Source organism: Saccostrea echinata, unplaced genomic scaffold (assembly GCF_033153115.1).
Source record: "Saccostrea echinata isolate AGI-Se365-2 ecotype Australia unplaced genomic scaffold, CSIRO_AGI_Sech_v1 ptg000059l, whole genome shotgun sequence".
NCBI lineage: Eukaryota > Metazoa > Mollusca > Bivalvia > Ostreida > Ostreidae > Saccostrea > Saccostrea echinata.
In genome coordinates, this window is record NW_026889808.1 from 1,367,178 (window position 1) to 1,434,423 (window position 67,246).

Below are 67,246 nucleotides of genomic sequence, written 5' to 3' on the forward strand. Positions count from 1 at the left end.
TGTCCTTGGACGTAAATGAAAATTCCGCAACCAAAACACTAACAATCATATTCCAAAATATAACCATACCAATAATATTGCGAATGATGATTTAGCTGCTGTTAAAACCGCAACAAGAGTTGTTGAAACCAATGAGGTTTTTTTTTGTCGGAAAACGTCGGTTTACGACCCCACATTAGCCCCTGTGATGAAAAGGTTTACTCCAAACGCTTGTTGGACACATACAGGACAAAATTTATATTTCAAAAGATGAATTGGATTCTGCTTAAAATATATTTAATAAGAAAAGTTTGTGGAAGATCTACTATTGGAAGAGTCAGACCTTAAAACTAGTGGTTAGATCTTCCACCTGGAAGGTGTGGATTCAGTGGGAGACTCCACCAATGAGGATTTATCCACTAAGTCAGTTTTCTTCTAGGGGCTTAACCTTTGAACAAGAGCTCACTCTAGGTCATGATTTCCGGCGGATGTTTCGCTTTATAACAATAGTATTGTCACAGGATTAGTATTTACTATATGTTACTATGTATGATAATTTGCGCATGCGTCATTTCATTCATTCATTCATTCATGGTTTGTAAGTTCATGACCTCTGATGTCATACGGTGAGTATGGGATGTGTATGGGTGTGTTTGACTGGTTTTTCCAGTCATTGCGCATGGCTGGCGCGAATTTTATTAGCCTTTGCATGCAGTAATATTATTTTAAATCACTTTATGAAAACCCTCTGATATAGACGGACGTTACGAGGACTGTCATTGTCCGTAACAAAGCCTCATAATTAGGAGCTTAAAATTCTGTCTACATGGTAAGATATTTTAATTAAACTATTTTATATTTTCAGTAAATTAATTTATGAATTAAATATTTGATATAAATTTCATTTAAATATTTACTGTGTGATGGATGGTACGTAAGTTTTCATATTTATTGTAGATCACCATGTCATTGATGATATAACATAAATACTTCATCAAATACCATCATGTTGATGGAAGATAAATAAATTACATTGAAGAGTTGTCCGGAGTTTTCTCTTATCCAAGAACTGTTAATTAAAAAAGTTAACACCCTTGACAATGGCGCCCACCGTTGGGGACTCCGGCGCAAACGTAATATTCAGTTCTTATATTAATATTTCATCGATGGAAAATCCATGGTGGTTGTTGTGAAAGGAGAGTTTTCTGTGTCTATTTAATTCCATTCATTGTGAAAATTCATTCACGGCCTGAGTGCGCACTGCCACTAGTCAAACCAGTTCACTAATACTACTCAACGAAAGTACCTTTATCTGAGCGGAGCAAACCTGACTTCCCGGGAAAAGTACTTCCTATTGCGTGACGTCACAACCAAGATGGATGCGCCCATGGAACTGGACACTTGTGCACAACTGTGAATACACATTGAGATCTCACGCGGTTCGCGGACATTTCTGGGATAAACAATTCCTGTGAATTTATTAACTGTTTCTTATATTTATTTTGTATTGTTGTATTTTGTTGTCAATGTCATTTTGTTATTCATTTGTCATGTTTCATGCTCGCAAGTGTGTTGCAGTTGAGTGCTGGTAAAATTCGCGAAAACTTTATTTTCTGAAGTATCTTCAAAAGTTTATGCAAACACATTGACCTGAAGACATTTGAAATTAACTGTGTGTTATCTAACAATCCCTCACTGCATGTAGTTATTCAGTTTTACTAACACTTAACCGCAGCAGCAGAGCAGATTTAGAGAAAATTCGGGAGAGTGTAAGTAAGTCAGTTGGATAGTGATCTTCACTTCAGTTTCATTCTCATTTTCATATAATATCATTTCATATAGCATATTCGGCGCATATTAGTTTAAGAATTTTAAGGCAGTCTACTTCAAATAGATATTATTCAGTCTAAATATAGTAACATAGATCTACAGTCACTGTGTTATAGCATTCATTCTAGATTCAATTTTTAAGAGTACTGTAGTCAATATCTGCAATTTGAATCACTTTGAGTTTAGTTTAGTGTTACTCGGGTATAAGAAGTCAGCAAGTCAGAGTTGATATTATGGTTTAAGAGAATTTTTACTGATTTATATTGACTGTTTATTTTTGCAAGAAATTCAGGTGTTTGGCTACCAGATACTGAAATCCAATTCCGCACCTCGATATGGCTCAACTCTGTTGAACGTTCGGAAATTTATGCGAATTCGAAGAACGGTTTTTCAGCAAAAACACGGTGAGTGATTCAGGTTGTATTGTTTTAGAAAATCTTTTAAAATATCAGAATTTCTTTTTCTGATTGTTATCATTTTCACCATGGCTAACGGTGAGACAGCTGGTAAAAAACCAGAAATACCTGTAGTTGAGAAAGAAGAGAATGCTGATGACATTCTTGAACACATTGAAAAGGTGAATCAAAATCCTAACTATAGGGTATTAACTATGGAGGAGTATAATTTACTTGTATCTAGTACTCCAAAGACAGGTAAAGTTACTGCACCAAAATTTACATTTGGTTCCCCTATGGATCAGTTAGGGCCAAGAATGAAAGGTTTGTACAATGTCATTCACAAGGCTAAGCCTAAGACTGAATCTTCCAACCCAGTCCCTGAAACTCCTAATCCCAGTAATCACAATGTTTCACTTATTACCAGTCAACTGAGTGTGCCTAAATTACCTATCTTCAGTGGTACTGATGAACCTCATAAAGGTGAAGTGAAATATGAGGTTTGGAGTTTTGAGGTTAAGTGCTTAAGAAAGAGTGAACAGTATTCAGAACATGTACTTTTAGAAGCAGTTAGAAGATCTCTGAAGGGTTTAGCTCGTTCAATGTTAGTTCCTCTAGGTGAAAATGCACGCTTGTCTGATATTATGCACAAGTTAGATGGTTTCTTTGGAAATGTTTCCACAAATGAAAATCTTATGCAATCATTTTACAGTGATTTTCAAAAAGAGAATGAGTCAATTGTTATTTATGCATCTCGCATTGAAGAAACAATTTGTAAAGCAATACAGTTTGGTTTCATAGATGAGATAGCTAAAGATGCCATGTTAAGAAACAAATTCTGGACAGGTTTAGCTAGTCAGTCATTGAAAAATTCAACCAGACATTTGTATGACTCTATTAAAGATTTTCAACATCTTCTTAGGGAAATCAGAAAAGTGCAACAGGAGGAAGTTCATGCAAGTTCTCATTTACTGAAATCCAAGCCAGCAGCAGTTCATGCAGAGAGAGCAGAAGTGAAAGAGAGTCAGGAAGACCTAAAGAAAGAGCTCAGAGTCTTGATATCGAAGATGGAAAGGTTAGAACATAGCATAAACTCTCAGTCATCTGATTATCAAGATATTTGTAGGAGATTAAGTAACTTAGAGGTACAACACAGTAGAAACACTTCTTCTAATGGTCCACTACGTCAATACAGAGAAAACAGAGGTTTTAATAGAGGTAGAGGTTTTACTAGAGGTCAGAGTAGAAATCTGTCTAGAGGCAATTTTAGAGGTCAGACTTACCAAAAGCCTCAAGGTCAAGGTCAGATGAGTAGGAAAGGAGAGAATGACCCAAAAGGGCAACCTCTTCTGTTGTAGGGCAAACTGAGGAGGTCAAAGGTCATTGCCCTGAAACTGAAAAGTTGATTTCTAGAATGGTTGGACATGCTAACCAATGTAAGGTCAAATTACGTGACAGAGAAACTGATGCATTGGTAGACACTGGTTCAATGATAACTTGTATGTCAAAACAATTTTACGAGTCTCTAGAACCAAAGCCAGAACTTAGAAAATTGGAAGATTTTCAACTGGATGTTTATGGAGCAGGGGGTCACTCACTTCCCTTTTCTTGGTATATAGAGGGTGAACTTCAAATCCCATTTTTAAGTCAGAGTACAATTTTTGCCCCTATATTGGTGAGTCATTCATCAAATAAAAAGGGTGGTTCTGAGTTTCCATTAATAATTGGCACCAATGTTATCAGAAATTGTAAAGAGATTTTTAGTAGTTTGGAAAGTGTTTCAGAAATACCTGAAGTATGGAACTTAGCATTTAAAAGTATGTGTGACACTGCTTTGAAGGTCAAAACAACAAACCATTTTCCAATTAGCTTAGGTCCTAATGAGGTCAAAACGATAACTGGGTTAGTCAGAAAATCTTATGACTTAGAAACAGCAATGACTGAACAGTTAGATACTTCACAGTCAGGGAGTTCAGTCATTTGTCCTAGAGTCATTTATCTGATATCCAAGATTGGGAAAACATCTAGAATACCAGTTAGAGTTTGTAATTTATCAGCACAATCAATTAAGATTCTACCAAAGTCTATAATCTGTTCAGTAAGCCCTGTTAAGGTAGTCGATTCATGGAGACACAAGTCAGAGGAAGAGTCCACTGAAAATAAGGGAGATAACTCAGATATTTTTATTGAGTCTTTAGGTGCGAAGATAAACAAACAGAATCTTACAAGTGAAGAAATGACAAGAACAGCAGAGTTATTGAATAGATGGAAACATATCTTCTCAACATCATTTACAGATATAGGTAAAACAGATTTGGTTAAACATGAAATCAAGCTAACTGACAATATACCTTTTAAGGAACCCTACAGGAGAATTTCACCTAGGATGTATCAGGAGGTAAGACAGCACTTGAAAGAAATGCTTGAAGCAGGTGCTATACGGAAATCACAAAGTCCTTACAGTTCAAATGTAGTGTTAGTCAAGAAATCTGACGGGTCCTTAAGATTCTGTATCGATCTTAGAAAACTTAACAACAAAACCATTAAAGATGCCTACACTTTACCTAGAGTAGATGAGACTATTGATACTTTGATTGGAAGCAAATATTTTACTAAACTTGATTTAAGATCAGGTTACTGGCAGGTTGAAATTAAGGAAGAAGACAAGCATAAAACAGCTTTTTCTCTAGGGCCTTTGGGGTTTTATGAATGCAATCGGATGGCATTTGGCCTGACCAATGCCCCGGCAACCTTCCAACGTTTAATGGAAACCTGCATGGGTGATTCACATCTTAGAGAATGTCTTATATTTTTAGATTACATTTTAGTTTTTTCTCAGTCTTTTGATGAACATCTTAAAAGATTAGAGGGAGTTTTTGAGAAACTTGAGAAACATAACTTAAAGCTTAAACCATCCAAGTGTGCATTCTTTATGAGTGAGGTGAAATATTTAGGTCACATAGTGTCGGAGGAAGGTATCAAAACCGACCCAGATAAGATTGAGGCACTAAAGTCATGGCCAGTACCAAAGAATATTAAAGAATTACGCTCATTTTTAGGTTTCACAGGATATTACCGGCGTTTCATCAAAGACTATGCCAGAGTAGTTCAGCCGCTTAATGAGTTACTGGTGGGACACCCAACAGGGAAAAGAAAGAATCAGGGAAACAGGAAGAAAATACCATGGTAATGGGGTAAGGAACAACAATTTGCTTTTGAGACACTTATAAGTAAGTTAACAAATCCCCCTATTCTCGGCTATGCAGATTTTTCTAAACCATTCGTCTTGAATATTGATGCCTCCACTGAGGGCTTAGGTGCCGTTCTCTATCAGAACCAAAATGGTTTAGAACGGGTGATTGCATACGGCAGTCGCGGTTTAAAGAAAAGTGAGAAGTTGTATCCAGCACATAAACTTGAGTTTTTGTGTTTAAAATGGGCAGTAGTCGACAAGTTTAAAGACTATCTATACAACAATTCTTTTGAAGTTAGAACGGATAATAATCCGTTGACTTATGTCACAACTTCGGCAAAACTCGATGCCACAGGTCACCGTTGGCTTGCTGCTTTGAGCAATTACAATTTCAAGATATATTACAGATCTGGGAAATTAAATCAAGATGCAGACGGGTTAACCAGACGTCCATATCATCTCCAGATTTTTCCAGAGGCTGTCAAAGCAGTGTGTCAAGCAGCTCTCATTGACCGAGAACAACTTCCATTAGCGGAGAGTCTACTCATTACAGACACTGGTCAACTCAACCCGGATATGACTGAAATAGAATCACAGGAACTGAGTACCATTAACTGGAAAGAGAAGCAGGATGAGGATCCAGTGATAAGTAAGGTTAAGTACTTGTTAACAACTGGTGAGAGGTTAGATACTGAGAATGTTGATATAGAGACAGAGGAGATTAGGAAGTATCTTAGAGAGAGGAAAAGTTTTGAGATTAGGAAAGGTGTATTGTTCAGGAATACACAGATTGATGGAATAAATATTAGGCAACTTGTTTTACCAAAGAGTATGATAGGGACAATTTTCAAAGGTTTATATGAAGATATAGGACATCAGGGAAGGGAAAAGACCAGTTGGCTTGTCAAGAAGCGTTTCTATTGGCCAGGAATGGATACTGATATTAGAGAGAAAGTTGAGCATTGTGGCTGATGTGTTAGAAGTAAGACCAGGAAACATCCTAGATCAGAGCTTATTACCATCAAAACATCGCAGCCAATGGAACTGGTATGTATAGATTTTCTTTCTTTAGAGAAGTCCAAAGGTAACATCGAGGACATACTAGTCATAACAGATCATTTCTCAAAGTATGCAGTTGCAGTCCCTACACGGAACCAGAAAGCTTCAACAACAGCTAAAGCGCTTTATGAAAATTTCTTCTGTTATTATGGGTTTCCACAGAGAATACACTCGGACCAAGGCAGGAATTTTGAGAGTAAGTTAGTGAGAGAGTTATGTAACATCGCAGGAGTAAGTAAAAGTAGGACAACCCCTTACCATCCTATGGGGAATGGGAATGTGGAACGCTTTAACCAGACTCTATTGAAAATGTTAGGTACGCTTGAGGATTATCAGAAAGAGGATTGGAAATCCTACATTAAACCTTTAGTGCAAGCTTACAATGCTACTAAGCATGACACCACAGGGTATTCTCCACATTATTTGATGTTTGGATGTCACCCAAGACTTGCCATTGATGCTTACCTAGGATTGGATGAGTTGTCTGAAAAGCCTAAGAGCAGGGAAGATTATGTGGATAAACTAAAGAAACGTTTAGATTTTGCCTACAAAGTTGCCAGGACAAATATGGATAAAAACACAGACAGATACAAACAGAAGTATGATAGCAGAGTTAGAAATTCACAACTAGAAATAGGAGATAAAGTATTGGTCAGAGTTTTAGTTAAGTCAGGAAAGAGCAAATTATCAGACAAATGGGAAAAAGAACCTTACAGGATTATTGACATTCCAAATCCAGAAATACCAGTTTACAAAGTTCAAAAAGATTCAGGTAAAGGAAAGATCAAAACTTTACATAGAAATTTATTATTACCATTTATGTATATTTCAGATACCACTGTTCCCACAGAAGGATTAAAAAGATATCCAAAGAAAACAGAGAAACAGACGAGACAGTTTACTAGGTTAGCTGAAAAGGAGGATTCAGAGGATACCTCATCATCGAGTCAGGATGAGCTGTATAGAGTAAGTACAGGTAAGAGAGGTCGGACTAGGCCTGATACATCAAGTATCTACCAGTTAAATGATTTTCAAAAATCTTTCGGTACCGAGGGCAAAGTAAGTCCCGAAAACTTAAGTCGCGGTTATCGTCAATCAACACAGTTCGATCCAGATTCGACTGTAAAGACAGACAAAGAGTCTCACATCTGTCTGTACCCAACATTGATTTACCACCTTTATCCCCATCTTTATTACAAAATGGAGATATTAGGAGTGTAAGTCCTGTTACAGTAATTTCACCGCCCAGATCTCCAAGGAGATCTACCAGAATAAAAAAACCTCCTGATAGATTTGGTAGTTGGTATGTGGGAAATCAGCAGGTTTGGTATGTATAAGTGACACAGAGAAATCAAGAAGTTGGTATATGTAAGTGACACAGGGAGAGAATGTCACAGTATTTTATGATATTGGATTAAACTATAGATGCCATGATAGTGGTACATGGACTCTACTGTATATAGTTTTATGACTTGATAATGGTTACAATATATGTAACAATCATCACCTTCTCCAATTAGATCACCTTCTACACAATCTGATATAAAGTAAATAAATCATAAATTTACTTACATTGAACCCCCATATTGTTGCTTTTTTCGAAGAAACTATTTGTATATTCTGTGATGTAGTGCTTACATATATTTACATAGAGGAATGCTACCTAGAAAGCCGTAGTTTTGTCGACTATTTGATAAATAATAATATTCCTATCATGTATATCTACTATAAAGTTAGACTACATACTAATTACAACCAGATGAATTAGATTTTTTCTATTAAAAAAATGGTGTGCTTTATGTGGCAGATTTTGTGTATATTTTTTTTAAATACAGCCAAAACTAAAAATTGCAAACAATAAATTTTGCAGCACAGATAAAGAAATTGATTGTCTAAAAAATACCTCCCCCCCAAAAAAAAAGTTTTAATATGACGCCACACAAATTAGTACATCTTTATAAGTATGACTAATTGTATCAAAAATCCTGGAACATTGTAAAGTAGTCAACTTCTTCAAACTTGCCGAAAAATCATATATTTTTCTCTCAAATTGTCCAACAGGCTGAAAACTAGTCAAGCGACTGATATAACTGCATTTTTTTTATTAATACCGCAGCATCTTTACCAATGCTTTTGCATAATTTTGCGTCAATGAAAAAGGTAAATATATCTGCACGTTATAACAGTAAATGTTGTTTTAATATACCAGATCATTTTTATACGATAGGAAAAGTGTTTTGAACTCACAAAAATAGAGATTTTTTTTTGTTTTATATACATGTGCAATAATAAAATCTGAAAATAAATTTACTGACTTTTATAGTTTTTACACGTTATGTTTACATCACATAGCACGTTAGCTGAACTGCATTACATTTTGGCAGATCCATAAAGAAGAAATGTGCTACTAATAATCAATTTTGAAAATCTGGATAAGAAACATTATTTTTAAATCTGACATTAGATTCAATTGCCTTTCTCGTCTTTTACATTTAATTCAGCAAACGGATTGTAAGGCAAGAAATTACAATAAATGTTATGCTGTAAAGTAGGAAAAGAGAGATTTTTTTTAAAGGAAAACAAAACAAGAAATAAGCTTACCTTCTGGTGAAACTAGGAAAATAGTATGATTATATTACATATTTTATTTTAATTACCATATGGTTAAATAAAATTACAATATCTATTAAAAGTAAGCCACATAAAAAAATAACTTTACATATATCCAAGGCCAGACATCCATACCTGACGTATATCACAATATATAATAGTAATAAGGAGTTCTGTGTTTCCATCAGTCTGGACGCTTAAAACATCACTGCTGAAAAGATATTTAAAAATTTGTGTAATGCTTCATAATGTATTTTTTCTGCGGTCATGCTATAGATAAATCAGTCAAAAAATTAGTTGATTTCAGTTTTTAAAGCTTCATTAATATTCATTATTTAGTAGTCATGTTTACCATTTTATATTATGGAAATATTTACTCTAAATCATATATGTGTTTCGTGTATAAGTAATCAATATTCAATGCAAAACAGAAACTTTCTTTGGAAAGCAAAAAGTTTGTCATCCCAAATTGACGATAACGGTGTATTATTGGCGTAGAGTGCACATATTGTAACGAACAGTGATCGATCTAAATAAAAAAAAAATTTAAAAAAATTTAAAAAAAAAAAAAACTAGAAACAATAAAAATCTGTGAACAGGGCATAAAACACGTACCCCTTGAAATTCCTGAGTGCATGGGTCTAGGAGGAGTAAGCATCCCCTGTCGACCCCTTGTATTGATCACGTAGATAGAGAAATCTGTAGTCAAATTTAGTATAAATACAAAGGCCTAACAATTGGTATGAAACACGTCAGCATTAATTCTAAAGAATCCAAATATTAGCGCCATTTCTTGAATATGTTCTAAAACAATACGTCTGAAGTTTTTCCCTCAAAGCATTAAATAGTTGAGTTAGGACTCTTCCCCAAAAGTGAGATTTCCTCTTTCAGCTAAAGGTACAGAGTGAGACTTCTCCTCGAAGTCACGCTCAAGAATGAGACTTCTCCTTGAATCAAGCTCAAGTGTGAAAATTCTCCTTGAAGTCATATTCAAGTGTAAGACAACTCCTCGACGTCATGCTCTAAAGTAAGAATTCCTCCTGTAGGAAGACAGACTCTAAGAATGATACCAAAAAAAGTAGAACCCCTCCTCACATTTCCCCTTCGAAAACATACTCTACCACCTGTTCTAAAAAAGGGTGAAAATAACGGTTATCAATCTAATAAGTCCTTTAATCTTGCTTGTAAATTGAGAACAGGGCCTGGAAAACCAACTGTGGGATCTAGATCGTGTGGCCGTAAAATTTAGATGAGCTCACTTTTGATCTAAGTATTACTTTTTCACTATATACTTGTATTCCATTTGCCAGGTGCCTAGTAGTAAACGTCCCCCATCGATCGGTCACAACATTTGAGAACCCTCCTTATTGATCTGACATGTAAACCGAATAAACTTTAGTCTACACTAGTCATGAATGTATTTAAACAATTGCCTTACAGTTGATTGTAATATATCAGTCAAAAAACGATTCAACAATATATTGTATTAGGAAACGAGGTCATTATGATGCCCATAAAATATGCAAAATGCTGCCTCCTGAAGAAAATGTTAAAAACCCTTTAACATCGACTTGTTTTTCATTCACCTGCCTTTAAAAGTTGCCGTACTGTGAATATGCTCTTGGATACCGAATCAGTTGGGAGACATAAACCATATGCAGGTAATTGCCGAATATTAGTAGAAAGATAGAGAAAATTGACAATGGAAAAGCTGAAGTCATCTTGCTTGTCGTATAGTTAAGTTGTTAGTTTGCTCTTAAAAACATCCAGATATGAAACAGATGTGATGTCTACTAATATGACAAAATATTTTTATATATTATTGTCATTGCTGTTTACATTGCAAAAATTACCCACAAATTACAAACTCGATCGTCGGTAATTATTTTCAATACTATGTAGAGTAAAAAATCAGAATACATACATATTGCCGATTATATTAATCAATAACGACGGTGCCTATTTTATTTATGAATAGTACATCTTATATACTAACTGAACAAACGACCGAAAGGCGTCAAGAAATGACAGTGATCGAATTTCACTGCATTTCCCTAATATTTTACAGACTTTACAAACACTTATCCTAAGTAAATTGAAATTCAATATTTACTTAAGAGAACACTATTTGTTCTATATACGTTAAGTATTTGTTATTATGTGTTATTTTTGTTTCAGATTCTATGTACAAACGTCATATTACGCCATGTACCTTCCATTATTTAACTACAGTTTAATAACCTTATAAGCATATTTAAAATTTAAAACAATCTATTTTCTTACACAAAAGCAAATTTTATTTATTTTCATTGATTGTAATTTTCACTCAGCAGACCTATCCCCGTCCTCTTGTTACCGTCCGTCTGTCAAGGTAATACGTTTAAGAATTTTGATTTCTAGGGAACAACTTTGCCGATTTCGACCAAATTATCTGCAAAACATTCTTACGTGATGAGGATTATAATTCGTCTAAATGTTCCTTTCACTAGGAAAGTGTTAAAGATTCATCAAAAATAGACTTTTAAATAATTAAGAAAAATAGACTTTTCAAACCAAATTATAACAGTTTAACTTATTAGGTGTTTGAAGGGTGAAATGATATGTACAAAAAGAAATCTTTAAAATCTCCTCTCATAAAGCTATACAGATTATCAAACTATATGAAACATTCTCAGTAGTGTCACATTTCCGCAAAGCAGAGCTCAGGATCGAGCAGAATTAATTAAGCCACAAAGGATATTTAAAGTACCATTCTCTACCATTGGCTCATACATTCACCTCTGTCGTTGGCTCGCGTATATCACAGTGATAGGTCGGAAAAATAGAGCAAATTTTGTTTTAATTCATTATAATTAAATGCCTGCGGTGCACTGTAATGTTTGTCCTTTGAGAGATATTTAGTTATTTACTAATTAGATCCAGAAGTACATGTATTCGTTTAGTTTGAAATAGTCCTTAGTATATATGTATCATGGTCTTTTTTTTAATTTTATGTCAAGATCTTGACGTGAACCCATTGCAGAGGTGTCTTAGAGAGGAACGAACGACAAATCTGCATGGGAAATTGTTATATTACTACATGTAGTAAAACATGGGTATCAAATAGAAATGTTTATGAAGATCCGTTTTAAAAACACTTAGCTTCATACGGTAAAGGATGACTGCACTTTAGGACATGCGGAATTTGCGACAAAATAAAATTTCAAAACAAGCATTTTTCTTTTCATTGCAAGAATGGTCAACATCCAATCTACAACTTTATGTAATTACGTTTAATAAAAGTGTGTATTTACGAAGTTCGAATCTGTTTTCAAAGGCAGGGGTCATCGCAATTTCTTGGATCTCCGTTCGATAATGAGGACGCCCACTTTTCTACTGACTTTATACATAGTCAGCGCATGTTTGTCTATTGTTCTACGTTTAACAGTAGTTGTATATTTGCATAAATAACAATGTGTCAAAAGGAGATTAATAGACAAACATGCGCTCATAGTTAAAAAGAGAAAAAACTGCTTCTTCTTACATTCGCTCTCCTTGTTGTTACCAAGGACTGTGACATGTTGAATATTATAATTCACCACGTGATTTCTTACCTCAGGTAACTTTGTGAATATTTAATTCCGTCACGTGACTTGTAAGATAGCATGTTTTGTGCTAACTAGGACATTGTGTTCGAACACGTTAAGTCATCTGGCATTGATATAAAATCTGCTTTAATTACATTGACGTGCTCATATTGTTAGTTTCGTTTTGAAACCTTTGTCAGAAGTGTATTTGTGCCATACAGAATGGAGATGGAGATTGGAATGAGTGATCACGTTCGCTTTTCCAAACATGTCATTGTTATTTATCAAGTCTAATTTTAGACCCATTCTTACAATGTTAGCTCCACCTCTCATGCATATCTAATGTTCAATCAAGGGCAGGTAAGTGTAAATTCGCTATATTTGGAAAGCAGTAAGGATAAAAAACATTAAATCATTTTATTGTATTACAGCCTATAATCATTTTAAGATTTAAATGTGGTTCCAAATTGACAATATTCTTTCATAAACATACAAAAGTGAGATAAGGTTTAGATATAAAAGCAACAGAGGCAACCGAAAAAGACCCAAAAACCGGCGTTAAGTGCAGTCCTCCTTTATATATACTATAGACTAAGTATATTGCATTGCAGATTAAGAATTGTTCTAGTCGACAGGGATTGCATGGTCCACAACAGGTTTGCTTCCAGTCAAGATTCTGCCGCACAATGGATCTCCAGTTCTTACCACTGTTTTGAAAAGGTGTCATCACGGAAACTTGTCGTTTCCTTGGGTCCTAGTACGACCAAAAATTCAATGAGTATTTTGATATTTTAGTCTCATACTTGTACAGAGATGCATGGTGGCCAGAGTTGTTCAGAGTCCAAACGTCAAGATAAATAACAATCATGATGAATGTTAACTAAGTTTTGGAGACAATTAAAAGGATATCGCTTGAATTTTTAGTCCAAAACTTGCTACGGCGATGCATCGTAGCCAGGGGGTAGAAGTCTGTTGGTTTCAAACCCAGCCCAAACACAAAAAGGGCAAAACACACACACACACACCCTCACACACACACACCCTCACACACACACACACACCCTCACACACACAAAAGAAGCAAAAAACAGAGAATAACTGGAAGATTCAGCTTTATTAAATACTTGCTTATGTGACATTCGCGTATGTAAAATATCTATAAAACATATTACATAGATGAAATATGAAGATAACGAACAGCAATCAAGCTCCAAAGTCCATTTAAACGATACAAATTTGGAGCAGAGCTAGCAAAAACGGACCTCTTAAAATATTAGAGGTAGGATCAGGTGCCATGGATGAGTAAACATCCCCTGTCGACAGGTCACAACCACTGTGAGCTCCTTATCATGATAGGACCAACGGAAAAATCCATAGTAAATTCATTGTGAAAATAATGGCCTTACAATTTGTATGAAAAACGTCAGTAATATTCGACTTAATAATAGATTGTATTTGCATGCTGACAAGGGCATTGTGTAGATCATACAATTTGCAAAATGTTGACTTTAAACGAGACTTTTGATATTCTTGTTTCATCAAATTATTTGTCAATAGCTTGTCTCGTTTAAGAAATTGTTCGTACGTAGAGCATGCTCTTGCATATCGAATCCACTTCGAGACATAAACTCCATATGAAGGTGACAATGGTATGCTGCTACATAAATAATGGAAGCTGAGGATAAAGAAGTCATCACGTTAAACAAAAAGTTTATTTGTTGTTCGGTTACTATTAACGTCTTTTAGTCCCCTACCGGTGAAACCGGGGGGGGGGGGGGGACTATAGGTTTTTTTTTCTAGTAAAATATCTAAATATAAAACAGATGTGCCAGACTCTAGCTCGATCTGTAGTATTTTTATATCGGTCGTCGATATATCTAAATGTTGAATTGAAAGTCACAGCAAGAGACTTTTTTTCTTTTCATGTAGAAGTTTCTGATTAAATTCTGCCTCGTATGAATACAAAAATAGGTCTGCTAATAAAGTGGCAAAATTGGTACCTATGGGAATCCAGCAGATTCCTGAAGGACCTATAGTCTCAAAAAACTACATAGATATTGTCAATCAGTAACTTCAGCATCTTTTTAATGTAAACTTCGGAGTACATGAATTGTACTTGTGTGTACAATCAGAATATTTGAGCAAAATAATTTTTAAATGACCAATGACAAGGTAAGTATATTTACAAATTCCATTTTTATTTAAAATGAAAAACCAGCTATAAGTGATGTCAAAACGCCTGGACTTTAATTTATCGTGGGGAATAGTTGTATAAAGTGTTGAAAAGTCGTACGTTTTGATGTCATTGATTTTGTTCAAATTTTGTGATTCCAAGATTCATTCTAAAAGTTCCTTGGAGTTTTTAAGCTTTCACATATGCTTCAGACCACTTCTCGAATATGTATTGCTGTAGAGTACTCCTGAAGTTTCTCCTTCACTGCTAAAGGATAACATAAATAACTATAACACAGAAATAAAAAATACTGGTGTATATTTATTCAAAAACTGGTCCGGCTATAAAGTTGCATGATTCTTCAGTACGTGCACAACATGACAGAGTATAGTTACTCCCTTTTTAGTTGCTTTGGCTATTAGTTATTGAAAAATGAATATTTTTTTCAAATACTTTTACAGTGCTTTTTTTTTACGTGCACACAAGTACTTCGCTTCCTGCAATATATCTAAGGACCATTTCGAATTCATTGAACATTGCGTGTTCCCTACTGCAGTTGATCTAAAGATGCTTTTCTTGAGAATTCGAACTTTGAATATATAAAAAAAGTACGTGTTTGTTCTTCAGTTTTACCATATACATGTATTTCTTTAATACTATATTAATTTTATAATTTACCATTTACCACGCTAGATGTCGAATATTTACTGTTATAAAATGCACTAAATTTGTTTGCACAATTATATTGATATAGATTTTTTCACCTTATCTGAATTATTTGACGTTCGGAAAAAAAGTACACGATGAATAGAAATTACCATGATCTATTAATGCAATATTCTTCATAGTGTTATGTTCTGAAAAATCATATTTCTCTTTAACATGAATTTCTTCACGACAGGCTATAGAGAAATTATATATATATATATATATATATATATATATATATATATATATATATATATATATATATATATATATATATATATATATATATATATATATATATATATATTACGTAATCTTGTTTCAACCTCTTTTTTGTTATTCTGTCATATATATACTTTATTCCTTTTTTAATATTTCAATATTTCTATATTATCGTCGGTGTACAAATAATATACTGTGATCAGAATCACTATCATGCTTTAATCCATCATACTGATTCAAACCTCCATTTCTAATTTGTTATTCACTGCAGTGATGGAGGCGCTGTGGGAATGATTGGGAGGGAGGTTTCACTTTCAAACAAATCGAACACTTCCACAAACATAGATCCGTGGGACAGGGCCAGTCTCGGTGGTCCGTCAGGACGAACGTTAATTTCTTTTGGTCGTACAATTGGACAGCTTGATTTTATTTTGCCGTAAATCTCCCCCTTCATTGTCAAAATATGTATCGCATTGGATTTCGAATCTGCAACCAGTAAAAACCCACGACCATCAGTGCATGTTCCGACAGGCTCTAATGACCCGCTGAATTGTCCAATGACGGCTCCGCTTTTATTCAAGAATATAACATTGTTTTTTCTCCAATCACAAATTATAATGACATCTTTAATTGAAACGTCGATTGACCGCACCAGAACTTCTGCTGGTAACGGAAACTGTGCTAGAAGAACGCCGGATGTGTTGATGACGTCAATACCTGCAGTTCCAAACGGGGAAGAAACTCCACATACTAGTGCTCCATTCTTCTGATCGTAAGCAAGACAGGAATATCCTCTTCTAGTGGCAAGACGGTGACCAATCAGCATTGTTCTTCCATCTAGTATTTGGATTAGCATGACAAATCTTTTTCTTGGGATAGTTATACCACATGTCAATGGGTTGTTCAACATCTCCACAACATTAATGGCACAAACGTCCCATGGTTCGCCATCCACGAACTTCAAGCTGTGGAGAAATTCGCCAGTTTCCAAAAACATTTTGAGCTTACTGTTGAAACGATCAACCAGCACCAGTCTGTCTTTCATCCATGCTATGGCAACGATTGGGCCAGTTCTAAAATCGTCAGGTAGCTGTGTTCGAATTGACAACCCGTGAGTAGCATACTGCAGGGGGTTGGAAGTATGAACAGTGCCTTGATTTTGTAAATTAAAACTACCTCTTTGTGGAATATTTGTTCCTTGACCTGATCTTCTTGAGGATGACACACTAGAGGAAGATGAGCTTGATAATCGAGGTGACCTCCTGGGATTAACGTTTCTACACCCTATATTCGATAAAAATGAAGACTGCTCACTCGGCCCATTCTCTCCGATAGCCATCCAGTACGGAGGAGGGGGTTCTTCTTCCTCTGCATAATTAGATGATGAATTCATGGACTGAGGGTCGGTAGGACAAATTGTGATTGAGTTAATATCGTTTGTTGGAGATAGCACCGATTGAGAGCCTGATGCATAATCATCAGAATTTGTTGAATTCTCGGTTCCCTGTACGACTGTCTGACTTTCGTTTTCTATCTCCTCGTCGTGTGATGTGTTTAAATCTGACTCTGTCTGTGGGTATGCTTCTGATGCCACGTCACATGTTGCATTATTTGTGACGTCATCAGATGACCTTTCACCGGAGAAATTCTCCTCCGTATTGGCCACTGAGGGCTGACTGATATTTGTCTCGGTATTTTCAGTGCAGTCATCAACATTATTTCTTTCTTCGGTGGTTGTTTGATCAACTAAAGCACCGAAATTGGTTGCTAAAACAAGATCTTTCTGTTCATATCCTGACAGAAAGTTAACATCACACTCCACAACTCCAATTTTATCTAGCAAGCTTCGACATTTTCCAAAGTAGGCACTCATCTCGTGGACAAGATCTTCCATTAATAATTGTGTTTTGTCAGTGTAAACACTGCTAAATAATTTGAATAACGTCTCTATTTCCTCAGCAAACATCTGCTTTCTTTTTTCTTTCATGGCACTTTCATGTTCGTATTTTTCAAATATTGAGTCTAATTCAGAAAGAATGTCAGCACTTTGCTCTTTCAGGTAAGTAGTGACTTCCTCAATAAATTTACAGTAGAACTCCGTTATGCTTTGTTTTAGTTCGTCTCTCTTCAGAGAGACAGTTTCTCCAGGGTTGGGCTTTTCTGAAACATTATTCCTTAAATCGTTAGCTAGCATTTCAAACTCCTTTATGGTATCTTCATCCTTGTTACAATTATTCTGGTCTGCGTTTTGTGCCTGCAGGGCAAGGGCGATTAGTCGGTTTACCTGAATATTTCCTGGTGTCGTCTCCATTGAACACAAACAGCATTTCGCCACATTGTTTTCTATATCTATCATTTCCCGATCGATACATTTCTTGCAGAAAGTATGTAAACAGTCCAATTTTAGTGGATCAACAAACAGATTTTCACAAAAAGCGCATGTTAAGCAATCCATGTTTACATATTTTAAATGCTCAGGTATTTAGGTGCGTTTGACACCTGTATAAATTCTACGGTAAGAATGATGAATAAAATTAGCGAGGAAACAAAATTTTTTTATCTCTGCTATGTATACGTAATGCTTTATGAAAATAAAATTCTGTGACATTGAACAAATTCAATTTTTGAAAGATGCAATCTTCAAACATGAAATTTCTAAAACTGGATAGGAAACCGAACGTGCCTTTGCCACCTTGCTGTGCCTGTCTTTCTCCTGCTATTCCATTTGACTGTTTTTGGTTGATTTTTCTTGCAAAATTTACATAAAAATACAATATATGAAATATCTAAATTTTACATCGCACATTTTTATCATTTAGAATAAAGAATGCGTCTTTTCTATATTCAAGGGTTTTACGGGTTTTAGTGTAAACGGTAAATACGTCACATTACATTCCGTCCAATCGCATACTTCGTAAGATTGGGTGAAAATTTCTTTTCAATATGGCTTCCGGCGACACAGCACTATGGCTTCACAATAAATTAGGATCTACGGACGATTTATGGTCAGGCAAGACAATATGCTCCCAACTGAGTCAGAACAAGTTACAAAGTATCCATGCGTGTTTTCACACCTTACAGCCGCATGTAAAGGTCAAACTTATGTTGTCATTCCTGCACATCCCCAGACGAAACGTAGAGCAGGTAAAAAATTGTAAACATTGAAGTTGTTTTAGCAATTTCTGTTCGTATTTTAGATTTCAGAGTGTTTAAAATGTCTGCCATGAAGAAATTAAACCAGTAAAGTTGTGATAGAAGCAGAAGATTTTAAATGTGTTTGTCTGGTCTCTTTTCTTGGTGTTACTTTCTTTATTGTGGAATAAGAGAATATTGGATTCTTGCAGTCGAGCACTGAACTAAAAAGCTTTCAAGCTTCATATGTTATAATACTGCTGCATAGAAGGTCTAAACTTTAATACAGTGTATGTTAGATATATAGGCACTGCTAGCTTTGTTCTGAATCTCTGTTCACATGGCACTTGCTACAGTAAACAGTGAGCAAATTTTACATATATTCAAATTTTGCACCTGTTTGTATTTTGACACATGTGAATGGGTGGTAAGCAAGATTTGCATGTGAATAAATTCACTCCTAGTGCAAAATCTACATATAATTAAATCCATTGGATGCAAATTAAGGATGCAATTGCAAGGCATCAAATGATCGACTCATGTGATGTTTAAAAAAAGGCGTGATTTTCTCAGTGATTATAATGAATATATGCAGACCTATATGGATGAACAGATTAACAAATGCGGTTTTGATATATACATGTAGAGACCAGTTTGAGACTGCATGCTGGACATGAACGTATTTTTAAAAATATCTCAGAGGAAACTGTTTTCCTCTGTAAGATCTTCTCAAGCATTTTCAACAGTTAAATCGACCATGTAAACATTGAATCATCTGCACATTATATTGCATAAACATTTGTTGTAAAATGTTTTATGTGTCGTATTTGGTAAAATATTGAAACTCAACACACTTCTTCTGACAGAAAAGAAAAGTTTCTTTTTACAAGTTTTAATTATTCACAAATCTAGCAAAAAATACGCATGTAAGAATGACAGACGAAATAAAGATAGGTTAAATCTGACAATCGAGGTTCAACAGAGATATACCAGAGAGAGAAAATTATTTTGACTTTTGACGTCAAGTGTGGCATTATGACATCACAATGGAGATATGTAGGATTACCTACTTCATGAGAAAATGAACTGTTTTCTAACTTGCAAAGAATCTCTCTGACGGAAAAATATTTTCAAATGTAAATATTAAATAGCAAGCCAAATAAGATAATAGCTAGGATTTCAATATATACATATTGCAGATACAAGTTCTTTGAAATAACCTTTTCAATCAATGTGTTCAAGTGACTCCCCCCACCCGCCATTATAGTGCAGAGACCTTGATGAGTGTTCAGAGCATGAACAATTTGGCCCTTGGATAACTGTGCACTGTTTTAGAATGTATATATTTTAATATATTGATGTAATAATGGAATGAATGTTTTGGAGATGAGAAATTAAATTTTAAAAAAATGTGCATGTTTTTTTTTTGTGTACATTATACTTTTATCATTCTGCTCTACATATAAAATGAGCAACCACCGCAAGATTTTCAGAAGAAAATATATATATTAATCTATATGTATTGTTTTTATAGTCTTTTAACAGATTATGCATATTAAAGGTTCAGGAACAAACCATCAGAAAATTTGTGAAATCTAATATTTTAGGAGGGGTGGGGGGGGGGTTGTATTGAAATGCATGTAGCTTCAAAATGAATGTGATGACCGCACTTCATATTTTAACCATAAGTCACTTAGAATAATTAGTACAAAATATATCAGTTTTAGGAAAATTCATTTGGCAATATTTTGTCACGATGTTGAAAACTGCTCTTGGGGTGAAAATATTACTGCAAATTTACAATGAATACTCCCTAAAGCAGCGGTGGCATTACTACATCTATCAATAGTTTCCGATACAATTTTTTCATTTTCAATGAATATAAAGCATATTATACAATTATGGACTCTTTTACTGGTGAATATGGTTTGTTATTCACCAGAAAAATATCAATATTGACCGAGGCGAAGCCGAGGTCAATATTGATATTTTTCTGGTGAATAATAAACCATATTCACCAGTAAAAGAGTCCGTAATTGTTTTATTATATAGTCCGGTTTTGAATAAATAAGACATTGAAGGCTGCATGACGATACCTTTTTTCATTAACGAACCTCTGTCGCAGAAAAAAAAAACAACAAAAAACCACAGATTACAACTTATAACTTCCGTGGTTTCATTTCGCTGTGTATAAGAAATCGAAAAGTTTGGAAAAATATTCATGCGATAGACTTGCCTAACATTTTTCCTGCTCATATACACAGCTTGCTCCGGCCGTTATAACCATATTGTTTTCAACGTTGGGGTATTGATTGTGACGTCACAATGCCGCTGCACGCGCACTGACCCTCCGGTGAATACGGCTTCAAATCCAGTGAATATGTAGTGTTATGAACCATTTGCGTTTGTATAGATTATATAGGGGCTATTTATAGAATATATAATAATATTTAATATCTGGTGGAAATTATTTAATTTGTTTCAATTTTGATACCTGTATGGCATACTTAAAATTTTACCACATAAATTTCAAAATATTGAAAAACTGTGGTTACCATGGCAACCATATCTTCATTATAACCCTGATGACCATGGTTGATAATTTCATATTGTGATACCATTAACGAAAGGCAAATTATATGTAAAAATGAGAAAAAATTCATAGAGTGGCTTTTTTTCACGGACCCTTGCAATTTCTTCCTTAACTCTTCATATAATTTATAAATTTATATATGATATATATAGGATCTCCCATGATTTGTATTTGGATATGATTTTTATCCAACGAGTTGTGTGTTTTTTATCCCAGAGCCGTGGCGAGGGGATAAAAACACACGAGTTGGATAAAAGTCATATTCAACTACAAATCATGGGAGATTCTTTTTATCCCATGTTTAATACTTCACAACTAATGTTTTACACTGTTTTATATAGGAATCCACTTTATTTTACTTCATCACTCTAACGCAAAAACCATTGTGACGTCACAACTGCACTTAACTGTGGTTTATGAAAAAAATATCCAATGAGTCATATCCACGGGATAAAGGCGTAAACATGGGATAAATAAATTTACTCCTGGTGTATTTTTATGTTAAGTGAATGTCTTGGAAAGATTTACACATGGACTATGGAAATATTGAGAAATTGTCCATTTTATACATACATGTATATATATATATATATATATATATATATATATATATATATATATATATATATATATATATATATATATATATATATATATATATATATATATATACAGCATCATTAATTTCATTTAAAAATGCATCTTTTTTCTTGCTCATTAGACTAAAGAGTGACCTCTTATTGTACTAATATGTTGGCATTGCGACCCTTGAGGCGAGTGCAGTTGTTCACTTAATTTTAAGATCCGCCTCTTCAAAACCCACAAGACATTTGGAATGTCTAGACCGAATTTTTCTCTTTGCCCAGGCGTTGTCTGTAGAGCTTTCACTGTGAGTGGCACTTCGCAAGACAAACCATAAATGATGTAAATCTTACATCATAGTGCAATAAGTGTGTGAATCTTGTGGATCTGGGGACTGGTAAAGTCTACCCAAAATATAATTATTTCAAGTAGCTTTTAATTAAAGAAGGAATGGCAATGTTTTTCTAGGGAGGAACATAAAGTTTAAAAGCAACTAGAAAACCCAAACAAATGTTTACAGAATACTTTGAAATTGCCAACTTAACATGCTTAATACTGATTTACAAACAGTATGAGAGTGCATTTGAATGCATCACAAAATTTACATTTACACACCAAGAATAAAATTTGCATATGTATAAAATTTACAACGGTAAATGAGCCACACATGAACAGGGCTTCACAATCTACAATTTGCCACCATTGAATGATGTTTTAATGGCATTTACAAGTCTTGTAACATTATTCATATGTTCATTATGTTATGTGACTTTATTTAAAATTACCCATTTTCAAACCCCAAAATAACACATTTCTCTAGCTCCAAAATGTTTAAAACTAGCTTCTTTGATCTGCTCTTCTACACTTTTTGTAGTGACTAGTAATTACTGGAGCCGATCAAAGGATCTAATTTTGATTAGATTACATTAAGATTTCACTAGCATTAATTACTTTTACTTAGTGACTAATTGTATTTTTTCAGTGGAAAGGTGACCTTGAGGATATCCTGGCATTAGCCACACACGACACGGATCAATGGGTATCCACCATCGCTGAAATCCTTCAGACGTACCCCAGTACCGGCTGTCTAAATTTAGAACTGGATAACAGTAACTCTACCTTCATGGAGATCCTTACTGACCTCAGTAAAGTGGGTAAGTGGAGAATTCCTTACTGACCTTAGTAAAGTGGAGAATTCCTTACTGACCTCAGTAAAGTGGAGAATTCCTTACTGACCTCAGTAAAGTGGGTAAGTGGAGAATTCCTTACTGACCTCAGAAAAGTGGATAAGTAGAGAATTCCTTACTGACCTCAGTAAAGTGGATAAGTGGAGAATTCCTTACTGTCCTCAGTAAAGTGGGTAAGTGGAGAATTCCTTACTGACCTCAGTAAAGTGGAGAATTCCTTACTGACCTCAGTAAAGTGGAGAATTCCTTACTGACCTCAGAAAAGTGGATAAGTAGAGAATTCCTTACTGACCTCAGTAAAGTGGATAAGTGGAGAATTCCTTACTGACCTCAGTAAAGTGGATAAGTAAAGAATTCCTTACTGACCTCAGTAAAGTGGAGAATTCCTTACTGACCTCAGAAAAGTGGATAAGTAGAGAATTCCTTACTGACCTCAGTAAAGTGGATAAGTGGAGAATTCCTTACTGTCCTCAGTAAAGTGGGTAAGTGGAGAATTCCTTACTGACCTCAGTAAAGTGGAGAATTCCTTACTGACCTCAGTAAAGTGGAGAATTCCTTACTGACCTCAGTAAAGTGGGTAAGTGAAGAATTCTTATTTAAAAGCAATGTCTGAACAAAAGGGGGAATAATTTTTTTTTTGTTTTTTTTTTTAACTTCTTTAACATGAAATTTTAAAAAAAAAAGCAATTATTCATTTTGACCAGCAACATGGCTGCATAAATTACTGTGAAAAATTTATTGTAAATCTATACCAAGGTTTATATATTTATTATTGTTTGTTACTTTTTGTTACAATACTTATAGTACCTTGATTTTTTAGTAAAGAAGTGTGCGGGAGTTAGGATGTTACCAATGGAGTGTCAGTTTCTGAATAAAACGGCACTTGTAGCCACCACTGGACCCCTACCACAACCCGTCAAACACTTCGCCCTGAAACGTAAACCCAAGTCGGCTATTCTCAGAGCGGAGCTTTTACAGAAATGTAAGTGACCTCCCTAAAGGTCTGACCTAATTACAACCCTTACCACAGAGTGTAGACAAACATATCCAATATTTATGTGATGCAGTCAGTCTCTTTGCTTTGAAATGTACAATTAATCCAACTCTGTCATGTTATCAAAAACCTGTAATTTCAGTAAGTTAATGTTGAAAAAGGGAAAATTTGATCTGGAAAATTTCTGTGCATTTTTACAACCATTAGCTCAACTGAGCTGAAAGTCCCAGTGCCCAGTGACCCTCTCAGTGACACCAATGTTAACATTCAAGCTTCACTGATTAAATCATAGACAGAGAATATTATTAATTTCTGTTCTTTCACAGCCTCAGAAGTGGCGAACAATAAGAAAAACAATGCACCTAACAGTGTTCCATATAAAGTCCGCAGCTTTGCCAAAAAGATGGATGACACTAGTAAGTTTTTGTCAATGAAATACTTCGCAAAAGGAGAAAACTCATTTTTCACCCCTGATCGAAAAATGAAGTTCTCTTTTTGTAGCATCAAATAGTGAAAAAGAAATGTCTCTTCCCAAAACATTTATATTCATCTGATGAAATTCATCCTTTGTACATGTGCAGAGTGCACAGAATCATACACTGTTGATGTATTAATTACTAGTAAATATAATAAACACAAATCGAACCTAGTAAGAGTCACTGGTAAACACTGTCGAGATGAAAAGCAGAGCCATAATAAATCATATACGTGTATGTTGTAAATGATGCAAGGATTGAAGAAAGTGAAAAGAGTATTGAAATTTAAAAACTGCTAATATAAGGCCAAAAAAAATTAATCAATAGTTTCTCAGGCACCGTCGCATCAGGTTAAACACTGCCTCATTGATCAATTTTATTGACATAGTGAAAAGGGAAATAGCACAATTTTCTATTTTTCTAAGTTGAAAAAGAAAATAGAGTTATTCCCCTTTTCATAAATGCTAATAGATAGACGTTTTTATAAGATAAACAATACATTTCTTGTTAATACGGTAGTTTTTGAATTAACTTTGTTTGGAATAACATTATTAAAAGTTGAAGACGTATTTTTATTAATGTAAGAGAACAAAAAAAGTAAGAGTCAGTTGATATCATCATTTTGTTGAACGACTGACATGAAAAAAAGGTATATCACCTGCTTCAAATTAAAAAAAAAAAAAAAAACCTGCCTGCCGCATTGAATTATGAAATTTTTGGCCTGAGAAACTATTAATTATTTTTTTTATGGCCTAATATTACTTACTTCATGTACACATTCATATCATTTTCATTGCAGTTGGCCATTTTTGTTCCAAGGGAAGATAACTCATTTGATTTCATAATTCTGCCCTTTTTAATATTATTTTCCACTGATAGTAAAAATTGCCTGTTGATTTGTTGATGTTTAATTCTAGCCCCTCTGAAGGGCCTTCCTGGCAGAACGCCACCCTCAGCAGGATTTCGATCCCCAGGAACTGTGCCAGGACGAGCCAATTCACTGCAGGGCAACCCATTGGCAGGACACAGGCAGAACTCTCTAAAAAAGGAGGGAGGAATAAAGGTCAGATTGATAGTTTAAGAACTCTTTAAAACAAGGAGGGAGGAATAAAGGATAAGAACTCTCTAAAAAAGGAGGGGGAATTAAGGGCAGAGTACTAGTATATGTGCTGGGGGTGCTAATAATGTGAATTAACAAGTATACTTAAGATTTTTTTAATTATCAGTAGGAAATTTTTTTTTGGTGTTTCCTGACTGTGTTATCATGGTTGTGTTTCCGGAACATTATTTTACATGTCCAAAAAAACAACATGTAATATTTATTCTTCATGTTTTTATCTTCAATCATTATATTGTGAATTTTAGCTTTTGGAACTGGAAGCTCTTCCTCTGGGTCCAAAGGAAGCAAAACGAAGGAAGAAAATACAAGGTTAGGACAGGATTAAGTAACTGTAGATCACCAAATTTTAATGACACATTATATATGTGAGGAAATCATATGGTATTTACAAGCGAGACAAAATTTTCACAAATTTTGATAGTTGTTGTAAATAATCTTTAATGATAAAAATATGTGCGAGAAAGAAATTTTTGCAAGCAGAGGGTCTCACGTAATTACACGAAAATAAAGTTATTGCAAATAAAAAGTGATTTACAGTATTATGATACTAGATGATGTAATTTTTATAAATCCAATGTTATGAATAATCATGAAGGTTTTCTGGGAGTGATCACAGTAGTTTAAAAAATTTCGTTGCATCAAATTATAAAGATTTTGCAATCCTACTGCATTCTATATCAGCTTAAAGGTGCTTAGACTCAGATTTGAAGTTTATATTTACTTAAATTTTCTGTATAATTTCATGACCTATATGTTGCTATAGCATTTCATACGAAAATTTGATAAAAAATCTTATTTTATCTGGAAGTAATTGAAACTTCGAATTTCTGGATGCGTTTGATAGACACATCCTTGCACTTTCACAGATTTTAACTTTATCCTTATTACTTTAGAAAAGTAGCAATTTTGTTGTTTATTAATGAAAAATATTAAAACTATAATGCAGAAATTCCAGAGTAGAAATGTAGAAAGTAAAATCCTCTCACCAGTATTGTCAGTCCGTGCTCAGTGGTGTGTGCAGAGTTTAACAATTGAACACACCCGGTGAAACGTAAACATTAACAATAACAGGGCTCGTGCCCTGTTTACAAAAACAGTTTACATTTCACGGGTGTATTCAATTTGTTAAACTCTGACACAACTACACAACACTGAGCACGGGCTGAAAATACTTAAGTGAATGGGTTTTGCTTTTGCACATTTTTACTCTGAATTTTCTGGATTATAGATGTAATATTATTCATTAATACACAACAAAATTGCTACTTTTCTTAAGTATTAAGGATAAAGTTAAAAATTGTGGAAGTGCAAGAATGTGTTAATCAAACGCCTCCCGAAATTCATAGTTTCAATAATTTCCAGATTAAAGTTTTTAATTTTATTTTCTTGTGAAATGCTATAGTAACATATAAGTTGTGATATTATACAGAAAATTTGAGAAAATATAAACTTCAAATATGTGTCTAAGCACCTTTAAACATTTCTCAGTGGAATTAATTTGAAGCTCAAAATGATCAAGTTATAACTAGCAAACATAATGAATTTCAGAAATGGAAGAGATGGAACAAAGGAAAAAAGAAAAAGAAGCAGCTGCAGCAGCAGGGACCAACCCAACCACTGCTTCTTATACTCCAGACTATGCTGCAGGCCTAGTGTCTCCTGCCCCCTCTGTAAGTATATAGACCAACCCAACCACTGCTTCTTATACTCCAGACTGCTGCAGGTCTAGTCTCACCTGCCCCCTCTGTAAGTATATAGACCAACCCAACCACTGCTTCCTATACTACAGACTGCTGCAGGTCTTGTCTCACCTGCCCCATCAGTAAGTATATAGAACAACTCAACCACTGCTTCTTATACTCGAGACTATGCTGCAGGTCTAGTGTCACCTGTCCCCTCTGTAAGTATATAGACCAACCCAACCACTGTTTCCTATACTCCAGATTATGCAGGTGTAGTCTCACCTGCCCCCTCTGTAAGTATATAGACCAACCCAACCACTGCTTCTCATACTTCAGATTATGCTGCAGGTCTAATCTGTTTTGCTCCCTCATTAAACAGTCTATACTAGTAAGTCTAGAAAGGATCCTCATTGATTCAAGGGATAGGTTTTGTTTTTGTGTACAGAGAAAATTGTCATTTGGTATACTTCTTGTGATACAGTCTGTGTTTTGATTAATTTTTTCTGTTTTTACTATTTTGCAGAAGCTGTCCACATCTACTACAACATTACCGGGTGTGTCGACGATCTCCCTATCCACTCCGACCCCCACAGTGACTTACGTCCCTCCTGCTGCCTCCCGCCTCGCTGCTCCAACACCCCCCACTTCTTTTGGTGAGTACTCCCCTAACCTTAACAGTGTCAACGTGTCTCTCTCTGTATAAACTAACATGTATATTCACAGTGTAAACAGATGATTTTAGTGGAAAAAATTGATAGAGTTTGAATAGTTTCTTCAAAGGTCAAATTGGAGAGGTCAAGGTAAAAAAGTTGGGATTACATCTTTTTATTGCCTTGGATGACTTCAAACTTGTATGAAAAGTATTAGTTCCTCACCATGGGTTAGCGTTAGGGGTTCCTGATAATTTAATCCTGTACCAACATTGAATTTTCTTTCTTTGTTTTGTTTCCTTTGGAAGCAATAACAACAGATTTGCACTCCATTGTGCATTATGTTTATTTTGTGTTATCTTTACAGTTTCCCCTGTCACTGCTACACAACAACAGGCCAGAGATAATCTCCAACAACAGTTAGAGCAACAGCTCGGCCAATCACAGATCAGGACACAAACATCAATACAAACCAACCAACCACAGACAGCCTTACAAACAAATGTACAGCAATTACCCAGTCAGAACTCTCACCCACAGTCCCAGCCCACAGCAGCTGCAGCTCCACAACAAAAGAAAGGGCTTTCTCTCACAGTAAGTTAAAGAAGAGGTTGTCTTGATGTAACCCTAAGTATTGGCTATGTAAATTTCTATAATAAAAAAAAATACATGTGTAGTAATTCAAAGGACAGGTCACTTTGATTTTGTTAATTTATTTAATGGTTTCGGCAGACAACTTTGAAATGTAAATTTGTGGACATCGATCTTGTCAGATTCTTTAAATAGTAAAATTTGTACTTGTTGATCTCATTATTTAGAGATCTTTCTCAAAAACAAATACTGTAAACCAACTATTATGTGTGACAACTTTAATCTGCAATATATGTATGTCATTGAAATGATTGAAAGCAAGGAAAATTTTAGGGATGAAAGGATATGCTTCCTTCATGATTCAATATGTTTTAAAATATGTCATGAAACAGTTATTTTCAATACAATACATTGATTGAAGGACACAAATTAATACCAAGTTGTTTTATCATAAATTCATGTTAATTGACATTTAAATTGACTAGGAAAAATTGACAAAGTAATTGACTCGTTATGATTATTCTACAAACTATTAGTCTTCAAGAATTCATATTTTTAAAAATTTAATCATGCTGTTTTAGCTTGTTTTATGAATGTCAAACCTGATTGATTAACGATCCCAGTCAAAAATTGAATAGAAAATGGAGATTTTGTACCATGTACATGTATCTATATACAGTGAGCTGTTTCACTCCTGAAACATTTGAGTAAAAGAAGGTCTCCAAACTTCTGGATGTTTCTCTCTTCCAAGTAGAAATTGGTTAACAGTAATAATTTAAATTTAGCTTGTATGTCAAAAGTTCAATTGGAATCTATGGTAGCATAAAAATTTTCAGCTAAATTAAACATAAGATATTTTGCAATACATGTATCACAGCAAGATAATCTATTTATGAAATTTTTTTTGAAACAATTTAAACTATAAAATCTTCTCTCACTTCAGAAAGAACAGATGTTGGAGGCACAGGAAATGTTTCGGACATCAAACAAAGTCACTCGACCAGAAAAAGCCCTCATTCTCGGCTTTATGGCTGGATCTAGAGGTATAATATTAATCTTATCTCTGGAAGTCTTTTTTATGGCTAATCTTAGAGGCTCAATGATAATTATATTGTGATCTCTGTATGACATCTACACAGATATGTACAAAGTTAATTCCATTCAACAAGTTTTCTTTCAAAGTCTTGAAAAAATTAGTTATATCAAAAATTTTAGTTGTAGTTATTGACAAGTTAAGTCTTTCTGAACAAATTTCTTTTCAGACAATCCATGTCCCCAGCAGGGTAATGTGTTGAGTATACGACTGAGTGAAAACAAAGAGATTATCCAACAAACAGATGGCTCATCCAAAGCCATGCTGGCAGACATGTTCTTCCAGATGAACTATGAGACGGGAGAGTGGAAGAGAATCAAAAAATATCGCGAGTGTCCGGACACCTGAAACGGAGCAGACTTATAATTAATGGTAATTAACTGAAACATTTATCCCTTCCCTCCCAGAAACCTGAAACAATGCAGAGATATAATTGTTGATAATTATGGTAAGCATCTCTCTCTACCCTCCCAGAAACCTGAAACAGTGTGGAGATGTAACTGAAACCTGTACCCTCTACCCTCTCAAAAACCCAGTGCCTTGTTAAATATCATTGGGATCAAATGATACATTCAAAGTTTAATGGCATGTATACACTATATCCCACATCTCTGATCAGCCTTTGATATCTTTTATAAATAGAGGATATTCAATGTTTTGTAGTTGGATATGGAATTTATTTCACGAGTGGGACCGGATTTTTTTTTTATTATTTTCACGAGTGCGAAGCACGAGTGAAAATATTTTAAAAAAATCCTGTCTCACGAGTGAAATAAATTCTATACTGTAGATTCCTAAATATATGCGAGGAATAAATTATCGTGTAATTACTCAAGAAGCACCACTCGTGAAATAAAATTACTCGCTTTTATTTTTATGGTGCTTTAATGTATGTAAAATCTCTAGATAAATCACCCATTCGCGAATTATTGTTCTCATGGTTTGATGCCCTTGGGCCACTTCGCGATATTAAGTACTCGCGTAAAATAAGGAATTTACAGTATCCAGCTACAAAACATTGAATTTTCTGTTTATTACATTTTCTTTCCTTTTCCCTTTGCCTGTGTCTTTTCTTAACACAGTGCCATAGGCTGTGACGTCGACGTCATAGTTGAGCAGTTGAGACATCATAGCATTGAAAACATTGTAACATGGATTTTAGCAACATATTTGGGAAGAAAATGACAGTTTTAGTCTCTATCAAGATGGCTTAGTTACTATATCTTATTACAGGCCAGAAATTATTTTTTTACTTACTCTGATATCCTTTTACACTGTGAAAGAATATCATTTTGGTATCCTTTCACACTGTGAGAGAATATCACTTTTATTCAATAAATAAATCACATATTTCATTGTTGAAAATGTAATAAAATCCAGTATCACAGACAATGTACACAAATAGCTAATGTTTTAAAGTTGGTCTTTTTATAGGAAGCAGTATCAGATGAGGGCAGATAAAGAAGTCAGATCCTCGGAATCCACCAATCCTTGACGAATCTGCAACCAAATCACATGTTCTTATTGCTTGTCACCCCCGTCATCTGCTGTAAAGATGATGTCTAGGACAGCTGTTGTATTCAGTGATTGTCATGGGACACTGCTGTTTAACAATAAGAGGCTAACAGAACCTCAATGCTCACCTGAGTTTTAAAAATAATTTATCTCGCTACATACAAGTCTTTTTTTGATAGGGATAGACCTTGAACAAACTTCAATCTACAGTTTATCTTTTTTCAAAGATCATATTTCATATTTAAACATATCCTGTTCCTAGACTGGTCTCCTGATGACGATGTTTATGAAACACCTATAGATGCAAGTACACGAACTAACGTGTATTTGATTTGTAAAATTTTATCTTTACTGTCAGCTTTTAAGAGATTTTCCTATCGCATTTTCACAGAAAATGTTTCTTTGCTCTTGTAGCACTTTAGATAAATATGATTTATCTATAACACAAGTTACAACAAACTTGTTACATTGTTCTCTCTGTTTTATTTGTTACAACAACATTGTAACACAAGTTACAACTTGTGTATACATTAACATCTTCAGGGGATGTTTTGATAAAGACAGTTGAACAACTTAAGCTCAGGTGAGCTAAGAATTGCATGAGATCAAATTCATTTTTTTCATAAATTATTTATATATATGATAAGAGTTCCTGTGCCATGCATTCTTTTCTTTGTTTTTAACTGATGTTTGGCCTATCATTTTCTGATTGTGACATGTGACATCTTTGGCCAATCATTTTCTGTTTTGATTGTGACATGTGACATCTTTGGCCAATCATTTTTTGTTTTGATTGTGACATGTTCATTGTATAAATGTCAGTCCTATTGAGAAGTATGTTGTTTTTATTAAAAGTTGTTACATTGTTCTTTCTGTTTTATTTGTTTGTTTGTGTTTTTTTAGGGTGACCATTATCAGATACTTTTAAATTTGGGATGTGACCATGAATCATTGTGTCTTACCATCTAAACTAGTGTTTAAATCAAAATTAACTTTTATTTCACCCTTTACATATATTGGCTAGATAAATAGATATTTGAAATTGTGATCAAGAATCATCTTTAGTTAAATACTGTTCATGCTGTTAATTTCTAAATTATCAAGAGATTTCCACTTGTGGCAATAGCGATAGTGACAACGTTTGATTCTTAAGACCAGTTTATATACTGCCTTACAGTGACATTCTGTATACGACCTTGAATCACCTGAAAAGTTTTTAAAACAAATTTGTGAAACTTATACTATTTTACATAGCATGGCCATTAAGACAATGGCTTCTATGATCTTGACTTTTAAGATATAATACTTGATATCGATATTACCAGAGGATGTCCGAATACTGTGTCAAAAATTTGTGGCTCGTATCCAGCAGTGACCTTGACCTTTGAATGAAATCATGACATTATCTATGCAAGTACAAAATACTAGAATGTTTGCGGTGTAAAAATATGGTATTGATTTGACCAAAGTCTAAGATTAAAATAAAGATTCCAGAGAAATGAAGTGATGGATGGGTAAGTGCAGTTCTGATGTACACCAGACCACGTCTACGGTTCTAGTGTGGAAAGAGAATGATATAACGATAAGTGTAATTAGTATAATTACTAGTTATAGGTCATTATTTACACACTGAATTGTCGACGGAATTTTCCGTTATTTACCGATCATGACAAGGAGCACACGGCGGGTGTGACCGGTCGGCAGGGGATGCTCACTCCTCCATGGCACCTGATCCCACTTCTGATGTTTTTGGAGGTCCGTGTTTGCTCTGCTCCCGATTTGTATTGTTTTAATGGACTTTGAGCTTTAATACTGTTCGTTATCTCCATATTTCGTTTATTGCATCACCAAGTGTAGATTTTGAAAAAGAAGGGACCCCAGGACCATATTAACAAGAATGCAAAATACCTTCTGCATGGTGTAATTCTCAAGAATACATAACCTTTTTCTATTTTTTAAGGATTATTTGACACTGAATTGCTGATAGCGATTCCAAATTATATTGGGGGAGGGGTGTTAACATTTTTATAGAGCAGAGTAATCTAATATGGGAGTTTGTACAGAGTTTGTATATATATATATATTTCCAATCTAATTAAAATTATATGTTAGATCCACTCGCATACTCGCTACTTAGATTGATCAATAGTATACATGTAATACTTCTTCTATTCTTTTTTTTTTTTTTAATTCATTGCAATTAACTTTACAGAATATAATGATTTTTCCCTAAAGTTACTCTCTTTTTTAGGCACGTAGTATCGGAGGTGTACATGTCGAGCTTGGACACTCCCATTTTATTTATTTATTTTATTTTATTATCATTATTATTATTATTATTTTTTTTTTTTTTTGCTTGTCAAAGATTGATCAGGTTATAAAGTTTTCTTTTTTCTTCGTTTGCCCCCTTTCAATGAACTGTTTAAGTTAAATGAAATTATATCTTCAAATTTATAAAAATGTAAGTAACCCCCCCCCCCCCCCTGCATCTTTTTTTCATGCTGACTTCTTAATCTGTTAATTGAAGTTTTATTATGTATATATAGTTATTAATATTTTGGTTTAAAAATAACTATTATAGTTACCTATATTTAGTATAGGGATCTGACAAAAAATAAATAGAAATAAACTCCTTCCCTTTCCAATCATTTATTCATTTCCCGCTAAACACCGATCTACTTTTTCAAGGAAACACTAAATTGGATTACATATTAAAATTTAGCGCCTTGATTACGCTAGGGTGTTTTTTTATCGACTGGTTGTCGGCCGAGACGAAATAGCCAATCAAAGCCGAGACTGTCCGCATGAATGGAGGTTAATAAACACAAACTACCCCCCGAGGGTAGCAGACGGGAAAATCCAAACAAATCATCCCACTGATCGACAGAGTTCGCCGGAACAAACAGGCAGCCATGTGACTCTAAATCGTGTGGAAGAGGATGTTTTAACTCTAGTACAACAAAGGTAGGAAGTTATGTCTGACGATTTGCTATACTGCGTGTATACACAGTATGTTTGGGGTTTAATTATTGATTCTAAGACTTCAAGTACCTGAAAACTACTATGATATACCCGACATGCTTTAGTAACAATACCACATAAAAATCAAGACGTTTCATACACTTTACATCCTTTTCCCACCATTTAAATGATTTTAAACAGCAGTTTCACTATAAATTGATATCTTATTGTAATAATCATTAAATATGACACCGTCAGTTACCCGTGTGGCAGGTTAGATTAATGATGTTTACCTGAAGAACGACGAGACAGGTAAATTATACCAATGTACACACCTGTATTGTCTGTGGAACATGTAAACAAACCATTGTACAGACGTTTTTGGTGGCAATCACGAAGAAAATTATAACTTGGTCTGATTTTATTATTTATTAAAATGAATCGTGAAATGCATGTGGGGTGTATATGTATATACATGTATTTATATGTTACGGACAAATTACCTGTTTACATCACTTCGACATGTTCAAGACCAAAACTCTTTTGATAATCATGAAGGAGGAATATCGAATGGTCGTGTGGGAAGGGGGGGGGGTGCTAATTTAAATTGATTTTAAAATATAACGATTTCAGAATATACCATTGATTATCATATACATGTATTATTTGTTTAGATAATTTAAAATTTATGTTTGTATCATAAAATTTCTCAGTTTTCAGATTCTTATAATTCTTTGCTTGTCATTGAAACAGTAAAGAAGACAAAAAAATATGACGTAATTATTCTCCAATGATAAAAACATTTCATTTGAAGATCCGCCTACTGATTTCAAGCACTTGCACCCTATGACTCGATCTGAGTTAATCCCCACAAAGTTCAGGGGGAGGTCGGAATGTGATTTCAGCATATGTGTGTCTGAGGAACTCATACCCACACATATGTACATGTATTTATGGCAGTGTAACACGAACACTATCCTCCCAGGGATAATTTTACGGTGTTATTTACCCTCCAAAATGTGTGGTGTTGGAGAATAAACGATTTTACCGTCTTCACTCAAGGTCGGAGAGAGAGAGAGAGGGAGAGAGATTAATTTGCATCTAAACAAAGAATATAAATTTTAACAGTTCACATGAATTATTATAATTATTTATTTCATATTTTCTAATGACGATATCTGATTCGGGACAGATTCGATAATTCATCTTTAGAAAAAGATGATATAATATGAACAATTCTAAATAGTAGATATTTGGAGACACAGGTAGCTTATTGGGGAGGGGGGGGGGGTAATATCCGACGTTAGATTAAATGAATGATCAATTAACTATTATAGTATTTTTATATATTTTTTTCTTTGATACTGCCATCGCCAAATGCTCCTAACAAGAGCTATGTACAAAGAAGTGGGTACTAGAAATAATCTTTTATCTTAATTACATGTAATCGCCCCCTTGCTGGGTTCAGAGTTGTCGTCATTTAGGGTCTCTGATGTTACGCGGAAGCCTTTCATCTCACACTCAAAACCAGAAATCAGAAACCACACAAAGTTTTACATCTCTATCATCTTACTGAGCCAAACAGCTCAGAAAACATGCAGCAGAACGGAAAGACAAAGGGAAGCTGGTAGGAGAGCGCTGGGCTTTGGATGAACCTTCTTCTACTACTGATTGCCCTGTACAAAAAGCATCGACGTGGAGCAAATGATGGGGGAATGTCCTTCAAATGTTGCTACAGGGGTACACTGCAGGGGAACTGTAAAAGGAGGGGGGGGGGCTAGTGGATTACATGTACATATATTTGTCGCTACACATAAAATTACTCTAAATGGCTTTCGATCATCACAATTGAATTAAATAGTTAATGATTACTTGGTTAGAAGTTCTTCCTTTTTTTACACTTTAAAGTTACCAGTTTCATGATATGTTTTTGGTTTAAAAGTTAAACCAAACGATTTTTGTTGAAAACTTATCCCCCTCCCGATATCAACATTTTGACCACACAGTGGTGTTGTTTTGTGTTTGGGGGACGAAGGATGAATCTGTCCATCCAAGAGGCCTTTGAGTGCAATTAAGAGGTACTTTAACAAGCTTTCCAGGCTCTTTGTTCACTTCCGGTGAAACTCACTTCACACGAGGCATTATAATAATAACAGAGATTCCTGCTGAATATCGACAGACTGCACATTGGAGGTTTGTCCTGATTTATTACGTGATCTCACCATTTTTTACACCCACTTAATTTGTCAGATTGATTTACACCGCATAAACTGTTGACGAAGTTATGTTGAGAGTGTTTATTGAATTAAGTGGATGGTTTTTCACGAGTTTTAGAGGAGAATAGTTCTGTTTTGTGATGGAGTAGGGATTATCTGGACGGATTAAGATCATGGTTTCATTGCCTAAATCTGTTGCTGTTTACATTAGTTTTCATAACGGAAAAGTGGTGTAATCTAATTTATTGGTAAGGAGATAGATAAAAGATAAGATAAATATTTGAGGTTACTTGTATATTTAGAAACGCGCACTAACTTGAGTTTCTTCTATATAAACTTATTAATGAAAGAAAATCTTGTACGTTGCTGATAGTGAACAAACGTCTAAGCTAAGATTATTCAGATATTAAAGTTTCTTTATTCTAAAATGGACAAAAGAATTTTGTAGTTTGATAAACGTATTCAATTTTATCCTGGCTCGAGGTCTTGGCCGACTGGTCAGTTATTTGGGTTACTGGTCAAATATCTGGGTCACTCTGGCGGTATAGTTAGTTATCATCTGGGAACAGTATATCCTGCAGAGAGAGGGGGTATACATATGAATGATTTCAATTAATGAATTGAATTATAAGTTATGAACACGTATAATCTGAATGTACAATCCCACGCCTGTCAGTATGGACTGTGTGTGTAATACGATGTTAAATAATTGTGTTATTTTACCCTGTGAACAGAATGACATTTAGATTTACGTTAGTCAGTGTGACTGTCAGAATTATGTGTTAGAGTACGACTTTTCAGACTACATACCATACCTAACGGGGTGTAAAACCGCAATATGGGCACTAGTGGTGGTGGGGGATAAGAGGAAGAGGGGTGCGTGGAAGCATATACATGTAGTATATCTATGGTGCTAATTCAAAGCAAAACTTTGTTTCATAACATAAATTCACCGACATTGAACATAATTAGCACAGTGATAATCTCTCTAACGAGAGAGAGAGAAAGAGAGAGGAAATATGACAATGGGGTGTTGATTCTAAAATATTTTAAATTTAGCGTAGTGTATCATTTCCTTAAAATGCATAATATACGAGGGGTTATCAAAAAGTTCGTGGACTGATGCGATAAAATTAATACTATGTAGTGTGTGTTTACAAAATTTATAAGGAACATTAAACAACAAAAGTTTAAGAAGTATTGAAAATTTTAGCTTGATACGTTGATAATTAGTGAAATTATTTTAAAATAAAGAAGATATTATATGATCACCCGGCGCTGTCGTGTTTTAGTTTCATGACGTCCGACAACGTCATTATGTCTCAATGCGCACTCCCTCTGTCTCAGTACACTTATCTTGATGAGATTCCCTGGAGTTAAGTAAAGCTGAAATCTGTTTGGTTTATACGACATGACAATGTCATGAACAGCTGATTTCAATGCATATAGAATTGTAAATGAATCTATACATAGGGAAAGATTCTCGCTTGATTATGCCAGCATGTTTTGCTTGATGGAGTTCAATATCTACCACACATGATCAACGTTACTCTTTGACGTGATTGACTTTTCACACCTTGACTACAAATCGACATTAACTGTGCATCTCTCATCTTACTGAATCTCTTTTGGTATTTAAAAACAAGTACTCTGGATGGATTTTATTTCTCTATAGACAGTTTAAACATTCCCTAGGCTCATACCAGTTTTTTCAGGGCAAAAACTTTACAGAATTTTGGAAAAAGAAACCCCTCCCCCTTTTTGACGTCATTTTAAGCCCTTAATTATTTGGGCACTCCTTTTAAAATATACCATAAAATTTCATAGAACTTGCAGAATGAGATTAAAATTGCACATTTTGTGGAACAATTGTGTCCCGTCACATGTCTGAATTAATGGGATTTTTGGATGTCAAGTACTCATATTAAAAGAGTTTTTCTCAGTTACACTCAGGTTGAAAAAACGTCCTGTTCGAGGTTGCGCCGCCTGGACATACCATTGCTTACAAAACCAATACTAATTTATTAAAAATTAAAACTTATGATTTGTGGTTTATTCTGTAGATAGAAAAGATGATGCTTACTAATTATTTTAAAATTCATTGATGTACTTCAAGCGGTTTTAATTTTATGGCGCTAGTCCACGAACTTTTTGATAACCCCTCGTATGTTACATTAGTTTTAGGATTCAGTTAACTATAATAGCAATTTGGATTGTTATACCCCCCGCAAACGAAGTTTAAGGGGGGGGGGGGTATATTGGAATCACCATGTCCGTCTGTCTGTAGACAAGATTTTGTCCAGAGCTTTTCTCGGAGACTATAGCATAGATTTGTCTGAAAATTTGTACACTTATTATTCATGATATGAAGGTGTGCACCTGGTATTTTCATCATGATTGAATAATTTTTCTGCATTTCACTGGTGTTTTTCTTCATTTTTATTATGTGGTTTTGTCCTGACCTTTTCTCAAAGACTATTTCATAGAATTGTATGAAAATTTGTACACTCATTATTTACCATATGAAGATGTGCACCTGGTATTTTCAACATTATTTGATAATTTTTCTTCATTTTAAGTTTTTTTTTCCATTTTTATTGACTTAGTCATTTTGGGTTTATTTCTAAGGTTTGAGACATAGAATCTAGAACATCTGTACAAAAATGTGAACTACAGCTTAAAACTATTCATTAAAACAAAAAAAGAATCACCAAGTATTAAAAACAATTTTTACATTACACAGCAGATAGTGTAAATCCATTTGTCCCTTGGGAGTAATGAGTGGAAATCATCCAGTTTAGAGACAAATTAATGAAGTGTGGGAAGTTGTTAGGGCATCTCTGATCAAGCATGTTATCTATATCTCCTGGGAATTTAAAGATCTCTGTTCTTTAATTCTTTAATTCTCTTAATTGTAATTTATTGTCTGTCATAGTACATAGTTACTGGATGACCAGCCTTTCATTTTTAAAATGAATTTGATATAAAGTTATTAAATTTATTTGATTTTGTAATTAATTGATTTTTTTTTCAAACAATCAATTTGCAGAATGTCATGTCTCAAAAAGATGGCAGATAGTTGCAATTTATTTTTTCATTGTATTAAAAAACAATGTAATTACAATGTATTGGTATTGATGTTTTATTAGGTTGTTCTTTGGTTTCATTCATTAAAAAAATATAATGAGCAATTATTTTTTCACTCTAAATAAGAAAATTGAAATAAGAAAATTGTGAACACCTCTTAGATCCATAAAATATTAGTGATTTGGCACCTCTGAAAAACCCAGCGGGGAGTATTTGTCCCTTTTGGACAGTTCTAGTTTTAGAATTAATTTCTCTGAATGATGTTAATATAACTGACACCTATACACTGTACAGTTAGTTACTCTCAAACGTGAAATGAAGTCACGTGACGACATGGTGCAGGCGACAGTTTTTGTCGGTCCGTAAAATATTTGAATTTTTCAAAAGGAAAATCATGGATCACATAGTGAATCAGTGTCACAGGTAACAAATGTATCTTGTAACTGTATATGATCAGAAAAGTCAAGGCACAGATGCTAAAACTTGTATTTTAAAGCCTAAATGTTGTTGAGATGGTCAACGGTCACCGTTGAGTACAGTTCACTACAAGTACAAACGGCATCATCGCTTTCAAATACAAACGAGTTTACTTGTGTATTGTTAGCAAACCCAAATCTATTTGTGACTGTGTGATTCTATGTTTAATCTGTGTGTATCTTATGAAAATTAATGATGGGTGGAAGAGGCTATTCAATAAATAAAAGCTCAAACAGAGGCAATAGAGGTAACAGAGGTAACAAATCGTCAAATGTTCATTCTGATCCTTCCGCTTCTATCCTGTTCTCTACTCAAGGGTCATCACATAAACCTAAGTCATCGAAAAGATTCAGACCTAGTTCAAATTCAGATTCTGATCTTTCACAAGACCTGGTTGAGCTCAGTAACCTTTTAGACAATCTATCTGGTAACAAAGAACTACTTAAACAGGCCACAAGCATTATACTGGACAAACCCGAAATAAAAAATTGTATTCTCAAGGAATTATCAACCGAAGTTAGAGAACTTAAGGCTAAAACTACAGATCTAGAATCTCGTCTCGATGATTTGGAACAATATTCCAGAAAAACCTGTTTAAAATTTTCCGGAATTCCGGAGAGAGGCAATGAAAACACAGATGAGATCATTTTAAACATAACAAATAAATTAGTTCTACCAGTAGGTGTCGAGAAACTGGACAAATTTGCAATCAGTACCTCCCACCGACTTGGCCCACCACGCCAGGATAGACCGAGGGATATCATAGTTCGGTTTGTACGGTATAATGACAAAGCTACAATTTACAAAAACAAATCCAACCTTAAAGGGTTCAACACAAATCAAGACAATGGTTACAAAATTTATATCAATGAAGCCCTTACTCAGCGGCGTGCAATCCTATATGCCAAAGCTAGACAGGCGCTGCGAAACCAGATAGTAAAGGGATGCTGGACCACAGACGGCAAAATTTACATCAAAACAAACGATGACAAAAGAGTGACTATTAGGTCACAAGATGACCTAGACGCACTTAACACTAACGAACAAGTGAACAGTGACTGTGAAACAGACACGGACGAAACAAGCGAACCAGCTATCAGTGATCAAACCAAACGTAACTCGTTCTCCGACGTTGTAAAAAATAATAAAGACGAACCGGTGGACAGCACAAGAGCCGCCGATACAGCCAATTCCTAGATATGTATCAACCATCAACCCGCTTTATCACAAAATTAAACATTTCATCAGTGCAATTACAGATATACGTGGGCAATTCACAGATATAGCTAAATCAATCCCAGTTAATTTATAGTATATAATTCACTTATTACGGACCCTTGTACATAATTATATCAGTTTTGAATGTTGCATGTCATTACGTTGTCTTATATCCTGATATATTGTCATGTATTGTTTGGGAACTCACTTGTAGATGAGTCGCTTCCCAAACAAATTTGTATTGTAGATTTTCTTTTGTTTTTGTTCATATTTTTTCTGTTTGTATGTGAAATGCTGTTTATTTGTTTCCAATTTTCTGTTTTTAAAACATCCACAGTTTTATATATCTACAACTGTCAACACAGTTATTACAAACAAACAAAACCAACTCTTAGACCTTATGCATATCGTGTACATTTTTTACATAATTTTCCGTTTTGCGGCAAATTCAATGTCCTTAGACCTGACATTATAGACAATGGGTAACAGCATAGAGCAATATAGAGCCGCAATTGGAACTTTTTACTTTGTGTGTAGGTGTGTAACTTGCTCGTCAATGTTTGTTTTTCTTACACTGCGTGATATTTTGAACTTATTCCAACAAGTGACTCGAAAATGTCTTTTGAAAAGTTTTTATGTTGGTAAAATTTTGCCTATACACATAACTTTTTTCATGCAATTTTTTGCTTTTATTTTGTTAATATCTGGTGATATAGAAACAAATCCAGGCCCTATTTATGACAATGTCCTTGACATTTTACACCTAAATATTAGAAGTCTCAGGAACAAAATTGACCCACTTAAAGCCATAGTAAATGAATTTGATATTGTGTGCTTTACCGAAACGCATCTCGACGACAACATTTTGAATAGTGATATTTATTTAGACGGTTTTAATTGTATTTTTCGCAAAGATCGAAACTCTTTCGGAGGCGGAGTCGTTATTTACACAAGTAACAATATTCGAGCTCACAGACGAATGGATCTTGAACCTGTCAATATTGAAGCTATCTTGTTAGAAATTGATAATCCTACCTCTCAACTTTTCTTATGTTGTGTTTACCGTCCTCCGAACGCAGATTCCACTTTTTGGAGAAACTTTTCGTGGTCTTTAGACAAAATAGGTGAGCTTTCTGACAAAATCATAATTGTTGGCGATATAAATGTTGATCTTCTAAGCACTCCTCACACACACATCATATATGATATAATATCCAATTGTAATCTTATCAACAGAATCAGCGAGCCAACGAGAATCACGAATTCTTCTCGAACACTTATTGACCCAATATTTACTACGCAAAGCGTAGACGTAACAGAGTCGGGAACTTTAAATGTAAGCGCGAATCTTAGCGACCATAGAGCAACTTAAGTGTGTCTTACCTTGAACTACAAAATTAATCATGCGTACAAGCGCAATGTATGGCTGTATAAAGAAGCGGATTTCGAGAAACTTAATTCCTTAATTAACGACTGCGATTGGGACAATTTAATAAACAACGCCCAAGATGTCGACACTGCAACGGAAAACTTTACTACTCATTTCTTATCGTCTGTACGAAAATGTGTTCCAGAAAAGTCGGTCACTATTCGTCCTAAGGACAAACCGTGGTTTGACTCGGTTCTTAGAAAACATATAATAATACGCAACAGACTACATAAAATAGCAAGAAAAACGAAAAATGAAGCTGATAGGGCTAAATATCGAAAACTCAGAAATCAAGTTAACAACATGAAAAAATAAGCGTTATCGAATTATTATGACAATATTGACCTTCAGCTGTCTGATGCGAGTGTTAACAATACTGAATTATACTGGAAGCTGCTGAGAGATGCTTTTCATGTAAAACCAAATAAAGATATCCCACCTATACAATACATTTCTGATAGCGGAGATGAAAATATAGCTTTCTCAGATGAAGATAAGATTGATGTGTTAAATAAGTATTTTTCTTCTATATCTAATGTGGAAGACTCACAAAACCAATTACCTGAACTGTATTACTTATGCAATGATACACTGAGTGATATATTAATTACTGTGTCATGTTGTAAATTTTGTATTTACTGCCACCCGGTAAATTCAAAATTTACAACATGACATTACCATTGTTTAAAAAAGATGATCCTTCTGTAGCAACTAATTATAGACCGGTATCATTGTTGAGTTGCGTTAGCAAAATTATGGAAAGAATTATATTTAAACATGTGTACAATTACTTTCATCAAAATAACTTATTTTACAAATTTCAAGCAGGTTTTTTGCCAGGTCACTCAACTGTTTACCAATTACTTGAAACTTATCAAAGCATTGTTAAGAATATCGATGAAGGAAAATTTTGTTGCATGGTATTTTGCGATCTGTCCGAAGCGTTCGACAGAGTTTGGCATAAAGGTTTACTTTTTAAATTAAAGACATACGGTTTATGTGGTAACATTCTTACCTGGCTTGAGAGTTACTTATGTAATAGAAGGCAGAAAGTTATGTATAAAGATATTTTTTCGTCTAGTAGAAACATTAATGCTGGTGTACCACAAGGATCAGTTCTTGGTCCTTTACTTTTTTTGATTTATGTGAATGATGTGTCAGAAAACATGATTTCATTATGTAGATTGTTTGCAGATGACAACTCGTTGCAATGTTCCTCATATAATGTTGCAACTATTGAATATATCTTGAATCATGATTTAGAAATTCTTGATAGGTGGTCTTCCAAATGGCTTATGAAATTCAACCCATCCAAAACAAAAGCATTATTCTTTACATTAAGATCTAATTATTATCTTCCTAAACTACAATTTCAACGATATAAATTAGAATACATAACCTCTCATAAACATCTAGGACTACTATTGAGCCAAAATCTCAATTGGTCTGAACATATAGACAATATAGTTAAACAGGCTTACCAAAGATTAGGCCTCCTAAAAAAGCTAAAATACAACATTGGTAGAAACACACTAGCTAAAATGTACATAACTTTTATTAGACCACTACTTGAATATTGTTCTATAGTTTGGGATGGATGCTCTCAACAAGACGTTGAAAAATTAGAAAAGGTGCAGCTTTATGCTGCGAGAATAATTACAGGGTTACCCATTATAGCCTCAAGAGATGCATTATATTTAGAAACAGGATGGGAACCTCTCGCAGAGAGGCGTAAAGTAGGAAAACTAAATACCATGTTTAAAGTACATCACAGTTTGGTACCTGATTATTTAAAAAGTATTTTTCCCTCAGTAAGGAGTGTTGAATCAAATTACAACACACGTAATCGAGATGACTACACTATTCCTAGATGCAGACTCGAAATATTTAAGAAATCCTTTGTTCCTGATACAGTAAACCAATGGAATAGTTTAAGTATTACCACAAGAAACAGCTCAACTTTTAGTAGTTTCAAAAACAAAATACATAAAAAACCAGCAGACCCCCTCCTTATTTCTATTATGGTAACAGACGACTTAGTATCATACATACTAAACTACGACACAACTGTATTTTAAATTATGATCTTTATAAAAGAAACATTATTGAGAGTCCTAATTGTTCATGTGGTACACCAGAAGACCCATATCATTTCTTCTTTGTATGTAACAAATATCAACATGCTAGAGAGGAACTATTTAGAAACCTACTGTGTCTTATTAAACCAAACACTAAATTGAATATTATTGATTGTCACCTACTTCTGTGGGGAGATGAGTCACAAAATGTTGAAATCAATAAATATATTTTTCAATCTGTACAAAAATTTATAAGAGATTCTGGAAGATTCAATTAATTATTACAGCCTTACACTAAAACTCTAGTTAGTTATATATTTATCATGTAATGAATGTATGTTTAAAACAAATATGTTTGTATATATCAATATTTTTTTTTTTCTCTATATATAGACCTTGACAGTTGTATCCATTTATGGTGAGAACCTCGTAAGTTGTTAGAACTTGTGTTCAAACCATTTGTATATTATTTGTACAATAAAATATGTTCAAACCACTCTCAAACGTGTTCAGGTTCATCCTCCATCTTTTCAGTCATAAAAAGATTGCTTTAAACATGTTAAATAACTCATATAATTTTTAGGAAAAAAAACATAACATGTCATCATAGCTATATATAGCTTGCGGGGCAAAGACGAACAATGAGAATTTTACAACGGAATAATAACTTTTTTCTCCATTTAGAATTATCGCTCTTCTCAGAGGGTCAGTGTACCTTAATTTTATAAGTGAGACATTGTAATTCAAGGAAAGCATACGTGCACGTCCTACGCGGGGATGGGACCAACTCTCTCTCCCTCCCCCCCCCCCCCTCATAAAATTAGATTATTTAAACATGGTAATATATATAATGAAAATGTCAAACTAACATGACACCCCGATCTATCAAAAGTGAATCCCTCTTAAAACGTTGTGAAAAGTCATATTTGTAAAGAAAAGATATTTTAAATTCTGTGAGACAACACACCATCCCTACCCGATATACACGTACTCTAGATGAATCTTCGTATTTTGCTATTTAATTGGGGTAGAAAGTGAGATTTAACAGCGAAACTAAATTAATAGAAAGTCTGTATTAGGAAATTATTGACTTTACTGTATACTCCCTCCATCATAGAAAGCCTAATATAAGTTTGAAAATTTTGTACATTTGTGCATGTCATGAATACTTCTAAATAGTGCGAAATATATTAACATTCATTTGAAGAATTTTAAATTATATCTTTGAACGCTAATGCCATATCTATTTTATTATTTTTTTTTTTAGAAACTCGGTCTCTTCAGACATTAATGCTACTCTACAGAGGATGAGAAAAAGGAAAAAATCTTCAGTATTATGTTAGATGGACTGACGTCACAGTTACGCCTGTGTGTTAGATCATGGTTGGGGCGGATCCGGGTGAGGCGGACCGGGTTCCATCTATTTGTATTCCTTACTTTTTCCCTTTGCATGCTGTTCTCCGTTTTCCGGATTTTGGGCCATGGCGGACTAAACAGGAATGTTGACAAGTCTTCTAACAACGGACACCTGTCGATGATCCACCTTCTAAACGATCATGGGGTGTATGAGAATTATTTTGGTAATTATACCGTTGGGAACTGGAGTTCGTGGAACGTGACGGACAAGAGAGAGATATGGAGCCACCCTCAACTGGATATCTTACATAGCGTGAGTATAGGGAGAACGGGTTTCCAAGGGCGGATGCAGGAATTTTTCTTGGGGTGGAAGTTCATACTCAATCAGAAACACTTTCTACTCGATTTTTTTTATTTGGACAAGTTGGGGGTTTCTGTATAATATTGCATGAAAACAGAAAAAAGAAGTAATTGGGATTATTGATTTAACAATTCGTGTAATTCTTTTACTCAAATTAGAATAAATGGGTTTGGCGCGATAAAAGAAAACGGGAGTGACCATTATTGAATTCTGATATTCAGTAGGAGTGAAGTTGTAAAGCTGTTATTTGATAGATTACAGGTAGACTAAAAGAAACCCTTATTTGTTTTAGGAAAAACCCAGTTTTCTTCCAAACTTTAAAAATCCGTGCTGGTATGAAGATCTACATGAAGCAAACGTTTACCAATTCAACAAATATTCCGTCATCTCTCGAAACATTCGAACGACCATGACCGAACTCATCAAGGAATGGGCTATTCGTATCGCCAAAGATAGGCCTGCACGACGTCTGCGCTGTCTACCATACTTTCTAATCGTGGGACAGCCTAAATGTGGCACGACCGATGTGTATCGGAAAATTGTCCGGCATCCTGACGTCATCAACCCTCCAATCAAAGAACTTCACTGGTGGTCTCGAAATCGACAGGGTACATTACATAAAGACTTTGAACAATATTCAATATTGAAAAGCAAACTTTAGATCTTAAAATTGTAAAGAAACATTGCATTTAAAGCTTTAGCAGATAAGAGTGTAGGATATGAAAGACCCAGATAAGTAAAGACTAACCATGTAATACACAGGCGCTTGACGTTTTTAACCTTTCTTTCCATAAATAAAAAATCCCCCATACTATAGTATGGGTTTTTTTTAATTTATGGAAAGAAAGGTTAAAAACGTCAAGCGCCTGTGATGTAATATTATTTGCACGTCACTATCCTCAAAGATTCAGAATTCAGGAAAGAGTAAGGAAAATCAACACAATTCAAATTTGTTTCTTCTTTTTTTAAGGTCGTCGACTCAACTATACTGATATAATCCCCCTTTCTGACTACATAGACATGTTCGACATGGCAGCTTTTCACATTGAGAGACGATATGCACGTGATCCGGAAGTTGAAAATCCGGAAGTTCAATATCATCACACCATAACAGGTTCGAATATAGGAAATGCTCCAGTATAATCTAAACCAATCACTGATTTATCAATTCTTCAACTGATCGGAGTATCATTTTGTGAATTTTGAATTTACAAGACTATAACTTTTATGAATTTTACATTTTTATTTTACCTCCGACCAGTAAATTCAAAATTTACACAGGATAGGAGTTAAAAAATGAAGTGAAATCTATCTCTCGCTGTCATATTGAGGTTTGTTTTACCAATTTTCATTACTCTGTTGACGTCAGAGTTGGTGAAATTGTATATCCTGAGACCTTCCCAACAGCACTTAATATGTCCTCCCAAAAAAATTTAAGGTATTGAAAATCATATGTTAATTTCTCGGTATTTACGATCAATTTCTGCTCTTGAATATTTTCTGCACGAACCAGTTGTTCATATGTGTTGGTACTGATGTCTATCAAAGTTCAAGTTTTCCTGAATGCTTTATATATAAACACTATATGTAAGTCATTTAGGTAAAACTTTACAAAATGTAAAATGGCATCAAATGGGCTTTATTCTGCACTAAAGTAGATAAATTACAAGGTGATCGTGGGTTGAATTGAGGTACAGAAATGAGTAAACAATTTTTTTTCCTTGTACACTGCATTGAAGTGATAACACGCGCAATAGGAGTACTGTAAAAGGAGGAACTGGAGAGACTTTTATTCCGGAAAACCTACTTGTTATGATTCCGATTTGTTGAAGGAACGTGAGATAGTAAAACCAAGTTCGTAAACTACTGGGGGGTCAAAAATTCACACGTGTTCCATGCAAAGCATCACTTTATGGACGTAAGCAAAACTTTGCACTTACCCCCCCCCCCCCCCAAGGGGAAACTCGGAAAAAATAATTTAATTCCGATTATTGTTTAATCCCTCAATAATTTGATTAATGGTGAACAACAGTGGAAATATATGATATAAAATCACAGCATAAACTTCTTTTCAGCAACTAAAAATATTAAGCATATTGTGCATATGACCTTAAATACAACAATATAAACTTCATTATAAACTTCATTGTGAAGTAGAGGGGCCTTTCCAACAAATTACTGAAAATACTCGACTTGGAGGTCATCAGAACCTTTTGGGGGTCTCTTTTGATGGTCTATCATCGGTGAAGCTAATACTTAGATTCTATTTAACAGGATATTTTTTTTAAGTTTGTAAAAGTCGGCCCTAAATCCGGTGTTAAGAATGGACGCCATTTTCGCAAACCATGACTTTTTAATCCGATAAAGAGAACATAGCAGGCTGAAAAACCTTGACTAGCGAAATAATGATGGATGAGAAAAATAAACCGTTCTTTACGTAACCCTCAGCTCAACGTCTATAATTTTAAATTTTTGATACTGACTAGAATTCTGAAACAATGGCGATTCTTATCCCTTTTTTTAGGGGAGGCAAGTGCGTCAATACTTTGGGAGAACGACGACTGGTTCCACTTCAGAGAAAACCAAGGTGCCACGGAGCCTAGATACACCAGCGCTGACTACATACATCACGTGATACCGAAGGCTAAAATTATCATCTGTGTCCGGAATCCCACAGACAGGTAACCACACATCTGACACACAGACAGGAAACCACACCTCTGACATACGGACAGATAACCACACCTCTGACACACAGTCAGGTAACCACACCTCTGACACACAGACAGGTAATCACACCTCTGACACACAGACAGATAACCACACCTCTGACACACAGTCAGGTAACCACACCTCTGACACACAGACAGATAACCACACCACTGACACACAGACAGATAACCACTCCTCTGACACACAGACAGATAACCACACCTCTGACACACAGACAGGTAACCACACCTCTGACACACAGACAGATAACCACACCTCTGACACACAGACAGATAACCACACCTCTGACATTCAGACAGGTAACCACACCTCTGACATTCAGCCAGGTAACCTTACCTCTGACACACAGACAGGTAACCACACATCTGACATTCAGACAGGTAACCACACCTCTGACACACAGACACCCCAAAGACAGGTAACCACACCTCTCACACACAGACAGGTAACCACGCCTCTGATACACTGGCACTTGTTTCTGTAATAAAAACTTTCCCTAGAACATTAATAATATAAGATATATGTAACTCCATATTCCGCGGAGTAAGATTCTCTCTATAACTTCCCTAATATGTTCGGAAAATTTTATTTTTTATTGTACAGCAAATTTTAATGCCCGAGGAATTAATTTCCAGTATTCACGGAAGACTGATTTAGCTAGGAAATAGTGCGACTGATGCATAATATACAGAAAAGACATTTAAATAAATTTCTTTTTTTTTTGCCACCATTCAATATAAACAGATTCAATGTACCAACCTAAGGGCGAATTTGTTGCATCTAAACTAGTTCAGGTTTTGGTTTAAGGTTTAAAACTAGTTTTTAAACTGGTTATGTTTCGATCCGGTTTACCTTGGTAAAACAAATGAACAGTTTATACAAGATGGCATCTAAAAGATGCATGCATGATTAATTATATTAATATTAATCATGTTAATTGTTAATTGGAAATTTAAAGCAGAAATAATGCTGCTGATGAAAAAAAGAGATAGAATAGCAAGAATTTTATGACGTTTTTCATATGCATTTACAATGTAGGAACCTTAATATGAAGAGCTAGAACATATTAACCAAATTACACATGCAAATAAAGTTAAAATCTTTTTCTTTATAAAAGAATCCAAGAAATTATAGTTTTTTGTTCCTTGTTTATCTTACTTAAAATGCAGTATTTATATTTATAATGCCTCAAAGATTCATCAAATGATCAATTTCCACATTTTTAACACATGGAAATATAAAAACTCAGGTATTTATAATACTACTCTTTAGATTTCCAACAATAAAACCGTCTTTACAGTAAGTTCTACAATTTACCATACATGTTAAAGTTTGTCCAAATGATTCAAAACATTTTTGAAAAGGAAAATTTAACATTTTCTGTTCATTATCATTGAACAAACACCATGCAGCATTTATCTATTCTCTGAAGCCTTCTATAAAACATCAGAATGTGGCATTAAAGTCAAAAAGAGTTGTTTGTCCTTGAAAAAACAATCATTTATAACTTTTTTCTTTATTAAAATAGTCACCACCTTTCATCACCGCCATACTGGAATACTTCCCGCTCTTTCGTAAACCGAATAAACCACCATCGGAGGTGGTTTGGTTGGTTTAACGAACTGGTTTCAGTTACTGCAGAAACAAATAGAAAACCGGTTCTGGGTTTAAACTAGTTTAAAACCAGTTTGTGGAACAAATGAACAGTTTACAAAACTGGTTCAAAACTAAAACCAGTTTTTGAGAAACAAATTCGCCCTAAATGTATCTCTAGAAATTTAAGCCTCATCAATCATTTATCATGTGTCCTGTTTTATTCATCACATTTTTTTATGTTGCCGGAAAATTACTCAATCGGCATCATACTGCACTTAGCATGTTCCGCTTGGCTAAAAGGCTTGAACATTTTCAGTAAAACTTCGAAGAAATATTTGTTTTGAAATAAATATTATATTTGTATTTTCCAAATTTACAAAACTATGAATTTGCAACATATAGTTCAGTTTATCAAAACGTTTACCATATAACACACCGAGGTCACTTCTGCAGATGAATTTCAGATGAATTGACGACGTAGGAAAAGGGCAGGGACAAAATGTAATCACATCTTCTCGGGTCTTTCCGGGAAGCTCGGGAAAAAACACCTCAAATGTATTTACACCTTATGTTAAAGGTTTACACAATATGGAATCGCTTCCTATTAATTAAAGTAGTCTATTTTAGGTACATTCATTGAAGTTAAGCTCCAGACTCAGGTACAGATATGAGAGTTTCAATGTTTATGAAAAAGGGGGGAGGGGGTTGTCATGGACATTTGAGGTTATTTTTCCGCTCGTAAGAAAGGCCCGAAAATTCAAAGTTGCGATTGGGTCAAAATTTTCTTCTACTAAAATAAACTTTTTAATACAATGCAAATTTATACATGTAGTTTTGCAATTGCCATGAAGTATAAACGTGCGATTTCTCCTTATGCGCAAGAATTTTGTTCACTTTTGAAACGGAAGTACACAGGGGCTTTTCCTTTTGGGAATAATTAAACCGTTAATTACTGTTTCGAGCAAAGATAAATGGTACTTTTCAGGGACATTTTTTTCGATCATGAATTTATTGGCATTTCTTAACGGTCTTCGCAATTCCTTGCGATAACTGAATATCTGTAAAAATTTCTGGTTATTTCATTAAATTGGAATATTTGTCCGAGTTAATAAATTGTTGTTGCAAAATCGAACAATTAAAATTTTAAGAAACAACGAGAAACTTTTCTTTTCGATTTCTGTATTGTGATGTTCCTTATTGATCAAATATCCTCTGTTTGTGTAAAATCCTACTCTCAGATACTCATTTTATTTCTTCAGAATTTATATCCCAAACGTCAAAACTACATGTATATAAATGTAGGGTTGTAATACTAGTAAACAATCATTTTCAGGTTGTATTCCGACTATCTTTACTTCACCAAAACCAACAAATCAGCGGAAGACTTTCACAGAGCCGTGACGTACGCTGTTGGGGTTTACCAGAACTGTACAGAACGGCATTCCGTCAGATATTGTGTATACAACAGGACCATAGCCTATCTGTCCAGGGTCTGTGTTAACTTTTTAACTTTACGATACATATAACCTTAAAGCTGAATACGACTCGTAAATAGGCAAACGCCATATTACCTTTCCTATCACAGTTATCAGCACTAGGGTATATCCTTTGCATTCGTTAAACCTGACTGCTTCTCTGTCACGGGTACCTGCGTGGAAGAGACTACACATGTTCGTGCTGGTTATCTTTATTTACATTTTATTGCAGTTAACGTGTATTTTTGTTTGTTTGTATACTGCACTGACCTGTGCGAGTGTTGTAAGTTTCTTTGGTAATTTATCTCCTGCTGCAGAAGAAGCACACAGTTACTTTTGTCGCTACCGAGTGTTTTCAGGGGAGTAGCTTGACTTTAACTTCTAGTGAGGCAAAACCATACATGTAGCAGCAAGAGGTCTGGGGCCGCCTTAAGCCCCCAGAAGGTTCCGGGTGGTGTCATGGGAAGGGGGGGCACTCCGACAGTTAGAAAATGGAGTTGGGGGTTTTAAAATGCAATGAAATTTCATTTGTTGTACTGGTTTCTTTATTCAAGACTTAGCATGATACTACGTATTGTGAAAGAATGTAAAAGAGTTAATAAATGTTTACTATAACTTTTGAAACATTTAAAGTTGAAATCGCATCTTATTAAACTTTGCTCTTATTCTTTAAAACTTCAATTCAACATTATAGAACTGCTTAAAATGTTGAAAGAAATGCCATTAATTTTACGTATTATCTGCAATGTATTGTTGATTATGGGAAGGGGTGGTGGTAGTGAAAAATCTAGTGAGGCAACTGCCTCATTGCCAAAATGGATGCTACGCCCCTGGTTTTACTATAGCTATTTAGCATACGTCCGTCTATACAGGTGAAAACTAAATTACACTGAACCCTGGCTAATCGAAGGGCTTATATATAGGGGTCTCAGGTATAACGACAGAATAAAGAAATATGGCGGACAAATTCCTTTACGAATCGTGTTTAGCTTTATGAGGGCTAGGTAATGTTATCATTGCCATTTTAAGACTATTTTTATTTCCTTTATCGCAGGTTAGACTACGTCTGGGTATGTACTCTGTGTATATCAAAGACTGGCTCAGAATATTTCCTGCTGAACAAATCTTAATGATCTCCTTGGAGGACTACGCCAAACATCCCAGGAAGACACTCAATAAAATCTATAAATTTTTGAACGTCAGTAAGTACAGACTTCTCTAGTTAGAGTTAGACAGTAATTACGGTTCGTTATCCCTCTGTTCAGTCATAAAATTTTGCTTTAACGCTCAAAAGATTTTCGTGAAGAAATCAAATTTATACACTGTACATGAAAATAATGCATTCATTTACTTTATCTAGGTCTAATGTAATGTGTAGAGCATTTTAATTCTATTTTAGATTGAGTCATTTATTGTAGACTTCCGTTAATTTTATCTTGCATCAAAGGGCAGATTACTCTAAATGCATAAAACGACCGTGTAATTGGAACTCTTTTGTAAACAGTATGTAGAGCTTCCTTAACTTGACAATTTAGTCTCGTTCTAAATTTTGAAGGAATAATATTCATTTACCCAATGAAAGTTATCTTTCTTTTCAGAGGGTCAGTGTATCGGTAATTACAAACGTCGGGTAGACGAATGAAATGTTTGACAATGATTTTTTTTTTTTAATTTAAACAGGAATCCTAGATGGGGAAGCTATGCGATCAATAGCAAAGATGAAAACAGCGAACAAACGAAAGAAGTCAGACCGCAATGTCGGTGCCATGTTGAACGAAACCAGAAGGCTGCTAAACGAATTTTATGAACCTTACAATCAAGAATTGGCAGACATTTTAGAAGATGATAAGTTCTTATGGGAACCGGAAGAAAATGACTACGAAAGTGTGGAAGACAAATGAATCTCGATCCCGAAGTTAAAATAAATGTTGGATTTTGATATTTGATTAAAGAAATGTGAATTTATGTTTATTAGATTTATTTCTATTTGTGATATTTTGATTACTTGATGAAAAAAATGTATGTATGGATGAACTTATTGTACATATGGAAATGAGTGACTTATTGTTTTGAAAGAAATGCGTAAACGATGTATATTTGATGGTTTACTTTATCTTACTAATTTTTCACAGTAATACACGAATGTATGTATGTACAACTGCTTAGTTTTTTTTAAAAAACAATGTCCATGACTTATTTTTTATAGACATTAATACTATTATATAAGTAAGAAACAGGCATCTATGGTGAATATTAAGTAAAGTGTGATGTAGTTAACATTTTCACTTTGATAGTTTCTCATATTGAGAATGATTTTCTTATTTGTTCACAATGTGGACCATTTTATATGACCTGTATAGTTAATAATATACATGTGAGAAATCCTCATACACATATTTTATTGTATTTTTATGCCTTTTTTAAAATTGGATTTTTTTCTGAAAAAATAATTATAATTGCATAATTATGTAGATTATCTATAGGACTCATCCATCTGACTTTGTTGTCGCATTTCTATTCATTATTTGGCCATTTGCAATGGTGATAAAATATTGTAAAGAAAACAGACATTTCCCTAAGATGTAATTATTTAATACATGTATATGATTGTAATTCCTCGCATTATTTATGCCCAAATACAATATTAATATATACTCTTCCTATACATGTGACCAATCTCTAATAGACTACAAATATGCACTTCTCTTCTGCGAGTCACATATATTATTTTGAAATTGAGCAGAACAAAATGTATTAATTCTCTCACGGTATGTCACTCATCAACTTTTTGGAAAGTTCGGTCAGAACCTCTAACTTGAAAACTAGTCATTTTGATTATATTTTTATAATATATTTGAATTAAACAATGCAAATTAAACAATATTTAATTTAAAAACTGCTCACAAAGTCATAAAGAAACAAGATTTATGGGGGACTATTTCTTGTGGTGGAAGGATATTTAGAAGAAAATTCTTCAGATCTACACATTTGTTACATGTAATATCTTTGAACTATAACCCAAAATATTTTTACTCAGAAAAAATTTTCCGTTGTTATTTGCTAGGAAAATTAAATATAAGTGCCAATGTATATTTTTAGAACAGATTTTACGCATTCATTCAACAGACTTTGCCAAGAAAGGAAAATAAATTAAAGAAATCTAGATAAAAGATGCACTGTTTTTTGCCTGAAAATCGCATATATTGACAACTATCTCAAAATTTACATCACTGACTCAACTTTTTCTTTCAATATTTTGAACTACACGGTACTTCCAACCGATCAGCACTAAATTCATAAAAGGCTTGACACAAGAATATATTTCATTGCCTATTTAGATTTTTAATACCCCAAATATGATACTTTTTAGTGCAATAAAGGTCACACAATAATTTACGCGGATTAATTTCAATTGCATGATTTTTTTCAATGATACATATTATTAAAACTATTTTACGTAAAATAAATTTATATTTATTGCCATGATTACATCCGATAAAATATGATAAAGATTAAAGTGATTAACCTAAGGGTTACAATTTAAGTGCAAAAAGGTCAAGTTAATTGTACCGTTGCTCAGTAAGATGCACACTGACCCCCAATTTTCTTTGCGATTTTGAATCATGCTATATGAGTACTTATCTAAAATATACTTCTCAAAACCCTTGATATAACTTATTTCACGAGTGACATACCTTAATTTAAGTTCTCAATCTTACACCAACTTTGAGCGTTATTGTGATAAACATAAAGAAAAGTTATAGTGTTGAGTGATGATATAATATAATTGTTACAATGGCTATACTCTTTATTTATAATTTATGCTAAGTACCTTTACTATTGATGTACATTTATTTCATTTTTCGCATTAATACCCTTGACTCGTTGTCTACTGACTCTCTCACTCTCACTCTCTCTCAATTCATTTCCAATTACAGTTCAAGAATCCATATAGACCGAGTTATCTCTGCCATTGTTGTTCCTATGGAACTAAAATTTATTCTTTTTGACACCTAGTACTCACCACCTCTGTGATTTCCTAGGTGTTTCCGTCGTTAATCTGTATACCCCCCACCTATCACTGTTATGTATACATGTACACCCACCTTCTAGTGAAATCCATTTACCTTTGTGATGTCCCGCCAGAAATTTATATATCGGCGTGGTCATATTGTTTGTTATTCATGTCTCCAGACTGTCGACAAGGTCAAACATGCGGGGATCCAGGAATTTTTTCGGAGGTTGGGGAGGGGGCACTACCACTTCAAAAAAATCCCACTCAGAATTATTTTTTTTTTATCATGCAAAAAAACCCCAAAACTAAACATGCATTCTCTCATCCGAAAATCCTAACCCCCCCCCCCCCCCCCCCCCCCCCGTTAGCTCCATGCACGTCCAATTTAACATTCAGAAACAACTATAGATATTGTCACATGTTATATTAATTAAACTGTCAAAATTTCTTGACCAGAGCTTTTCTTTTTACCTTGTCCTCATCTTAACTCCAATTTCCAATTTTGTGGTTAGCTCTAGTTTCATGTTTGAATTCTCTAAATGTATATAGAAAGATCGAATATAAGACATAATTTAGCTGTGTGTGAATCAACATTACAGAATACACTACAAAAGGCAAAAGATGTATTAGATTTTCTACAGTGAATAAGATTTACAATTTCAGTTCATCGCAATTAATGCTTGTTCAGAAACGGGGTACATTTCTTCTTATGTTTTAATGCAATTGTATCATTAGGCGGGTCCCTCATCTTTTAAGGACGTGCTCTACTTTATTTAATTTTGCATATTTTTATTATATTTTCAGTCAAATTACCCAATCTATTTTTTTATATTTCTGCATAGAAAATCGATGAATTCTTATTGTTTTGTCATTGTAATCATAAATTACTCAAATTTTCGTCTTTGTTGATAATTGATATATATTGACAATATTGTATTAAAAGTTTTTCTAAGGTGCAAGGTTTTTTCTTAAATTCTTATTGAAATCGGAATTAATCTCCAATATTTCAATTCTGAGGACTTTTATCATTGAAAAGCGAGTTCGGAAGAAGAAGAGGTTATTTTTTTTCTCTGTTTACAGTAAATAACATCCCCTAAAGACTAGAGTCTGTCTTTGGATAAAAACGTCATATGATTCTTCAAACGGTGAGTACGAAAATCCATATGGCAATTAACTTAGCGTCTGTAACGTCATTTAGTTACATGCTAAGAGTTATTAGAATAGTCAACAGAAAATTCTTTTAGGTTCGTAACGCTTTCTAGAGGCTTAAAACAACCGAATCAAGATTTCCGTAGACTGCCAATAACTATTTCGAAGCTCACGTGGTCAGCTATTGTTTTTATATGTTTGCTTGCTTGATTTGCCTCTCTTCAGAAATATTTAACTCATATTGGAACACCACTACTTGTAGTTGGTGTTATTGGTGGTGGAAGGCTGCGAATTTAGACGTACTCAGCAGTTGTAGCCATTCTGCATCATGCCACCACCTACTGCGACATGGCATCTCGTTTTATGTGGTCTGCTTAAGGTAGTCCGATCCTCGAATTCTGAAAATCAACTGTTAAGTAATTGATAATTCACACAAATATGTCTTTGAAGTCACAAAGTAAATATTAATGTGTATTTACCCATGGTTTTTCTTTATAGTTCAGCGTAATACTTAATCATATTAGAAAATAACCGACACCTTACGAACGAACGTAACCAAAACAGGGGATCGTTCATTGTATTCACATTTGCATTATTAAATTCTTCAATGTTATTGCGATTTCCAAAAATAAAATCCCCGCAGGATACCTCAAAACTACTTCTTGTCGTAGTCGCTACCGTGACGCTACAGTACATTTCAATGGACATTTAAACGAGCAAAGGGGTTCCGAAAATGGAAATACACATGTAAAAGGCAAATGAAAAATGTCTCATTTTGAAGCATGAAGTCAAGGATTCTGTCTTACGAAAAAGAGGGCGAGGGAGAGTTAAAAAAAAAAACAACAACATAAAACAATGTCCTTTTTGTTCATGCTACTGGCTAAACTTTGTACATGTAAATCATATACGGTGCCAATTTTGATGCACCAGAGGCGCATTTAAACTTACATAGTGAGTCAATATCATGTGTTTCTTAGAAGTTTTCTTTTTCGTGTTGGGGCAAATTAAAATTATTTTTACTTATATTTTTTTCCACAAAAGTAGTTTTTTTAGATTCTGAAATTTTCTGAAACGTAATACTTTCAAGAATTGAATGAAATGTGCATGTGTCTTGCAAAAATTTTACTTCTGTCAATTTTTTCGTTTGTCCGTCACAGTGTCTCTTTAAACAAATTATGTCTCTTAAGTAGATTCCTCATTTTACGCGAGTACTTAATATCGCGAAATGGCGGAAGGGCGTCAAATCGCGAGAACAATAATTCGCGAATGGGTGATTTATCTAGAGATTTTACACACAGTAAAGTTCCATAAAAATAAAAGCGAGTATAATTTTATTTCGCGAGTGGTGCTTCTCGATCGCGTAGTTACGCGATAATTTATTCTTCGCGTATATTTAGGAATCTACAGTAATGCTCATGCCGGATCGTTGGAAATCCGAAATATTTAATGAAGAAAAATCAAAGAGCTGAAAAAGGGGGGGGGGGACTGGAGCAAAATTACATCGAAGGATCATATGTATCTAAGAAAAGGCCTTATCAACCGAAAAATTACGAACAGGCTTTTTTTCCCACGGATTCATGATATGACTAAAATATATATGTACATGTATATTGAAGCCGGGTTTAATTTTATTTTGATAGTTTTCTTAGCCATTACAAGGAATTATCTCCTCTGACAATATATGTGTAGAAAATTAATCAATAGCTATTCCTGACTTGATATATATGAAAATGTTTTTGCAACTGAAACTCATGCACATTTCATTCAAAATATTCAGTTTTTTACAAATTAAAATGCAATGCAAATCAGCTGAACAGAAATTGGCCTTAGTAACCCCTGTCCACATGAATGCTGCTTCGGTAAGTAATTTCCAGACACGTGGTATCAGCCAAATTAGGTTAGACCATCTTTAAAGAATTGTTTCTTTGCCCTCACCGACTGGGTAAAAATGACCTGACTCAAAACTTGGTTAACCTAAGGAAACGATAATTTTTTCTCCCGAATTTTCTTTCTCTATCAATAAGAATGTTGAAATGTTCTGGAAAAAAATTATTACCTATCTACCGAACCAATTTTTATATGATAATGTATGAAGAAAATTTTGTTCCAAGAAAAGTTGGAACCCCCCCCTTCCCCGAAAAAAGGATTTTCGACTTTAAACCCCACCCCCACCCCTTTTTTTTGTTTTTGTTTTGTTTTTTTTTTTTTGCTTGTCAGATTTTTTCTTGTAAGTTAATTTTTTTCTCTGGCTTCCCCAACCCCTCCCACTTTTAAAAACGAAAATTATATGTTTCTAATTCGACTAATGAATAATAAATAAATCTGCAGCAATATTACTTTTACCAGAAAGAATTCATGACTGTTTAAAAAAATGAAAAAATATCAGTAGAAACTACTTCTACACATCAGTGAAAACTCGTCTGTTCTTTTTATTTGCCTGTGTGTACAGGTACATTTAAAGCATGCCTTGACAACTCAGTGAATCAGCATCATGCACTTGATGTCTTCAAATTATTCACATTTTGAGAACTACAGTATCTTTTTGTCAGTATACTTGAATCAATCTATGACTTTTTTTCTTAGAGATGACGCAAGTTATAATTTCGACTATAGTTTTTTGTTTCTCTGTACTTTAGAGCTTCGGTCAAAATTACTCTGAGTGCGGGGTCAAAGTTACCCTTCACGTATATAGTGTATCTTGTAATTTTGTATTCTGACGAATAATGCATGCTTAACAAACAATGACATAATGGTACATAGCTTGAGTACAAAGAAAATTTAATAAATATACACCACCCACAGACATGTAACATCAGAGGGGCCTGCCCCCACCTTTTCCACACATTACTTTTTACTGTTCGAAATGTTCATTGAAAGGCTTGTTCCCCCCCCCCCCCCCTTTGTTGCAGTACAGTCAAATAAGGCTAATGTAGTAATGTATGTAAAAAAAAAATGGTACCGAAAGAAGAATTTTTTGGGGGGGAGGGGGGCTTGTCAGGTTTTTTTTCAGGTAAGTTGAATTTTTTTCTCTGGCTGCCCCCCCCCCCCCCTTAAAAAACGACGCTACGTCTGTGACCCAATTTGCAGCTTTTATAATCCACATACACGTATCTATAGATATAACATATATCATGAAAGGCAGCCGAAAGATAAATTAAGTGAAGATTGCAACATAATACATCATCCAAGAAGACACTGTCTATCATATGAATGCTCATTGAAGTGATATTTCACATAAAGAAAAACCTACCCTTCTTTCTTTATGAAGTTACTTTTTCTTTTACGATATGGAAAAAAAAACTATTGCATATACATGCATTGCCCCATTCCACTTTTATAAGGATTGTAGTATATGGATCATAGTATTCCATGTATTTACTTAAATGTAATGGAAATGGACATTTGAATCGATTAGTTGAGCTTCGACCCCCTCTCCCTCCCCAAGTACACAAACATCTACGCGCGACCACTTTAAAAATAATTACGTTTTCCGGAGAAGTGCCAACTATTTTCTGATTTTTAATGGTTGATTTCTGAAACGTTAGAAAACAATGCTACATTGTATAATTCATTACAACAATTACTGTCCATTGTGCTCTCTCTCTCTCTTACAAACACATAAATGTATACACTTTTAAATACAAGATACTATATAAGCGCATCACCTAGTAACTTGTTGCCTTTGCATGGATTTATACAGGGTATGAGTTTAGATTTCATCCATACTATAAAACGTAACTTTCCCCAAATGAACACAGCGCACACTAGTATATACGTGTATACGTATAACCACTGACGCATGACAAATGTGTTTCCTAACCCGTCATAGGTATTTTGGCGTATTTTCTTCTATTTGTCCGCTTTTTATTACATTGTAAGTGATTACAGAAAATTAGACAAGAGAAATTATCATTTGCAAAGTGATTAAAATACTGTCCGTTCTATTATACACATATATTTAATTTTTCCGATTTATTAATTTTAAACTAGGTGCAAGAACTGGTCCCGGGAAAACGACCGAGATACGGGAAGTTAGGGCGAGTTACGTTCGTTCGTAAGATGTCGGTATTTCTCTAATATACAGGGAAAATTATCAAAACTCAGATGTATTTTTATGGAACTCGAATTAAAGCACGAACTATGCATTTTCTCATTAAAAACTGATCAACAGATATATTCAAGTATGAAAAACTATTGGTATAAAGGCATTCGGGAAAATGCTTGTTTTTAATACGATATTTTACTTTTATTTACTTCAACTGCTAAATTATACTTGGGGTAAAAAGCTTGTGCTGTCATTGCAAGACATAACAGATCACCTATAATTTAATATTTTTCTAATAAGCATCGGTACTTAAATATCTAAGGCTAGATTAAAGGAAATGGATTTATCTAAAAAAAAGTATGTATTTTTGTACTTCTAAGGGGTACAAATATCAACTTTTTACAAGAACATCTCTAAGACTTCAAAATAAATCATAGTGAGATGTATGAAATAAAAATTACTGAACGAAAAGATTTCAATTTCAAGCTTCATTTTGAGACTTTTTAAATAAAATAATAATTTTATGAGTTTTCCTTCCTGGCCGAGGAATGGTAATCCTTAATTTACGACTCTAACTATGACGTCACACGGGTGACTGGTCAGCTGTTTATTTTTGTGTGATCTTTTCAACCAGAACTTATTCCCCAGGTCAGCTATAATGTGCGGACAATATCGAAGTTAAATTCAAGTCCATCTTTATAACGTCTTATTTTTGTACATGTAGTTCAATACAATGCATTTTCAGATATGCTGCTCACAGCATAGATATTTTTTTTATGTCCCTATAGATTTCGATCGACCAGTTACACTGCGTGATCTTTTAGCTCTTCTTCTTCACTTTTCAGTGAAATTCTAAATCCATCTGAACACTGTCCTGTCGGAAAGACTAGTCTTTCGAGATATCAAAAACCATATCGTCAAAATTAATGGGTTCTTGGGCGCTTTTGTAACGAAGCGCAGATCTCGCATACGCCCTCACTTTCATCTTTTTGGCAGAGACAATTTTTAAACAGTTTTTCAGCTCAGTGTGAATTTCTTTACGAAGACAGAGGAAAAAGAGTGCGGTTTTCGGAGTTTTTAATTAAAACTTTTCGACTGTGAAAAGAATAAAATTAACTGTGTCTACATTTATTATGATGATTATGATGTTGCATTAATTATATGAAACAGTTGACCCTAATATTGGAATAAAAGACCCTCATATACGACATGGTATGAGAATTTTTTATATTAATTCGTGGCCATGAAATAAAATTCGTGGATACTTTATATATAAGAGGTCCATAAGCCACATCGCTCACCTGAGCACTTTGGCTAGGAAAAAGTAAAAATCAGTTATTGATGGAAAAGTTTAAATATAAAAGTGGTCCGGGGAAGGGGGGGGGGGGGGGTTCATGATTTGAACAAACTTGAATCAATACTATCTGAGGATGCTTCCATACTTCTATGACTAACCATGGCTTATGTAGATTTTTCAAGATTTTTTTCCTATATACATGTATAAGTTTATCTTTAATCTAATTGTAAAACTTTGATCATCCATTGTTGCCCCTCCCTACCCCCCGGGGGTCATCATTTGAACAAATCTGAATCTACACTACCTGAGGATGCTTCCATATAAATCTGAACAGTCAGGGCTTTGCTGTTCTTCAGTAGAAATTTTTTGAGATTTTTTCTATGTATTCCTTTGTAAAATTTTGATTGCCCATTGTGCCCCCACGCTTCCCCCAGGGTTGTGATTTGAACAAACTTGAATCTACACTACCTAAGGATGCTTCCATATAAATATGACCAATCAAGGCTTTGTTGTTCTAGAGAAGACGATTTTACAAGATTTTTTCCCATGTATTCCTTTGTAAAACTTCGATTGCCCATGGTTGCTTTATCCCCCCCCCCCAGGGGTCCTGATTTAAACAAACTTGGATTTACACTATACCTGAGGATGCTTCCATATAAATATGACCAATCAAAGCTTTGCTGTTCTAGAGAGAAAGGTAGACGACCAGACAGACGTACGCCGGGCAAAATGTGATCAGAAAAAAATTCACTTGACCCTTCGGCTCAGGTGAACTAATAACATAAGGTTTTGGTCACTCTCGCTAACTCTACACATGCAGACTACAGGAACATCATTTTATAGTAAACCTTCTTTATATACTGATCTATACACCATATATATTTCAGAAGTCTATTAATTAATCTTTATTGCAATAAATTATTAGCTACAGACAACACTAGTTTTAATGATTGTTACATTACATGTATATTGATAATTGATTCTCCCGATGTTTGCACATCTAACACTAAAGAAATAATCTTCATTTTATAAATTAATGTTTTTGTTTCATTATTATGTATGCGTTAAGTTATAAAATACTAGATTGAAACATAATTGATGTAGATTTTGCCTCGTTGATTCATATTTCATGTATTATATTAGATGTATCACGAAATACTGTGACTTTGATGCAGATGATTTATTGATGTTGTGGTTGAATATCTATAGATTACCAAGTTCTAGTATTTGAAATGTGTATTGATAAAATACTTATCCAAGAATGTTTATAATGATATTTGTTATATTTGTTTAGTATATAACCGGTTTGTTCACGTGGATATAAAGCTGTTCAAAATGTTAAGTATGATTTTATGCATTAGATTTTTATCAGATTAGTATGTATTTATATCAACTAAAAACGTTTTTTTGCCTGGCTAGAATTCAGGACTTCTAAATGTTGATAAATACATATTGTACTTATAATGCATAAATGAAAACATCTTGGTTGTTTTTATGCCCCGCCATGAATATGGCCGGGGCATATAGTGTTTGTCATGTCCGTCTTCCGTCCTTCCGTCCTTCCGTCTGTCCTTCCATCACACTTTGCGTTTAGCTCTGTTCAAAGCTCAGTTTCAAAGAAACTATCCAAGATATTTTTATCAAACTTCATGTGCTGATAAATATTGATGAGAGCTATGCAACTGCATCAACATTTTTTGACCTTGACCTTTCCTTTGACCTTGACCTCACTTTTCTTAAATTAGTGTTTAGCTCAGTTTTAAAGATACCATTCAAGATAGTGTAATCAATCTTCATATGTTGATACATACTGATGTACTCTATTCAACTGCATCAACATTTTTTGACCTTGAAATTTCTTTTGACCTTGACCTCACTGTTTAGCTCAGTTTTAAAGATACCATTCAAGATAGTGTAATCAAAATTCATATGTTGATACATACTGATGTAAGTTATTCAACTGCATCAACATTTTTTGACCTTGACCTTTCTTTTGACCTTGACCTCACTTTTCTTAAATTAGTGTTTAGCTCAGTTTTAATGAAACCATTCAAGATATTTTTAAAAAACTCCATATGCTGATACATACTGATGAGAGCTATTCAACTGCATCAATATTTTTTACCTTGACCTTTCCTTTGACCTTGACCTCACTTTTCTTAAATAAGTTTTCAGCTCAGTTTTAAAGATACCATTCAAGATAATGTTATCAAACTTCATATGCTGATACATACTGATGAGAGTTATTCAACTGCATCAACATTTTTTGACCTTGACCTTTCCTTTGACCTTGACCTCCTTTTTCTTAAATTAGTGTCAAACTTTGTATGCTGATACATACTGATGAGAGCTATTCAACTGCATCAATATTTTTAGCTCACCTGAGCCGAAGACTCAAGTGAGCTTTTCTGATCGAAATTTGTCCGTTGTCTGTCGGCGTTGTCGTTGGCGTTGTCGTAAACTTTTCACATTTTCATCTTCTCCAGAACTGCTGGGCCAATTTCAATCAAACTTGGCAGAAAGTATCCTTGGGTGAAGGGAATTCAAGCTTGTTCAAATGAAGGGCCACGCCCTCCTCCAAGGGGAGATAATTAAGAAATAGCAAAAAATTAATGGCATTATTCAAAAATCTTCTCCTCAAGAACCAATGGGCCAGAAAAGATGAAACTCATGTGGAATTATTGTCAGGTAGTGTAGATTCAAGTTTGTTCAAATCATGACCCCTGGGGGAAGGGTGGGGCCACAAGGGACGATCAAAGTTTTACATAGGAATATATAGGAAAAATCTTCAAAAATCTTCTTCTCAAGAACAGCAAAGCTATGATTGGTCATATTTATGTGAAGCATCCTCAGGTGGTGTAGATTCAATTTTGTTCAAATCATGTTCCCCAGATGTAGGGTGGGGCCACAATGGAGGATCAAAGTTGAATCTAGGTGTATATAGGAAAAATCTTCAAAAATCTTCTTCTCAAGAACAGCAAAGCTATGATTGGTCATATTTATGTGGAAGTATCCTCAGGTGGTGTGGGTTCAAGTTTGTTCAAATCATGAACCCCAGGGGTAGGGTGTGGCCACAATGAACGATCAAAGTTTTACATATTAGGAATATATAGGAAAAATCTTTAAAAATCTTCTCAAGAACAGCAAAGCCTCTGTTTGTCATATTTTTATGGAAGCATCCTCAGATAGTGTAGATTCAAGTTTGTTCAAATCATGACCTCCAGGGGTAGGGTGGGGCCACAATGAAAGTTCAATTTGTAGAGAAAAATGTCACAGTCAAAAAATTATGTAAGCATCCTTAGTAAGTGTAGATTTAATTTTGTTCAAATCATACCCCCAACTCCATTTTAGGGGTAGGTTGGGACCACTTATGCATTTAAGCTTTTCAACACTAAACTGATTTTTCTTTTTTCCTAGCCATAGTGCTCAGGTGAGCGATGTGGCCCCTGGGCCTCTTGTTTGACTTTGACCTCACTTTTCTTAAATTAGTGTTTAGCTCAGTTTTAAAACCATTCATAATATTTTTATCAAATTTCATATGCTAATACTTACTGATGTACCCTTTTCAACTGCATAAACAATTTTTGACCTTGACCTCACTTTTCTTAAATTTGTGTCAAACTTCATATGCTGTTACATACTAATGTTAGCTATTCAACTGCATCAATATTGTTTCACCTTGACCTTTCCTTTGACCTTGAGCTCACTTTTCTCAATTTGTGTTAAAATGTTGCATTACTAATATACCCTCGGCGGGGCATTCATGTCCTATGGACATATTTCTAGTTAAAAACTGTTTATCAAAACGTACAAAGTTCCAGCAGACATTGCTGAATCCCGTTCATGTGTACATCACACACACAATGTAAACTAGAAAAACCATGGCCATAAATATTTAATCAGTGGCCACGAATTTTATTTCATACCCATGAATTTTATTTCGTTACCATGATTTTTTTTATTTTTGTCACCAATTTTACTTGAAGTTCTTTCCCACGTATTTCTATTTCTTTCCACAAAAAATATACCACGCCCTATACCAGCCACCGTAGTCCCGAGTGCAAGTAAAGGTCTGTATATGTCGAGCTCTTCACCGGTATATACTGACGTCTCTATGAAATAGGTTAAGATTACGAACAGTAATCGATGTAAAAAAAAAAAAAAAAAAAAAAAAAAAACCAATACAAATCTGTGAACAGAATTGAATTCTACCTATTTAATCTACTGGCTAAATCCATGATGTTATTTCAGGATTCGAAAGATACTGAGTATAAGAGTCGCGATGAAATACGTGGATAAAGATCAAGAACAGTAATCAAGCTCAAAAGCCCATAGAAAACAAACTTACTTTGAGCAGAGCAAACACGGAACTCTGAAAAGGTGGGATCAGGTGCCTAGGTGGA

At 34.4% G+C, this 67,246-nt stretch overlaps 3 protein-coding genes across 4 annotated transcripts; 2 read left to right on the forward strand and 1 right to left on the reverse strand.

The window, feature by feature from the left end:
- Nucleotides 1-15,997: 15,997 nt before the first annotated feature.
- On the reverse strand, nt 15,998-18,091 carry LOC133174797 (uncharacterized). Its single transcript, XM_061309895.1, has one exon. The coding sequence runs from the start codon at nt 18,089-18,091 to the stop codon at nt 15,998-16,000; it is 2,094 nt and encodes a 697-aa protein (XP_061165879.1).
- Nucleotides 18,092-18,659: 568 nt separating this feature from the next.
- LOC133174750 (negative elongation factor A-like) lies at nt 18,660-32,218 on the forward strand. Its single transcript, XM_061309839.1, has 12 exons — nt 18,660-18,879; nt 23,025-23,196; nt 24,050-24,211; nt 24,550-24,639; nt 25,617-25,762; nt 26,065-26,128; nt 27,368-27,489; nt 28,025-28,154; nt 28,519-28,745; nt 29,686-29,785; nt 30,005-30,207; nt 31,270-32,218. The coding sequence occupies exons 1-11, from the start codon at nt 18,679-18,681 to the stop codon at nt 30,181-30,183; spliced, it is 1,593 nt and encodes a 530-aa protein (XP_061165823.1). The 5' UTR covers nt 18,660-18,678; the 3' UTR covers nt 30,184-30,207; nt 31,270-32,218.
- A 13,865-nt stretch (nt 32,219-46,083) lies between these two features.
- Nucleotides 46,084-57,311, forward strand: LOC133174736 (carbohydrate sulfotransferase 15-like). 2 transcript variants are annotated; one of them, XR_009719180.1, is made up of 8 exons: nt 46,084-46,485; nt 46,826-47,141; nt 47,504-47,647; nt 49,058-49,214; nt 52,196-52,352; nt 53,392-53,539; nt 54,018-55,109; nt 55,261-57,311. XR_009719180.1 is itself a non-coding variant. In XM_061309818.1 (7 exons), exons 1-7 carry the CDS (start codon nt 46,153-46,155, stop codon nt 54,236-54,238), a joined length of 1,476 nt encoding a protein of 491 aa, XP_061165802.1. In that variant the 5' UTR covers nt 46,084-46,152; the 3' UTR covers nt 54,239-57,311. The 2 variants fall into 2 exon arrangements, 1 of the variants encoding a protein (XP_061165802.1); XM_061309818.1 differs by having other exon boundaries at nt 54,018-57,311.
- The last annotated feature ends 9,935 nt before the right edge of the window (nt 57,312-67,246 follow it).

What these genes read in the sequence shown, in the direction of transcription:
- LOC133174797 (XM_061309895.1), bottom strand. Translation starts at nt 18,091, where the DNA reads ATGATAGATATAGAAAACAATGTGGCGAAATGCTGTTTGTGTTCAATG.
- LOC133174750 (XM_061309839.1), top strand. Translation starts at nt 18,679, where the DNA reads ATGGCTTCCGGCGACACAGCACTATGGCTTCACAATAAATTAGGATCT. An exon ending in CCAGACGAAACGTAGAGCAG is followed by an intron (nt 18,880 to 23,024) that starts GTAAAAAATTGT and finishes GTATTTTTTCAG; the next exon opens with TGGAAAGGTGACCTTGAGGA. An exon ending in TACTGACCTCAGTAAAGTGG is followed by an intron (nt 23,197 to 24,049) that starts GTAAGTGGAGAA and finishes TTGATTTTTTAG; the next exon opens with TAAAGAAGTGTGCGGGAGTT.
- LOC133174736 (XM_061309818.1), top strand. Translation starts at nt 46,153, where the DNA reads ATGTTAGATGGACTGACGTCACAGTTACGCCTGTGTGTTAGATCATGG. An exon ending in CCATAGCCTATCTGTCCAGG is followed by an intron (nt 52,353 to 53,391) that starts GTCTGTGTTAAC and finishes CCTTTATCGCAG; the next exon opens with GTTAGACTACGTCTGGGTAT. An exon ending in CTATAAATTTTTGAACGTCA is followed by an intron (nt 53,540 to 54,017) that starts GTAAGTACAGAC and finishes TAATTTAAACAG; the next exon opens with GAATCCTAGATGGGGAAGCT.